Source organism: Rutidosis leptorrhynchoides, chromosome 6, assembly GCF_046630445.1.
Source record: "Rutidosis leptorrhynchoides isolate AG116_Rl617_1_P2 chromosome 6, CSIRO_AGI_Rlap_v1, whole genome shotgun sequence".
NCBI lineage: Eukaryota > Viridiplantae > Streptophyta > Magnoliopsida > Asterales > Asteraceae > Rutidosis > Rutidosis leptorrhynchoides.
Window position 1 is genome coordinate 96,205,700 of NC_092338.1, and position 72,089 is coordinate 96,277,788.

The following is a 72,089-nucleotide window of genomic DNA, read 5'->3' on the forward strand; positions in this document are numbered from 1 at the left end:
TAATTTAAAGCGTAAAGTAAATAACGATAATGAAATTGCGAATAATAAAAGTGCGATAAAATAAACTTGCGATAATTAAAAAGTACGATAATTAGAAGTGCAATTAAATACAATAACAATAAATAAAAATGTGATAATTAGAAGTGCAATTAAATATAAAATAAAGGAAATTAAATATGAAATAAAAGAATTATGCTTATTTAAACTTCCGTAATCATGATGTTTGACGTGTTGATTTTAGTTTTATGCCCATGGGTTAATTGTCCTTTGTCCTGGATTATTTAATATGTCCATACGGATTTGTCCATAATAGTCCATCAGTCATAAATATAAAGAGCGAAAGCCTTCGTCAAATTATTCTTATTCCCGAAGTCAAATATTCCAACTAATTGGGGATTCGAATTGTAACAAGGTTTTAATACTTTGTTTAATGAATACACCAGGTTATTGACTGCGTGTAAACCAAGGTTTTACTACTTTGTTAACAATTACACCAATTACCCTTGAATGTAATTCACCCCTGTTTCAACAAGTCTATTAACTATTAATCCAGTTCCGTGTTCGGTAAAATGAATAATTATTGGTATTTATAGATATCCCGCCCACCGTACCCAGTCAAGCGTATGTGGTTATATATAAATACGTCGAATTATAAGTTTGTATATTAAATTAACAAGGTATTGTTTAGTTAATATAAAACCCATTAATAGCCCATAGTCTAATTTCCACAAGTGTCGTTCTTTTATCCAAACCCCAATTATGGTACAAAGCCCAATTACCCAATTTTAGTAATTAGCCCAACATCATGATTACTTCATTTTAAATAAGCATAATAATAACTTAGCTACGAGACATTAATGTAAAAAGGTTGAACATAACTTACAATGATTAAAAATAGCGTAGCGTTACACGGACAGAATTTCGACTTACACCCTTACAACATTCGCTAACATACCCTTATTATTAGGATTTAAAATTAAAATTAAAATATAAATTATATATATATATTTACGTATATATTGAGAGAGAGATATATTGGATTTTAAAATGATCAGAATTCGTTTGCTTTTATAGGGAGTTTCAGTTTTTGGGGCTCCGCGACTTGCGGCCCTTTCCTTCTTCAAACTCCGCGACTCGCGGAGTTTGTTTTTACAGCTCACCCACCTTTGGCTCTTTGTTTGCCGACGATTTATTTTATAAATATAATATATATATAATTAATATAATTAATTATATATTATATTATATTTATATACATAGTTAACTTGTAATTTTTAGTCCATTGCGTCGAGCGTTGAGAGTTGACTCTGGTCCCGATTCCGGATTTTCGAACGTCCTTGCGTACTATTTTATATCTTGTACTTTGCGTTTTGAATCTTGTACTCTTGTAATTTCGAGACGTTTCTTATCAATAATTGGAACCTCTTTGATTGTATTTTATATTTTTGAGCTTTTTGGTCGTTTGCGTCTTCAATTCGTCGAATCTGTCTTTTGTCTTCACCTTTTAATATTTAAACGAATATCACTTGTAAATAGAACAATTGCAACTAAAAGCTTGTCTTTCTTGGGGAATAATGCTATGAAATATATGTTCGTTTTTAGCATTATCAATGAGTTATAAGTATATTTTGAAACTACTAACTTAAGTGTGACGATCGCTCCAAATCCATATGGACGAACACGTCATTCATCGATTTCATTGCGAGGTATTTGACCTCTATATGATACGTTTTGTAAACATTGCATTCTTTTGAAAAGGCACACCATAAATGAATATTTAAATCAAAGGTTTTCGACATCTGATGATTTCTACATATAGAAAATCACCGTAAATAATAGTTTACAATAGTAATTCCGTTGACAATACAGTCAAAATAAGATACATGGTGATGATTTGGTGAATGCAACGTTTCCTTGATAAATATGCCATGTAAGACTCCATGCACATAGCTTGTCTAACATATAAGCAAACAGCGGAAGACTTCTAGAGAACCTGAGAATAAACATGCTAACAAGTGTCAACACAAAGATTGGTGAGTTCATAGTTTTAATGTTTCGTATAATCTGTATATAAAGGTGGATCACAAGATTTCAGTTGTTTCATCCGAAACGTTTATCAAAATATTCTACGAAATTGAGCACCCTGGTAATTAAACTTAACGTATATATATTTTATACCCTTTGTATAATCATCTTAATAATACACGCAAACCAACGTGTACGCTTCTCAAATAGCATACGTCCGTTAAAAGGATAGCGCTCTAGCTCAGACGTGGATATCAAGCCCTATGGATCCATATACTACTACTCGCGCCCACCAGTTCTTATAACCGGTAGTTACTAGTTACCAAAGCTAAGGGATTTTCGGTTCAAACTCAGTGTAGAATTTAGTATGTACTTGTATCCATTGCGTTTAAAATAAAGTGCATGTATTCTCAGCCCAAAAATATATATTGCAAAAGCAATTAAAAAGGGAGCAATGAAACTCACCTTAGCAGCACATAAAGTTGTTCATCGTAATGTGACCGAAACTCGGAATATCAAATAATCCTAGATCTCAACCTAGAGAACATATGTTGGTCAATAAATGTCTATCAAGCTAGGTCAGGTCATAGTGTATCACAATCCTAATGCTCAAGATCGACATACAAAAGTTATCCAAAGTCGTTTCAAAAAGTCAATTTTGACAATAGTTCAACAAACGAGACGTACCTTATATAAGGATTCATTTACTCGGTTGGTAATAGTTAAAAGTTCACTTTATCAATCTCGTAAATAAGTTGTTTAAATCTTAATTGCAGATTCAAAAGCAATTCCAATTAACATCAATTATAATTCAGTTGACCATATCTTTTGATTCGTTCATCGAAATTACGCGATTTCTAAATGAAAAGTTATTGATTTTTTGCCAGCTTTCCAAAAACATGTATATCATATACCTTTTACCAGTAATATATGTATTTAATTCGTGATTCATTATAAACTGTTTAATGACGAAATTTAGCATACAAGCATGTATAAATATATACTCGAGCACTAGACATGTATACACTATTAATATATAAAAGATAAGATATGAATGCTCACCTATCAATATTGAGATTCAATATTGCAGGAAAATACGTAGACGCAACAGAGATGATAAATACTAGGTTTGACTTGCGAACAATACTCATGAACATTACCCATAACCTCCATAGCTATAACCCATAATTTCCTTAGTTCTATCCCGTTTGAAGCTTGTTTTAAAAGTGACACGCTCATGACCTCGTCGTAATATTTTATGTATAATATTACTAAAAATATTAAGATTAATAATAATAATAATCTTAATAATATAATAATAATAATAATAATAATAATAATAATAATAATAATAATAATAAATAAATACTTACATAGTAATAGGTGTAAAAAAACATGCGCAAGAAACCTGGTATTTATAGCCATAATTCCTGATTCTGATGCCCATGCGATCGCATGAGTTTTATGCCTATTTCTCATGCGATAGCATGGCCGTCAGATCCAGCTCACATATTTTTTGTTTTCTTGTTTGTCGACATAATTAAATATAATATATATAATATATATAATTTAAATAATTAATTATATATTATATTAAATTCATGTGCATAGTTGACTTGTAATTTTCGTTCCGATGACTCGTACGTTGTCACTCGACTTATGTCCCGGTTCCGGTTTCTCGAACGCACTTTCGTACGCTTAGAAAACTCGCAATTTACGTTTTGTGACTCGTACTTTTGTCAAAATATAGTCTTAAATTATCAATAAACTATATCATTCAAAGTGTATCTTAAACTTTCGAGTGTTTTGGTCATTTACTTCTATAAATTATTATCTCGCTATTTGTTAATATATATATAATAACAAATCGTTTTATGACCAAGTTAATATATATTTTCAACATTCATAAACACGTTTTAAATATACGTCGTAAGTTATTCATACAATTAATATTCCAACTTATCATATATATTCAAATAAATATTTAAACCAATAAGTTTAATGTACGGTATCAAAAAAATTAATACATTGTTACGTTTTCAAGTTATAGTATATATATATGTATCTATATACATATAATTGTTCGTGAATCGTCGAGAACAACCGAAAGATATTTGAATATATGAAAATAGTTCAAAAATTTTGAGATTCAGTTTTACAGACTTTGTTTATCGTGTCAAAAATATTACTCATATAAAGATTAAGTTTAAATTTGGTCAGAAATTTCCGGGTCATCACAGTACCTACCCGTTAAAGAAATTTCGTCCCGAAATTTGAGTGAGGTCGTCATGACTAAAAAATGTTTTCATGCCGTATATATGTTGATAAATAGAGTTTTATCACCGTTGAATAATATGGATAAAACAATCCGATTATTCGAAGCGTATGAGAGAAGTTATCGTAAAAGAGTGAAATGGAGAATAGAGATTCATCTTAACTCTTGACGTATTAACGATTGATTTCCGTAATTTAAGGAATAGAAAATCTTCATAATCTAAATAAGATTTGATTCTTCGGAATTTATGGAAATTAAGATTTCTTTTGATTAAATGCGTAATTTGCCTCGATTGCTATGTTTGATATTTCGTTATAAATTGACCTCTTCCGTTTCATTATTTTCATCACTCTTACATCTTCTTCCTCATTTTCTATTTTCAAAAGATTGTAAAAATGCTTCATCCAGTTCTGATTCTTGATATACTCCTAACTTTCATATCTGTCATTCTTCTTTTTCATCTACCACCGGAGGAAGTTATTTTCTTCTACCATTACCTTGGGGTTATAGTGTTTTTCATTCTCCCGTGTCTTTATATTGCTATACGCATTGATATACACGGTTTGTAATTTCTGGGTGGTTGTTGGGTTTTATATCTTCCCTTATATTTCGATGTCTCTGCTTCTGTCTTTCCATAATCATTGACATCCACAGTTAATACTCTCTCCAATTTACTGTGATTTATATATACTCCCATTGATATTTTGAAGCTTCATGCTTTTGTTTTATCTTTCCGACTTTAAATCAAGCGAATAATGGTCCAGAATTCGTAGGTATGAATTTCAGAATGAACATAATTAATGTTCTAAAAAAACGGTAATAGCACAATCTGACTTGTCGAATTACCAGAATACCTCGAAAAAAACCGAATCATTAAGAAAATATTTTCTTGATAGTTTAGAGGTTAAATAGAATGAAAGAGTTATGTAACATGGTTTATAATGAGGGTATGATCTGTGAAGCTTTATCACGTTCCATTAGAAACTCAGCATGACTTACTGTAATATAATCACGTTGATCAAGTGTCATTATATTATAATAACTCATGCTTCAGTTCCCAACACCACTTCAAAATATTCATATTTTAAACTCGAAGGTTTCAGAATTTAGAAACTAAAATAGTTTCTTTTATGATGTTACACAGATATCGCAAGGAGAAAATTGATTTCCGATGAGAATGATTATGGAATTATCTCCAGAAATATGGAGGATATTTATAATGAAAGATACGATGATATCTTAGAATTTCTAATATAAGAGGATGATGAAGAATATTATCCGCAAGTGTTTAGATTCGGAAGCAAGGTATTCGTTAATGGCTTCAGCAGATACTGAATAATTTAGATTCTTTGAAGGCAGGTTTAGTCTTTGTGATTTATCCACAGCCTCCTTCATACTTTGCTCAATCCGTTTTCCAGTACAAAACCTTCTCTTTTTCTGAGCTTTGCCAACACACTATTCTTTATCGTCAAACTTTTGGCTATTAAGGTCATTTACAATTTTTGCTGCTTCATCAGCATTCAAAGTTATCATAACCGAATCATTGGTTATCAATCCGAGGTGTTTTCAAAAGTTTGAAGGGTTTGCATGAAGATTGTAATTGTCAAGATACATATGATGTTCTAGAATTTTGAACGATACATTTTTTTTTTCTTTTTTTTTCTGGGTTTATGAATAGAAGTGATGTTCTAGCACAGTTTTGAAGTCAAAGTATAGCATTTGATAGATGTAAGAATCTAAGAGTGATGTTTTCTGTTACATCTTGGCTTGGATTCTGATTTTTCAAAATCAGAATATGTAATTGAATTTGTATGGAAACGATTGTATATCGCTGTGAGCATAGTTAATAATTTTTGAATCAAAGTTGAAGAATGTACAGTATAACATATTAATTGTGAACTTATATATTTCCCGAGTATTACCTACCCGTTAAAGATTTCACAATTAATACTTTGTACAAAAGAATTTTTTATTACCGTCTTTATGAAAATATATGTATGTATATTTTCTTCAGATGTAATACAGATTTGATGAGTTAATATCATATTAAGCTCATTTGATTTTTGAATTGAATGAATAATCTCTAAAACATTAAGGATTACATAATCTTCGCGGAGTATTTCACTAATGAAATCAATACTTCATTATTAATTGTTATTCCTCGGTGAAGGATGTTGATGCTCGAGGAATTCTTATGAACTTCATAAGATATAAATGATGTTTTCTAGAAAGTTTCGAGTACATCGAAGATAAAAGTGTAAAATCAAACATGTAATTGATTAATACACTAAGTTCATTATGAAATGGAATTCATTGAGTTGAAACAGATATTTGTAGTTAACGATGGTTAAGTTGTTAACGAAGGATGTACATCATAGAATATTAGTAATATGAATTAACCGAGTAGTATCTACCCCTTAAAATTCACACGTAATAGCTTAGTACGAAAAGATTCATGATGGTTTTAAAATTTATATATATAAGATATACATATAAATTCTTTAGATGAATTGAGTTATTACTTCATAACTCATTGATACAATATACTCATTGTTGACTCGTAATGATGTCCACGGTGCTTTCTTGAACTGACGGAGCTTGTGATGTTAGAGGTGCTGCTGATTCTGACGATGTTGACAGCACTGACTGTGCTGGTGAGGCTAAGGGTACTGTTGATGTTGTTGGTAAAACAAGTCTAGCTTGTATCTTACACCTTTCGGATAAGGGTTTCTACTCTATCTGATTTAGGGTTAAGGCTAGAATAGATAATCTCTAAACTTTAGAAATTACATAATCGCCATAGAATGTTTCTCCGATGAAGTTATGAATCCATACTTCATCGTTTGTCGTTGCTGGTACTTCTTGGTACCTATGGTGCGTATGATGTTGATATCCGAGGTACAAATCGTGATGTTGAGGCGTGTGATGCGGATGTGGTTGTTGGTGGTGGTAATGATCCTATTGGTGTGGATGATGGTGGTACCGGTTATGCTGCGGGTGCTGCAACTGGTGTTCATAACCCTTGCACCATATTCTCCAAAGCCACTACCCGAGCACGAAGCTCGTTGACTTCTTCTATTATACCGGGATGATCGGTGGTTCGGACGATCGGATAAATAAGATTTATAATATGGGATAGTATATAATCATGATGAGATACTCTGGAAATGAGAGAGAAAATAGTATTACGAATAGGTTCACCGGTAAGTGCTTCAGGTTCTTCACCAAGAGGTGAATGTGGTGGATGGAAGGGATCACCTTCTTCTTATCTCCAATGATTAAGTAGGCTACGAACCCATCCCCAATTCATCCAGAATAGGTGATGGCTGATTGGTTGATCCATTCCGGTTACACTTTCTTCAGAGTTCAGGTGAATATCCATATCGGAATAGCTATCAGAGTTTAAGGAATTTGAACTAGATACGGGATCCATCTTGTATAATTAGAGAGAAGATTTTTGATATGAAATAGATTATAGAATTTAGATTGGTACTCTTCAATACATAATTTACATATGTATGTATAATACCAAAATCCCGTAGATTACGGAGAAATTTTCGGAAGATGGCAGTCAAAGTTTACTGTAACAGATACGCTAAGATATGAATTTTGTCTATACACTATCTATGCAATCAATGCAATAAGACGCGTTTAGACTTAAGATGATAAACATGTAATTTCCGACAAGAAATGATAAGCAAAACTTTTAACATGCAGACACGGTCGAAGTCCAGACTTACTAATGCATCCTAACAACTATCAGTTAGATACACTCATGCAAGACCTGGTTCGCTAGGACCAACGCTCTGATACCAACTGTGACGATCGCTCCAAATCCATATGGACGAACACGTCATTCATCGATTTCATTGCGAGGTATTTGACCTCTATATGATACATTTTGTAAACATTGCATTCTTTTGAAAAGGCACACCATAAATGAATATTTAAATCAAAGGTTTTCGACATCTGATGATTTCTACATATAGACAATCACCGTAAATAATAGTTTACAATAGTAATTCCATTGACAATGCAGTCAAAATAAGATACATGGTGATAATTTGGTGAATGCAACGTTTCCTTGATAAATATGCCATGTAAGACTCCATGCACATAGCTTGTCTAACATATAAGCAAACAGCGGAAGACTTCTAGAGAACCTGAGAATAAACATGCTAACAAGTGTCAACATAAAGGTTGGTGAGTTCATAGTTTTAATGTTTCGTATAATCTGTATATAAAGGTGGATCACAAGATTTCAGTTGTTTCATCCGAAACGTTTATCAAAATATTCTACGAAATTGAGCACCCTGGTAACTAAACTTAACGTATATATATTTTATACCCTTTGTATAATCATCTTAATAATACACGCAAACCAACGTGTACGCTTCTCAAATAGCATACGTCCGTTAAAAGGCTAGCGCTCTAGCTCAGACGGGGATATCAAGCCCTATGGATCCATATACTACTACTCGCGCCCACCAGTTCTTATAACCGGTAGTTACTAGTTACCAAAGCTAAGGGATTTTCGGTTCAAACTCAGTGTAGAATTTAGTATGTACTTGTATCCATTGCGTTTAAAATAAATTGCATGTATTCTCAGCCCAAAAATATATATTGCAAAAGCAATTAAAAAGGGAGCAATGAAACTCACCTTAGCAGCACATAAAGTTGTTCATCGTAATGTGACCGAAACTCGGAATATCAAATAATCCTAGATCTCAACCTAGAGAACATATGTTGGTCAATAAATGTCTATCAAGCTAGGTCAGGTCATAGTGTATCACAATCCTAATGCTCGAGATCGACATACAAAAGTTATCCAAAGTCATTTCAAAAAGTCAATTTTGACAATAGTTCAACAAACGAGACGTACCTTATATAAGGATTCATTTACTCGGTTGGTAATAGTTAAAAGTTCACTTTATCAATCTCGTAAATAAGTTGTTTAAATCTTAATTGCAGATTCAAAAGCAATTCCAATTAACATCAATTATAATTCAGTTGACCATATCTTTTGATTCGTTCATCGAAATTACGCGATTTCTAAATGAAAAGTTATTGATTTTTTGCCAGCTTTCCAAAAACATGTATATCATATACCTTTTACCAGTAATATATGTATTTAATTCGTGATTCATTATAAACTGTTTAATGACGAAATTTAGCATACAAGCATGTATAAATATATACTCGAGCACTAGACATGTATACACTATTAATATATAAAAGATAAGATATGAATGCTCACCTATCAATATTGAGATTCAATATTGCAGGAAAGTACGTAGACGCAACAGAGATGATAAATACTAGGTTTGACTTGCGAACAATACTCATGAACATTACCCATAACCTCCATAGCTATAACCCATAATTTCCTTAGTTCTATCCCGTTTGAAGCTTGTTTTAAAAGTGACACGCTGATGACCTCGTCGTAATATTTTATGTATAATATTACTAAAAATATTATGATTAATAATAATAATAATCTTAATAATAATATAATAATAATAATAATAATAATAATAATAATAATAATAATAATAATAATAATAATAATAATAATAAATAAATACTTACATAGTAATAGGTGTAAAAAAACATGCGCAAGAAACCTGGTATTTATAGCCATAATTCCTGATTCTGATGCCCATGCGATCGCATGGGTTTTATGCCTATTTCTCATGCGATCGCATGGCCGTCAGATCCAGCTCACATATTTTTTGTTTTCTTGTTTGTCGACATAATTAAATATAATATATATAATATATATAATTTAAATAATTAATTATATATTATATTAAATTCATGTGCATAGTTGACTTGTAATTTTCGTTCCGATGACTCGTACGTTGTCACTCGACTTATGTCCCGGTTCCGGTTTCTCGAACGCACTTTCGTACGCTTAGAAAACTCGCAATTTACGTTTTGTGACTCGTACTTTTGTCAAAATATAGTCTTAAATTATCAATAAACTATATCATTCAAAGTGTATCTTAAACTTTCGAGTGTTTTGGTCATTTACTTCTATAAATCATTATCTCGCTATTTGTTAATATATATATAATAACAAATCGTTTTATGACCAAGTTAATATATATTTTCAACATTCATAAACACGTTTTAAATATACGTCGTAAGTTATTCATACAATTAATATTCCAACTTATCATATATATTCAAATAAATATTTAAACCAATAAGTTTATTGTACGGTATCAAAAAAATTAATACATTGTTACGTTTTCAAGTTATAGTATATATATATGTATCTATATACATATAATTGTTCGTGAATCGTCGAGAACAACCGAAAGGTATTTGAATATATGAAAATAGTTCAAAAAATTTGAGATTCAGTTTTACAGACTTTGTTTATCGTGTCAAAAATATTACTCATACAAAGATTAAGTTTAAATTTGGTCAGAAATTTCCGGGTCATCACATTAAGTTTTCAAAACGATAACTATACGTAACATTCTTTGATATATATATACTTATAATCTATAATGCTTATACATGTATCGTATATATAATGTATTTAATCACTTTTTAAGGACTTAAATACATAAAACAATATAAGTATATTCATAAAAGATAGCTATATTTGAATTCTCGTTCCGTTTCCTCAAGATTTCTATACGTATATCTAGGGTATATGTACCCGTATCATACCCAGCTTCTATACGTATTTACTATTGGTATATACACATCAAATCAACATCCTAATCAACATTATTACTGCCCTAGATATGAGGTAACTAGAATTTGTCAAGTAGTATGAATTATTAGTAAGAAAACAAAATTAGGAATCCTTTTCTTTCTTTATAAACTAAAAACGTTTTTATAAATGAACACCATTTCTTCACTCCATTTTCTCATACCTACACCCTCATTTCTCTCTCAAAATACTCCTAACTTCATACTTGATCATCTCCAAGCATTTTCTCCATCATTTAGCTTCAATTACAAGCCTTAAACACCATAAGAAAACTCTTTCAAGAACATATCAAAATAACCACCCATTTGAAGAAGTTTACTTCCATCCTTTTGATCTAACTCCACCACTCTTTGATTCCAAGATTATTTCTTATCTTTTGCAGTAACTTTGTCCAAGTAAATTGAGGTAGTAACCTTGTTCATAATCTTATTCAATTCATATTCATATAGCTATCTTATTTTGTGGTATAAAATTTTAACAACAAGAACATAGTTTGAATGATTTCAAACTTGTTCGCAAACTAAATAGATCCTTCTAACTTGACTTTTAAAATACTTCAAGACCTGTAATATATCATAATGATATGCTAACCTAACAAGATATAACTTGGTTTTACAAAGAACATCTTAAAAACTGAATCTACGTCGTCGGAGTGCAACCGGGGGCTGTTTTGGGTTGGATAATTAAAAACCATCTTGAACTTTGAATTGAAAGTTCATGTTCTGGAAAAATGATATTTCTTATGAATATGTTAACACATAAAAATTTCATGGTTTAACTCAAAGTGTAAGTATTTTTAGAAAAATGATCATTAAATGTTGTTTTTATGATGGAAAATGATCACTTTCATAAGTTTCACCAAAGTTTGACCTATAACCTATGATTTCGAATACAAACTAAGGTATTTTCAGTTCATATTCTTAAAATTTGACTCGATCCAAGGAAGTGGCCAGTTGAACCAACAAAAACGGAGTTGTAATGAAGAAACTACGACTAAAACAAGATTGGGTATCCGAAGCTAGTTTAGCTACGAAAATATTTGGAGAAAAAGTAAATTAATCATATCTTTTCTAATTAATATGATATTTTATATATAATTACTTATGATTTGATTTTATATATTTCAGGACCACCCGTAAATAACACGAGAAGATTAATCATAAGACCTCATGATTGTACGCAACACGTCATTTGACAACACGGTACTTTATTTACGCAGCACGTCATTTGACAACATGGTACCATGGGTCGAGATTAATTCTGATCAATACGAATACGATGGGGTCTTTATTTATTTTATTTAAGCAACTAATTGTGGACCACTAACATCGGACTGCTAACTACGGACTAAGAAAATATTAAAAGTATTAAAAGTATATATATATGTAACGATTACTTAAAAAGAAAATATGTTGATATATTATATATATGGTTAGGTTCGTGATATCTATCGGAGACCAAGTCGAATTAAATACCTTCAAGGTAAAAGTGAGTTTCATTTGCTCCCTTTTTAATTGCTTTTGCAATATATATTTTTGGGCTGAGAATACATGCGCTGTTTTTATAAATGTTTACAAAATAGACACAAGTACTTAAAAATATATTCTACGTTGAATTGTACCACTGGAATATTTTCCTGTAGCTTGGTAACTACTATTTACATGGGTATTGTAAATGCGAATCCCGTTGATAGATCTATCGGGCCTGACAACCCCAACCGGACTGGACGACCAGTATTCAACGGTTGCACAGTACTTCGTTTTAGTGACTACACTTGGTACGGTGTAGTGAGATTTTATAATAAAGGGAATATGCGACGTTGATTAAATGTTAAGTATGGTTACCAAGTGCTCAACCACTTAGAATGCTTTACATACACTTGCGAGTGTATTATGTTTATGATTATGAAATCTTGTGGTCTATTAACATATTGAAATGATTGTTAAGATAAACCTATGAACTCACCAACCTTTTGGTTGACAATTTAAAGCATGTTTATTCTCAGGTACGAATTAAGTCTTCCGCTGTGCATTTGCTCAATATAAGGACATTACTTGGAGTCGATCATCCCAATGGGACCAAATGTTGATGACTTCGTCCAGGTGGATTAGGACGGGTCCTTTTCATTTTAGGACATAGATTTTTTTTCTACTTCTTATCTAAATTTCTTAAAATTACGAAAATTTATTTTAAGTGGTTAAATTGATAGACATCAAAATTTTCTGGTTCGTAGTAATAGTTGGATTTGTACGTGGACCGGATTATTGGAGCCAAACAGTCCTCAATTATATTGAGACCAAACGAATCCTGCCCCTCTGCTGTATCTTTTGGCTATTCGAGACTTGGGCAAAATCAGAAAAGTCTATTAATTGGATAACTTATATAATTTTTTCTTTCCTTTTAAAAACTAATAGGATATTCAGTGAATGCACCTAGCAAGACGTTCACCACCTTTTATACGTTCACCACCTGTAACTCGATCAAGACATCTAGCTAATATTACCGCCGTTGATTTTTCTTTAGAATCATCATCCAGTCAACCAAGTACTCCAGTTCAAATTTCCGATAATCCATTTTTTGAACCCGACCTCACAATTGAGAATCCGGAGAATATTCAGGGACGATTCATAGATCCTGAACCATTAAATTTTCCTCCGGAACCACCAATCATTCAAACAGAGATTGTTGAGGAACGGACCATTAAATCAAAATCCTCTAGTGATTCCGATTCAACAAATTCAATTATGGAGAATCTGGAACCTTTAAGTATGGAAGACCGAATGAGAGCTAAACGCACTGGCCAAGGTCACGCAATTACTCATCCAGACATTAATGCGCCAGATTATGAAATCAAAGGACAAATTCTACACATGGTGACTAATCAATGCCAATTTAGTGGTGCGCCGAAGGAAGATCCAAATGAACATCTTCGTACCTTTAATAGGATCTGCACACTATTTAAAATAAGAGAAGTGAAAGATGAACAGATATATCTCATGTTATTTCCCTGGACTTTAAAGGGAGAAGCCAAAGATTGGTTGGAATTGTTACCTGAAGGGGCGATTGATACATGGGACGTTTTAGTTGAAAAATTTCTTAAACAATTCTTTCCGGCATCTAAAGCCGTAAGACTTCAAGGAGAAATTGTTACGTTCACACAGAAACCGAATGAAACTCTATATGAGGCGTGGACTAGATTTGGAAAGTTATTAAGAGGATGTCCGCAACATATTTTAGACACCTGTCAAATAGTACAAATATTCTACCAAGGATGCGACATCACTACAAGGAAACACATAGATATAGCAGCTGGTGGTTCTATTATGAAGAAAACCGAAACTGATGCTTACAAAATTATTGATAACACTGCTTCCCACTCACATGAGTGGCACCAAGAAAAAGATATCGTTAGATCATCTAAAGCAGCTAGAGCCGATTCTAGCCATGACTTAGATTCCATTTCTGCGAAGATAGATGCTGTCGAGAGACGAATGGAAAAGATGACTAAAGATATACACTCAATACGAATTAGTTGTGAGCAGTGTGAAGGACCACATTTGACAAAAGATTGTCTCAGTATTGAATTAACAATGGAACAAAGAGAGAATGTTTCATATCTAAACCAAAGGCCTGGAAATAATTATCAGAATAATTATCAACCGCCAAGACCGATCTACAATCAAAACCAGAATTATAATCGAAATATTCCATACAACAACCAACAAGGTCCTAACAATCAACAAGTATCCAATAATACTTACAATCAACAAAGACCTAATTTTCAAAACAAACCACCACAAACCGATGATAAAAAGCCGAATTTAGAAGATATGATGACGAAGCTAGTTGAAACTCAAACGCAGTTTTTCACATCTCAGAAACAAACTAATGAACAAAATGCTCAAGCATTTAGAAATCAACAAGCTTCTATTCAAAACTTAGAACAAGAAGTAAGTAACCTAGCAAGGTTAATAGGTGAAAGAAAACCGGGAAGTTTACCTAGTGATACAAATGCTAACCCCCGGAATGAAACAGCTAAAGCCATTACCACAAGAAGTGGTACAACACTTAAACCACCTGAAATACCTGTAACTTCTGATGAAGCTATTCCTACTCCACAAGAACCACAACCTGATCAAGATAAGGAAAAAGAACCGGTAGTTGAAAAGGTTAAAGAAGATAACACAGCTAAGGATAAACCTTATGTTAAACCATACCAACCACCACTTCCTTACCCGAGTAAAATGAAGAAAGAGAAACTTGAAGCCGAGCAATCCAAATTCTTGGATATGTTTAAACAGATAAATGTAAATCTTCCTTTCATTGATGTGATTTCAGGAATGCCTAGATATGCTAAATTCTTGAAAGATCTAATCTCAAATAGAAAGAAAATGGAAGAACTCTCGGCTGTTGCTATGAATGCTAATTGTTCAGCAGTGCTGTTGAATAAGATACCAGAAAAACTGTCTGATCCAGGAAGTTTCACAATTCCATGTTTTCTGGGTAGACTTAGTTCAATAGAAGCATTGGCAGACTTAGGTGCTAGTATAAATTTAATGCCGTATTCACTATACGCTAAACTAGACCTTGGAGAATTGAAACCAACAAGAATAAGCATACAACTAGCCGATCGATCAATAAAATATCCTAGAGGGATAATGGAGAATATGCTAGTTAAAGTTGGTACTTTAGTATTTCCAGTAGATTTTGTTGTTCTGGACATGGAAGAAGATTCTCAAGTTCCTCTCAAATTAGGAAGACCATTCTTAAACACGGCTAAAGCAATGATAGACGTGTTCGGTAAGAAATTGACCCTAAGTATAGAGGACGAGAGTGTTACCTTTTCAGTTGATAGAGCAATGCAACAACCGCAATCTGCAGATGATACATGTTATTATATTCAAACTATAGATTCACAAGCAGAATTGTTAGAAGAATTTCCAGAATTACAAGGAATAGGAGAATGTTCTTTAGGAGAAGGTAATGAACCAATTGATAAAGCTGAAATGTTAGCTACACTAATAGCTAATGGATATGAACCAACAACAGAAGAAATTCAAATGCTAAAAGAAGAAGACAGATATCGATATAAATCATCGATAGAAGAACCTCCGAAATTAGAGTTAAAGCCACTTCCAAACCATTTGAAATACGCTTATTTACATGGTGAATCTGAATTACCTGTAATAATATCGTCTTCTCTTACTGAAAATGAAAAATCACAACTCATTTCTGTGTTGAAAGCTCATAAACCAGCCATTGCATAGAAGATTCATGATATTAAAGGAATAAGTCCTTCGTATTGCACACATAAAATCCTTATGGAAGAAGGTCATAAAACGTATGTGCAACGCCAACAAAGACTAAATCCGAATATGCAAGATGTAGTTAAAAAAGAAATTATTAAACTGCTAGATGCAGGTTTAATTTATCCAATCTCTGATAGTCCATGGGTAAGCCCAGTTCAATGCGTGCCTAAGAAGGGTGGCATGATTGTCATTACAAATGAAAAAAATGAGCTTATTCCTACTAGGACTGTAACAGGATGGCGTGTAAGTATTGATTATAGAAAATTAAATGACGCTACCAGAAAAGATCACTTTCCCTTACCTTTTATTGATCAAATGTTGGAAAGATTAGCCGGAAACAGTTACTATTGTTTTCTTGATGGATTTTTCGGATATTTTCAAATTCCAATAGCACCCGAAGATCAAGAGAAAACCACATTTACGTGCCCTTATGGTACTTTTGCTTACAAACGCATGCCATTTGGACTTTGCAACGCCCCTGCAACCTTTCAAAGGTGCATGATGGCGATTTTTCACGACATGATAGAAGAATGCATGGAAGTTTTCATGGATGACTTTTCAGTCTTCGGTGATACATTTGAATCATGTCTAGTTAATCTTGAACGAATGCTTATTAGATGCGAACAATCAAATCTAGTACTTAATTGGGAGAAATGCCATTTCATGGTTAAAGAAGGCATCGTTCTTGGACATAAAATTTCAAAAGAAGGAATTGAAGTGGATAGAGCTAAAGTAGATGTAATTGCTAAACTTCCACATCCCACCAATGTTAGAGGAGTTAGGAGTTTTCTAGGGCATGCCGGTTTTTACCGACGTTTCATAAAAGATTTTTCTAAAATTGCCACTCCTATGAATAAACTCCTAGAAAAAGATGCTCCATTCATCTTTTCAGATGAATGCATCAAATCTTTTAATATTCTTAAAGAGAAACTCACTAATGCACCGATCATGATAACACCGAATTGGAATTTACCGTTTAAACTAATGTGCGATGCAAGTGATTTTGCAATGGGAGCCGTTTTAGGACAAAGGATTGAAAAATGATTTCAACCTATATATTATGCTAGTAAGACGTTACAAGGAGCACAAACGAACTATACAACTACTGAAAAAGAACTCCTTGCTATTGTCTTTGCTTTTGATAAATTTCGTTCATATCTCGTTCTAGCAAAAACGGTGGTCTATACCGACCATTCTGCTCTTAGATACCTATTTTCGAAATAAGATGCCAAACCAAGATTAATCCGTTGGATCTTACTCTTACAAGAGTTCGATATTGAAATCCGAGATAAAAGAGGAGCAGAAAATCTCGCCGCTGATCATCTTTCTCGTCTTGAAAATCCCGAATTAAAAGTTCTAAATGAATCGGCCATACAAGACAACTTTCCTGATGAATATCTATTGAAGATAGATTATAATGAAATACCATGGTTTGCAGACTATGCAAACTACTTAGTATGTGGATTCCTTGAAAAAGGATCATCGTACCAAAAACGAAAGAAATTCTTTAGTGATATAAAACACTATTTCTGGGAAGATCCACATCTGTTTAAAAGTTGTCCCGATGGAATAATACGACGATGTGTATTTGGAGATGAAGCTAGTAAAATTTTAAACCATTGTTACACAGGACCAACAGGAGGGCACTATGGGCCTCAACTAACAGCAAGAAATATTTATGATGCTGGATTCTATTGGCCTACAATTTACAAAGACGCACACCTTCTTTTCAAATCATGTGATGCTTGTCAAAGGGCCGAAAAAATAAGTCAACGTGATGAAATGCCACAAAATGTCATTCAAGTATGTGAAGTATTTGACATTTGGGGTATTGACTTTATGGGTCCATTTCCAAAATCTCATAATAATCTCTACATTCTCGTAGCCATTGATTATGTATCTAAATGGGCGGAAGCACAAGCTCTCCCAACTAACGATGCACGAGTTGTAGTCAACTTTTTAAAACGTCTTTTTGCAAGGTTTGGAACACCGAAAGCTTTAATAAGTGATCGGGGTACTCATTTCTGTAATAATCAACTTGAGAAAGTTCTTAAAAGATATGGAGTAACTCATAAAATCTCCACCGCATATCATCCACAAACAAGTGGACAAGTTGAAAATACCAACCGAGCTTTAAAACGTATTCTAGAAAAAACCATAGGATCAAATCCGAAGGAATGGTCCATTAAATTGGAGGATGCACTCTGGGCTTTTAGAACAGCCTACAAAACTCCAATTGGAACCATACCTTTTAGAATTGTTTATGGAAAAGCATGTCATCTTCCAGTAGAAATTGAACACAAAGCATTTTGGGTTTTGAAGACATGTAATCTTGATTTACATGAAGCCGGACGTCTACGATTAAGTCAACTAAACGAATTAGAAGAATTAAGACAAGAAGCATACGAAAATTCATTAATCTATAAGGAAAGAACGAAGAAATGGCATGATAAAAGAATCAGAAGTTCAAAAGAATTTAAAGAAGGAGACATAGTTCTTCTTTTCAATTCACGATTCAAGCTATTTCCTGGAAAATTGAAATCAAGATGGTCTGGACCATTCATAGTCAAAATAGTTTTCCCATATGGAACAATAGAATTAATAAATTCAAATGGAATTGAATTTAAAGTTAATGGTCACAGAGTTAAACACTACATAGATAGTCCGATGGAAGTCGACAATGAAGTTAATCACAATTTCGACACCACAGCTAACTAAGTGTGGGGAGAATCAAGTCTTTAAAGGATAATATGTATTTCTGTTAGAGTTAGATTGTCTGTTTTCGTGTAGTTCTTGAAAATGGAACCCGAATGGTCTTTCCCTAGCAGACCCTAAAGAACTAGTCTTCTCCCCCCATTCTGAATTTTTATTTTTTTTAGGAAATGAAGACTTCCTGTGAACTAAACCATGGTCTAATGCTATACGCTTTGATCACTAAACGTAATAATGACACACTTCCGAGTAAACTAGTATCAGTAATCAGAGAAAGATTGGACGGAGTAAGAAAAGAATCCAGATGCGAAGATAATAAGTTACAATTTGGTAAAGGAAAATCAAAATCCGCAGCGAAAAGAAGAGCACGACACCTTGAAAGATGTCACAAATGCGAAAAATGGTCACATGGAGGTAAATGTTCAAATAATCAAACCTATTCAAACACCGAATTTGTTACTTTATGCAGAGACGGACCGTTCATATGTTTAGAAGAAAAAACACTGAATGCTCGAGGTTACGCCTATGTAGCTATGAAAAACTAATTAAACCGACTATCTTATGAATGGGATATATCATATAACTAAGAATACTATCTCACAGGTAAGTCTGTACAGTTTTTATTTTTTATTTTTATTTTTAATCTTTTGATAATAAATGCTAATTTGTTCGCTATAAAGTATTAAATTGGTATTGAATAAAATTAGGTTTGGCGACCGAAATTATTGATATCATTCAAAAATTTATTACATCACTGCGAAATTTAACGTTTATTCTTAAGGTATAAATATCTTTAATCAATCAACCCAAAATATTTCAAAAATTCATCATGAGTTAAATTAGGTCATGGAACCGAAATTACTTTACCGAAAAGAGGGGCGCATATTTTTGATAATATTTGATTGATTAAAGTGGGATAAAAGACCAAAAAGATTTTTAATTTTATTTTTACCATGTTTTTAAAATTAATATATAAATCTTAAATTAATATTGTAAACTTTTTAAATTAATATATTTAAAATTGTAAATATTTGAACAGTTGATATTTTTAAGTTTGTATGTATAAAAACAAAAATATAATATAAGTTTGGTGTGAATTTTTAATTTTTAAAAAATGTGAATTTTTAATTTTATGCATATTTTAAATTTAAGTTGTGTGAATTTAAAAACAAAAATTTACTTTATTTCGCTAAGTTAAAAATGTGATTTTTAAAATTCGTCATGAGTTGAAGACTAGGTCATTGAACCAAAATTGCTTTACCCGAGGGAGGGACGAGAACTTTTATTATCATTATTTTTGATCTTATTGAATTAAAGTATGTCAAAAATATTAAAAAACCCAAAAATCTTTACTTTTAAAACCACGCTTTGATTTGACAAATTTTAAAATTTTGTCGAGGGACGGATTAGGACATCGATCCGAAACGCCCTCATCCTAAAAAGAAACAAAATTTTAATTTTTAAATTAATTTTATGTTTTATAAAGTATAAGGTTTTATTAAAAAAAAAAAAAAGGGTGAAAACACTGTACCCGGGACTCCATGCGATCGCATGGAGTTTGGCCTTTGGTGCCATGCTATCGCATGGGGAGAAAATCCAGGCCAGATACAAACGAGCCAGAGAGCTGTTCTTCACACAAAACACACACAAATACACGAAAATACCCCAAAATACTCTCTAAAATTCGCAATTTTCCACCGTAATTCGTCATTTTTCTTGCCCTAATCATGCCTAGATTCTCATTCTTCAGCAAAATGGTAAAAATTACACCCCTAAACTCTATAAATTCCTAGTTTTTGTGATAATTACCAATTTTTTACCTAATGCAATTTTGTTAATTTCTAGTATAATTAGTGTTAAATTGTTAGTATTTTATGCATGTATAACCTAGATTGATGCTATTTAACATGATTTAAAGCCAAAAACTTCAAAAATTTTAGAAATCTAGGGTTTGTGTTCTTGAGCAATTTGGGGCTTTTTGATATAAACAGGTTATGGCCGATTTTTGTCATGAATTATTGCTAAATTGAGTAGTGTAACATGTTTAGATAGTTAAATGATCCAAACATTGATCCTAAACATGATTTTTAGAGATTAAAGTGGACTTTTTAAGTCCAAAATTCATGAACTTGATTAATTTGATATATTTGCCATTTGAGACTTGTTTAATTATTAGTAATGACTATTTTGACATGTTATTTGAGTTAAATGCTTATGAATTTTGTATACATTTTCATATGTGCTTATTTGAAAAGTGTAGAATTGTGAAAAATTGTGAAAATGTGTATAAGTTTAATTTTGATTTAACATGTTATAGTGATTGTTTTAAGTTGTTATTTTGCTAACACTAATGCATATTTGGATGCACAAATTTTGTGTTTAATGTGTTTTGCAGAAAGCCGATACTGGAGGTTCAGGAGCATCATCATCTAGACGACCAGCACCAGAACCAGAACCAGAAATGTAACATGAACAACAACCACAACAGGAACAACAACAACAGCAGCCTGATCAGCACATACCTTATTATGATCCGGTACAGTTTGTTGATGAATTCATAGTATTCCCAATGAGGCCGCCAGTAGAATTCCCAACGATTCCTGAGCACACTCTGCATCCTAATCTAAGATTTGATAGGAGATGGAGAGATTATGAGACATATCAAAGGAACAAATTCAAATTGGTAACAAAAAATGTAGAGGTGCCAAGGGTAATCGATTGGGCCCCTTTGGAAACGGTCCATCTAGCTGACCGTGTTAGACAGCTTTTGGTACAAAGGTATGGCAGTTCTTCTTTTACAGATTGGGAACGTCTTTTCACCATTCGTAGACCTGTATATAAGGAATGGTGTGTTGAGTTGATGAGTACTGTATCACTTGATACAAATATAGTTAGAATAGATGATAGAAGATTTCTTAGGTTTATCCTTGGCGGTAGGAAGTACAGAATGTCCATGCTGGACATGGCCAGGGCCTTACAGATATATACTCCTGGTGAGTTGCTATTACCCGATTGTACAAATTTGATTCATTATGGTGAAAGGGCAGATAGTAACTTTGACGCTGACGCCATTTGGAGGCGTATGTCACATTTTGATGTTTTTACACGAGCAGGAGGACACTCCTATACACATATTGACAGAGCCGAGCTTCGTATTATTCATAGATTTTTGGCTAACTCAATTACACAGAGAGGTCACAATAAAGAAAAAATTACCTTACATGATTTATTCTACCTAAAGTGTATTCGGGATCCTAGAAGCTTTGTCAATATCCCTTACTGTGTTGCTTTTTATTTATCTAAAATGGTAGAGGGAATGCAGGACGGGAGTATAATAGGAGGAGGTATTTTTGTTACTCTCATTGGAGAGTATTTAGGTGTTGATAGGAACCAAGGGGGTCCATTACAGCTTTGTAGAGAACAGGTTGAGCCCTTAGGATTGAAAGTTTATGTGGGTGCTAAGGTATTGAAAAGTAGACGTAACCAGGCAGTACCCTATGAGGGATCTCATCCTCAGGTAGAGAGAGGCTCAGACGAGGAAATGGAGGAGGCGGAAGACATTAGGGATGTCTTTCGAGATGCTATTCTTGACGTCCACGTTCGTATAGATGAGGAAGCAATGACGAACGCGGCCAGACATAGTATGTATGAGCAGTGGAACTCCGAGCGAGTATACGAAGATTATAGGCGACGCCAACACGATAGCTGGGTAGTTCATCAGCACCAAATCATGAGCCAGCTATCATATCAGGTACCAAATAACTATGTACCTACTCGACCTGCTCATTTTCCGCCACACAGCCCCGATATCCGACCACCCTTTAACCGGTATGACTATAACCAAGCCTATCAGAACACCTATAACCAACAATAGAACCCACCTGATGAGATGAACTGGAACCCCTATCCAGACTGATTTGGTTCCATTTGGTTATTTATATGATTTTTATGTTTTTATCTTTTTACTTATTCATGTTTAAACTTATGTTATTGAATATACTTATGTAATTTTTATAATTTTTATTATTATTGTGTACTAATATTTCATATTTAGGATTTGAAAGTGGGATATTAAGTCCCATTTCAAATTGTCATGCATGTTTATATTTGTATGTATGTATATTGTAAATTGTACAAAACAGGGTAAAACAGCGCATTTTTAAAGACTGGCATTAAGTTCAGCAAAAGCTACTAATTTTGACGACAAGATGACAAATAAATGTGATGTAACAACAGATGAAATGAACAAATGATATGCACCATTTATCATTCAGCAACCAAACGCCAATATGTTTGGAAACTTTGGTAAAATTTAATCATTTTTACGCTAATCATCCTCAATAATTTAAATTGTTACTGATTTCTTGCAAATGAGGGCATTGCAAGATCTTAAGTGTGGGAAGGGGTTAAATTCTTTCGGATTTTAAAATTTTTACTTTATACACTTGGTTACCATTAGAAATACTAGTAAAGTAGTAGTTGAATTAGAATCTAGTACTCTCTGATAAAGAACAGCCCTAGTCTTATATATTGACTACCCAATTCTAGTAAAATTTTTTAAAATTTTCAATTAAATAAACTCAAAATCATTTTTATACATATTTATGAACGATAAAACTAGGTGTTAACACCGAAATTATTGTTACCTCAGAAAGGACATAAATTGAGAAACAAACCAAAATGTTAAAATTCATTTAAAATGGAATAGAGGACAATAAAAAGGAAAATAAAAGCCAAGTGTGGGAAAAATTACCAAGTTATCTTAAACATATATCACATATTTCTGTAACAAATAATTGAAGATACTTTTGCTTTGGACTAAACTAAACAGTTTTAACCGATTTACTGTAATATATTTGAAAGATAGATGGATCTACACGATGAATCAATTCCATCATTTAAAGGAAGTAAAGTCTTCCGAAAAAGACACGCGCTTCTTGATTTAGGTCATGAAGTTGTCGTCCAGACCAGCTGTAGGTTGACGAAAAACCTAGAAAAGTCATCACTAAAATCAGCAGAAAATCCACGGACCTCAGCATCAAACAGGGTCACCAAGTGGTCAGATTTATCCTAACCATGAGAAGGATTTATCTCGTACAATGGGGGGCACCGTGCAAATTAGCTTGATAAGACTAATAAATCATATCCCCAGAAAGGATAATCTCTTTTAAAGATCAAAAATCAGCGTTTAAGACTGATATTACTCAATCCTAGAGATTGACCTTAAAGATTGAGAATTACAAACTCATGGAATTCAATGATATCTAAACTCGAGCTTGAACGAGAAAATATTTTGATCAAAATTACAAACCGATTTGTTTTCTGAAAACCCATTTTCAATGCGTTCATTACCATTGAACGTAAAATCCTAGGAATTCACCTGGAATTCATTAGGTCACCTGAACCAAATCGGGTGTCAACCGTAAGAACGGTGGTTGCATAGCATGGTCAAAGACAGGACCTTGTGCCAGACCGGAAAATTATAAGGGTGAGTTTTACTATTGCTCCTACAAAGGATAGTAATTGCGTCCGACACGTTATAGACCATAATTAAAAGCATGTAAGGGGACATTGCCTTAACAGTTGCTTGTTCAACGCTTTCCTTTACAACCGGAGGGTAGTTTATCGAAAGGTAATATTCGGAGCAAGTATACTAGACGTGTTGGTTTCCTAATACAAGGTTAGCAAGTGGGTGACACAAAACCATAAGTTTTGAACTAAAATTTTCAAATCTAAAACCCACCAAACCCACAAAAAGAATTTGCAAACACCAGTGAAGGGTTATTCCGGAAAACTTATCTAGGGTAAAAGCTAGATTTAATTTTCAAAAAAAATCAAATGTTTTCATAAAGATCCAATTTCCTAAAGGATCTAAATTTTCATAAGTCGTGTGGGACTGTAAACCATATCGTTACTACCATTGTTTATACCGCCGTATTGAAATCACTGATGTTTATTAAATACATTGCCTTAACAGTTGCTTGTTCAACGCTTTCCTTTACAACCGGACGGTAGTTTACCGAAAGGTAATATACGGAGCAAGTATACTGGACGTGTTGCTTTCCCAATACAAGGTTAGCAAGTGGGTGATACAAAACCACAAGTTTTGAGCTAAAATTTTCAAATCTGAAACCCACCAAACCCACAAAAATATTTTGCAAACACCGGTGAAGGGTTATTCTGGAAAACTTATCTAGGGTAAAAGCTATATTGAATTTTCAAAAAGATCAAATGTTTTCATAAAGATCCTATTTCCTTAAAGGATCTAAATTTTATAGTCATGTGGGACTGTAAACCACATCGTTACTTATATTGTTTATACCGCCGTAAAGAAATCACTGATGTTTATTAAATACATTGGATCCATTGTTTATTAAATAATATAATATATAATTAATTCTTAAAATTAATATATATATATATTATATTATATTTAAATAAACATCGGCAGAAGAAAACAACCAAATTTGGCTCACCCTAGCTGGCCATGCGATCGCATGGCCTTGAAGGGTAAAGCTCATGCGATCGTATGAGCCACTTTTCCAGCCCACATGCTTATAAAATTCGCAGCTTGGTGAACATCAAAAAATCATCTTTTTCTTCTCCTCATTCATACGTAGTATATATTTATATTTATATTTTAATTTTAATTTTAATTTTAATTCTAATAATAAGGGTATGTTAGCGAATGTTGTAAGGGTGTAAGTCGAAATTCTGTCCGTGTAACGCTACGCTATTTTTAATTATTGTAAGTTATGTTCAACCTTTTTAATTTAATGTCTCGTAGCTAAGTTATTATTATGCTTATTTAATCCGAAGTAATCATGATGTTGGGCTAAAAATATTAAAATTGGGTAATTGGGCTTTGTACCATAATTGGGGTTTGGATAAAAGAACGACACTTGTGGAAATTAGACTATGGGCTATTAATGGGCTTTATATTTGTTTAACTAAATAATAGTTTGTTAATTTTAATATAAAGATTTACAATTGGACGTCCCTATAAATAATCATATACACTCAATCGGACACGATGGGCGGGATATTTATATGTACGAATAATCGTTCATTTAACCGGACACGGGAATGGATTAATAGCCACTAGAATTATTAAAACAGGGGTGAAATTATGTACAAGGACACTTGGCATAATTGTTAACAAAGTATTAAAACCTTGGGTTACACTCAGTCGATAACCTGGTGTAATTATTAAACAAAGTATTAAAATCTTGTTACAGTTTAAGTCCCCAATTAGTTGGAATATTTAACTTCGGGTATAAGGATAATTTGACGAGGACACTCGCACTTTATATTTATGACTGATGGACTGTTATGGACAAAAACCAGACGGACATATTAAATAATCCAGGACAAAGGACAATTAACCCATGGGCATAAAACTAAAATCAACACGTCAAACATCATGATTACGGAAGTTTAAATAAGCATAATTCTTTTATTTCATATTTAATTTCCTTTATTTATATTTAATTGCACTTCTAATTATCGCACTTTTATTTTTTGTTATTGTATTTAATTGCACTTTTAATTATCGTACTTTTTAATTATCGCAAGTTTATTTTATCGCAATTTCATTTATCGCAATTTCATTATCATTATTTACTTTACGCTTTAAATTAAGTCTTTTATTTATTCAATATTTTACATTTTGTTTTAACTGCGACTAAAGTTTTAAAATCGACAAACCGGTCATTAAACGGTAAAAACCCCCCTTTATAATAATAATATTACTTATATATATATTTGTATTTTTATAAAATAAAACTAATATAGCGTTAAGCTTTGATTAAAAGATTTTCCCTGTGGAACGAACCGGACTTACTAAAAACTACACTACTGTACGATTAGGTACACTGCCTATAAGTGTTGTAGCAAGGTTTAAGTATATCCATTCAATAAATAAATAAATATCTTGAGTAAAATTGTATCGTATTTAATAGTATTTCCTTGTAAAATATAAGCTATAAACAATGGATCCAATGTATTTAATAAACATCAGTGATTTCTTTACGGCGGTATAAACAATGGTAGTAACGATGTGGTTTACAGTCCCACATGACTACAAAATTTAGATCCTTTAAGGAAATTGGATCTTTATGAAAACATTTGATCTTTTTAAAAATTCAATCTAGCTTTTACCCTATATAAGTTTTCCAGAATAACCCTTCACCGGTGTTTACAAAATATTTTTGTGGGTTTGGTGGGTTTCAGATTTGAAAATTTTAGCTCAAAACTTGTGGTTTTGTGTCACCCACTTGCTAACCTTGTATTGGGAAAGCAACACGTCCAGTATACTTGCTCCGTATATTACCTTTCGGTAAACTACCGTCCGGTTGTAAAGGAAAGCGTTGAACAAGCAACTGTTAAGGCAATGTCCCCTGACATGCTTTTAATTATGGTATATAACGTGTCGGACGCAATTACTATCCTTGGTAGGAGCAATAGTAAAGCTCACCCTTATAATTTTTCGGTCTGGCACAAGGTCCTGTCTTCGACCATGCTATGCAACCACCGTTCTTACGGTTGACAAACCGATTTGTTTTTAGCATTATAAAATACTATTAAATTTTACAAGGAAATACTATTAAATACGATACAATTTTACTCAAGATATTTATTTATTTATTGAATGGATATACTTAAACCTTGCTACAACACTTATAGGTAGTGTACCTAATCGTACAGTAGTGTAGTTTTTAGTAAGTCCGGTTCGTTCCACAGGGAAAATCTTTTAATCAAAGCTTAACGCTATATTAGTTTTATTTTATAAAAATACAAATATATATATAAGTAATATTATTATTATAAAGGGGGGTTTTACCGTTTAATGACCGGTTTGTCGATTTTAAAACTTTAGTCGCAGTTAAAACAAAATGTAAAATATTGAATAAATAAAAGACTTAATTTAAAGCATAAAGTAAATAATGATAATGAAATTGCGATAAATGAAATTGCGATAAAATAAACTTGCGATAATTAAAAAGTACGATAATTAAAAGTGCAATTAAATACAATAACAAAAAATAAAAGTGCTATAATTAGAAGTGCAATTAAATATAAAATAAAGGAAATTAAATATGAAATAAAAGAATTATGCTTATTTAAACTTCCGTAATCATGATGTTTGACGTGTTGATTTTAGTTTTATGCCCATGGGTTAATTGTCCTTTGTCCTGGATTATTTAATATGTCCGTCTGGTTTTTATCCATAACAGTCCATCAGTCATAAATATAAAGTGCGAGTGTCCTCGTCAAATTATCCTTATACCCGAAGTTAAATATTCCAACTAATTGGGGACTTAAACTGTAACAAGATTTTAATACTTTGTTTAATAATTACACCAGGTTATCGACTGAGTGTAACCCAATGTTTTAATACTTTGTTAACAATTATGCCAAGTGTCCTTGTACATAATTTCACCCCTGTTTTAATAATTCTAGTGGCTATTAATCCATTCTCGTGTCCGGTTAAATGAACGATTATTCGTACATATAAATTTCCTCCCATCGTGTCCGATTGAGTGTATATGGTTATTTATAGGGACGTCCAATTGTAAATCTTTATATTAAAATTAACAAACTATCATTTAGTTAAACAAATATAAAGCCCATTAATAGCCCATAGTCTAATTTCCACAAGTGTCGTTCTTTTGTCCAAACCCCAATTATGGTACACAGCCCAATTATCCAATTTTAATATTTTTAGCCCAACATCATGATTATTTCGGATTAAATAAGCATAATAATAACTTAGCTACGAGACATTAAATTAAAAAGGTTGAACATAACTTACAATGATTAAAAATAGCGTAGCGTTACACGGACAGAATTTCGACTTACACCCTTACAACATTCGTTAACATACCCTTATTATTAGAATTAAAATTAAAATTAAAATTAAAATATAAATATAAATATATACTACGTATGAATGAGGAGAAGAAAAAGATGTGTTTTGTGTTACACCAAAGCTCGATTTTTATAGGCCTGTGATCTGGAAAAGATGCTCATGCGATCGCATGAGCTTTACCCTTCAAGGCCATGCGATCGCATGGCCAGCTGGGGAGAGCCAAATTTGGTTGTTTTCTTCTGCCGACATTTATTTAAATATAATATAATATATATATTAATTTTAAGAATTAATTATATATTATATTATATTCATATGCATAGTTGACTTGTAATTTTTAGTCCGTTGCGTCGAGCGTTGAGAGTTGACTCTGGTCCCGGTTCCGGATTTTCGAACGTCCTTGCGAATAATTTAATATCTTGTACTTTGCGTTTTGAATCTTGTACTCTTGTAATTTTGAGACGTTTCTTATCAATAATTGGAACCTCGTTGATTGTATTTTGTACTTTTGAGCTTTTTGGTCGTTTGCGTCTTCAATTCGTCGAATCTTCCTTTTGTCTTCACCTTTTATTATTTAAACGAATATCACTTGTAAATAGAACAATTGCAACTAAAAGCTTGTCTTTCTTGAGGGATAATGCTATGAAATATATGTTCGTTTTTAGCATTATCACTAGCTTATTTTGTTACGTACGGCAACTAATCCCACTTTTTTTCTAGCGTATGATTGCCTCAACTTCCATCATTGTAAAGGCATATCAAGGTGAGAATATGTATTCCATTTGTGACGAAACTCGTTAATTGATCTTTTATAGATGATAATGACTTATTAATATTTTGTAGATGATGATGACTTAATAATATTTTGTAGATGATAATGAATTTAAATAGGATCATGAAGTCATGAAGTCTGTTTATATTAACGCCTAGGGTACAAGGTCTGTTTATAATGAATTGATTGACTTTATCTGCATAACTAACGTCTTGTATTAATTCAACTTTATATTTGCTTTGTATATCAAGGCCTATGTACAAGTTGTTCATTTTGCAGTTACTTTGATGTAATTTAGTTAATATATTCTTCAACTTTATGAGTTGGTTTTGGTCTTGAAGGCAACTACTTCTTATTGTTCTTTATTTATTCTTTAGTTATCCCTTTGTTATTGTTAAATTAATTTTTATACGGTTATGTCTTTTTCCAATAGTCAATAGTATATTATGTGTATTTAACTGTGTGAATTAGAACAACTGAGATTTATGGTTGTTGTCCACCTAAAAAATACCACTGCAACTGTGATTTTTGTTTGTGTTGATGTTAGAACTATAACGTATTTTAGTTAAATGGGTATATATGTGAGTTTAAGTATTTAAATTGGGCATTTATGATATTATCTAGTTCAAGTGGATAAATATGTGAATTTTAAGTTTAACAAGGGGATATATGATAAAAACTTATATTATTATCATTCTTTTTTCATTTCATTCTTATTAATTAAAATAAACTAACAACATTAGTATCTTATAAAAATGATGAAGCTATATCCTATTAGTATATTAGATAATAATTCGTAATTACAATTACAATCATAATTATTATAATTATATTTAGAATAAGTATAATTATATTATAATAAAACTCAAATTTATACAAGTTATAAAATGTCGTATTTTATTAGATTTATATTTCAAAAGTTTTTATACTTTTCATATTGTTTTTATATAATTTATATCAAGTACTCTCTCCGTCCTAATTAAATAGTTCTGGTTTTCTTTTTTGTATGTTCTAATTTAATAATTCACTTCTATAAATAGATAAAAATAAATGGTTAAAATACTTTTATATCTTACTTCATTTAGGTAAGACAAAAATGTAGATAAAAAATAATGGGTAAAACTGAAAAGTAGACAAAAAAATACATGTATCTCAATTTTTCTTAAATCGTGTGTTTTCGGTTTAAGGGCGATTAAATTGGGAAGTAGAGAGTAAATAACAAGAAACATTATTTAGCACCACTTTATATAATAGTACAATTTAGTATTTAAAGTAACTAAAATAATTTTTAATTTGATTATATTTAGAATCATTTAATTTTTAAATATAAAAGAATTGTTTAATTGTAGTGTTTTTTTTTTTTTTTTAAAGGCAACAACTCTTATATAAACATAAAAGAAACACGAACATAAGCACGACTAAAAAAGCTACGGTCGACATAGAGACCGGGCAGAGCACGACAAAACCTATTAGCTAGCTATAATATTGGAACTACCTAAATTCAAAACATTACTATGAGATAGCACAAATAAAAAACTCGAGAAAAAAACGTAATTGTAGTCACGATATAGTCAAGTAGGATTGCGGATTCACAAGTCAAACATGCCAATCGAGCTGCTTCTCTTTTACTCGTCTAGATATCCAATCTTGAAAACCTTGTTTAATTGTAGTCTTAAGAATTAAGATTTGTACTTAAGATTAGTAAATGTATATTCTTTAAACATCAGATCAGTAAAAACTCTCTATAGATCAAGTCATCGTCATTATCGATCTGTACCAGAAACCCTAATTACAGCTCATATCAAAGATTCAACAACAATTCAACTACATGATCAGCTATGATCATATACTCGAGATCTGCTATTTTAGCAATTGAATCATGAATCTTTTGTTTTGTACGCGTGTTGATTATTTGTTTAAAGTTTTTGCCTTTACACATCGGTTAGTGATAAAAAAAAAAAAAAAAAATCACGAAGAACATTTAGGGAGGGCTTGAAGAACAGGAACGAACAGGAAGGAGTTACGGGCTTAGATTACGACTCCATTTCCAAGATCAGATCCACGAAAGCTACAATGAATTAAGGAATCTAATCAACAAAAAATCGATATGTGTTTTATTCAAATCAACAAAAAATAGCAAGTCATGGCCTCTCGGATGGCGTTTAATATTCCAACCTCGCCTTTTACTCCGGCCACTGTTGGCCGCCGTCGTCGTCTTCATCCACTACCTACGCAATCATCTCGTCAATATAACCATCAGAATAATCACAATCCCCCATCGACTTTTCCTAATCCCTCGGCTGATGAGGTGTGGGTGTTGGTTGAAAGAAGGCGAAAAGCCAACAAAAAACTCTCTACTAATCACTCGTTTGCAAGAAACCTGATCCACCGTTTTGGTAATCCAAACACACATCATCCGGTATACAAACAGAAATGGGTGCCATCTTCATCGGCTAACCCTAACCCTAACCATACAGAGAATACTACAAACCCCAATACCACAAACCCAAAACAAGCAACCAAACCTACAAACCCTAAAAGTGCAGCCACTTTTCCTAACAACATTGCACTGAACCAACAATCTAGCTCTCGTGTTCACGAACCTTTCTCCCCAAAACATGTCCCGGCATCAGCGCCTATCACATCGGTTATGGTTTTCGGATTCCCAGATTCATGGAGCAAGATTGATCTCCGTTGCTTCATTAGCAGGTATGGGAATGTACACGACATCTTCATACCCTTCACGAAAAGATTAAGAAACGGTAATAAATTCGCTTTTGTTAAATTCATTGACGTTACCGACCTTAACTTCTTGCTTAAACGACTAAACTCCATAAATCTTGGTAATGGGTGGCTAAAGGCTTATAAGGCCCTTGATCGAAAAGCTTCTGCCTCGAATGATAAACCTATACAACCCCCTTCTACAAAACCCGTTTCATCGTCTCTACCTAATCATCATACCATTCCGAATAAGGGGTTCACTGATGGGCGTCCGTTTAACAAGGTGGTTGGGAATATGGACGGATACACTAGTGATATCACGAAAGAACTAACTAGCGTCGGGTGGTTCAATCTTTGGGACTGCAATGGTAAATTTAGAGAAATCTCCGTTGTGGATAAACATAATGACACTGAAATCCTGAATAAAGCTATTATCGGTACCATCCTCAAACTTGAATATCTTGAACATATCTTATTTTTGTGCGAAATGGAGAATCTGAATAATGTTCAGGTAAAGTATCTTGGTGGGATGGAAGTTATGTTCATCTTTGAGTCCGAGGAGCAAGCTTCATCTATTCTTAATGCGAAACACCATTGTATCCACAAATGGATGACCAACATTCGTAAATGGGATGAAAACCACTCATACCAAGGTCGAATTACATGGTTAAAAATCACGGGTATTCCTGTCCAGTTTTGGAACGAAAAAACATTTACTGCCATCGCAAAATGGTGGGGCGAACCTATTGACTTCTCGAATTGTTCTTTAAAAGGTAACCAAAATCTCGTTGTAGCTAAAGTATTAGTTAAGTTACGAGATGCACACTTGGTACATGACATTATGCGTGTCACATCCGATAGTTCCATCTTTTTTGCTTATGTAATGGAAGAAACCAATGGGATTTTCGAAGTTAATGTTAACCCAGATCACGTGGAAAGTGATGGAAGTGATGGGATATCGGAGTCTGAGTTACCGGGTAATGTCGAATATGCAAATTTTGATGATGAATCAAAATCAGACTTCTCTGATGACTTCTTTAATCATAAACCGAATTTAAAGACTAATGAGGTTGAACCAGGTGACAATAATTCAAAATGTTGGGTGGCTGAAAGCTCATTTGTTGGTCCTATTAAAGAACATGTGAATGGTACATCCTCTGTTAACAATATCGATAATCATTCTGTTAATGAACATTCAAATGAGGTGGACCAAAAAATGAATGATATGGGATTAGCCCAAATGTCTGCTGAAGGGCTGGCCCAGAGGGCTTGCGGTGATATTACAGGTTCAGAAAATGTTACTGTCAAAGATAATTTTGTGTTGGAACAAATAATATTCGATAATGTTCCAAAAGGTGGCGAGAACATCGCAACTGTCCAGCCCAACAATTCTCACGGGCCTGGATTTCAAGACGGGCCTCCTCCCATTCCTAAGTTCACACCCGACTCACCATATGTGTCGAACGTTGAAAAAAAAGGACAATTCTATCCTTAATCCTACAGGTGATAACGATAACTTTCAAGGTAATGCTGTGGGACATGTGGATGTTGACTGCCCTCCAGGTTTTCAACCGACCCCACGATATACGCACGAGTTACATAAACGAGATAAATAAAGTGACAACGAGATCAATGACACCATGAATAATAAAGATGTCAACTCCAATACTCCAACTGATACTAATTGTGTTCCAGCCCAGGCTGAGCCGAATGTTTCTGTCATGGGTCCTGTTGATCAAAATCTAGCAAACGACTGTAATGGGGGTTCCAATAAGACCGGTTCAATTAATTCTGAGAAGGAATGTAAGGTTTCAAGGATCAGAGCTCCAAACAATCATGCTTCTAGTAACGAACAATCGCTATCGAATTGTAGCTTGGGCTTAAAAGATTTCGGACACGACATTGGGCTTGAGTGGATCGGGGCTCCGTCAGGGAAGTAACTTTACCCTTCTTTCGTTTTCTCTTTATTTATGTGTTTAAAATGAAGATAATATCGTTAAACGTACGTGGGCTCGGGAAACTTGAAAAAGAAAAAATTAATTGGATTAAAAAATTAATTCGTTTTCATAATCCGGACATTTTTGCAATTCAAGAATCCAAAAGAAAAAGTGTTACTGATTTTATGATTGAGTTGTTATGGGGTAACAAAAATTTTGAATATATCTTTAAACCATCGGTGGGGTTATCGGGCGGGTCAATTTTAATTTGGAACCCTACTAGATTTTGTGTGACCGGGGCGGTTGAAAGAGAATTTTTCTTGGGTATACGAGGTCGATGGGTGGGCAAAATGGCGGACTCCATTATATTAAACGTTTATGGGCCACATAATGATCAATTGAAACAAAAATTTTGGGATAGTCTTGACACTATTATGCAGGTGGATATTGATGATTGGGTTTTCTGTGGCGATTTTAATGAAGTAAGGCGCAGAGCGGAAAGGAAAAATTGCGAATTTATCGAAAGTAGAGCAAAGATGTTCAACGATTTCATTGACAAAGCTAATCTCATTGAAATTCCATTGGGGGGAATGAAGTTTACTAGGATTAGTGACGACGGTTTGAAATATAGTAAACTTGACAGGTTCTTAGTCTCGGAAGCGTGTTACGCATCATGGGATGGAATTTCTGCATGTACTCTCGATAGGGATTACTCCGACCATTGCCCAATCGTTTTGAAGGATATGAACAATGACTTCGGGCCGAAACCTATTAGGATTTTCAACAACTGGTTCGAAGATGATAAATGTGATGATTTGATAAAAGATGCATGGAAAGTTACCATTTGTAATCCAAGGGCTGATTGTGTATTTCGTGATAAACTTAAGAACGTAAAAGGGGTGTTGAAGGAAAAATGTAATCCTAAATATAATAGTCTAAATGCCGAAATTGACTCACTTCATAAAGAAATCTCTGAGTGGGAAAACATCATCGGTACTCGTGACCTTTCGGAAGTTGAAATTGCATCTTGGTTAGATTCGAAAAAAAGTGGCTTAAAAAGGATAAGGAGAATGTCGATATATTGAAACAAAAGGAAAGGATTAAATGGGTTACGGAAGGGGATGAAAATAGCAAATTTTTTCATTCGTGTATTAAAAGGAGGCAAAACAAAAACAACATAAGGGGTATAAATTCAAATGGCTTATGGATCGAGAACCCAGAGGACATCAAAATGGCGGCATTCACATACTTCAAAAATCGTTTTAGTGAACATAATTCTCGTACCTTCAAAATTCGTGGCCCCCTGAGCAAACGACTTAATGATGAGGAGGCGTCGAACCTTGAATCTCCTTTTACACTCTCTGAAATCCATGTTGCTATATTAGAATGTGGGGGTGAAAAGGCCCCCGGACCCGATGGTTTTAACATGAAATTTTTCTCAAAATATTGGGACGTTGTCAAAGAAGACCTTCTCGCGGTATTCACTCGTTTTTGGGAGGTTGGTGAGATCTCTAAAGGTTGTAATTCCTCTTTTGTTGCATTACTCCCGAAAAAAAATGACCCACAGGGATTTGGTGATTATCGTCGTATCAGTTTAATCGGGAGCCTTTATAAAGTTCTATCTAAGGTTTTGACCAAAAGGCTACAAAGGGTTATTTCTTCGGTTATCGGTTTCGAACAAAGTGCTTATATTAAAAATCGTTACATTCTTGATGGCGTGTTAATTGCGAATGAAGTCCTTCATGATATCAAAGTAACCAAAAGAAAAGGCTTCTTTTTTAAAGTTGACTTTGAGAAGGCTTTTGATAGCATTAGTTGGGACTTTCTAATGGAAATCATGGAGTTAATGGGATTCGGTCTTCGATGGAGACAATGGATCTTCGCAAGTCTTTCTTCCGCTTCCATTTCGATTTTGGTCAACGGTTCCCCAACTAAAGAATTTTCTCTTCAGAAAGGCGTGAGGCAAGGGGATCCCCTCTCCCCTTATCTTTTTATCATGGTAGCCGAAGGTTTGAACCATCTAATTAAATCTGCTGCACTTCATAGCCGATTTTCTGGGATCCCAATTGGGCGGAGGGAATTACAGGTCACGCATTTGCAATACGCGGACGACACTATATTTTTTGGTGAATGGGATAGGCGTAATGTGCAAAATCTTACTAAAATTCTTAAGTGCTTTGAATTGACATCTGGACTAAAAATCAATTTTCATAAGAGCTGTGTTTATGGACTCGGGGTCTCAAAAGTTGAAACGGAAAATATGGCGGCCTGGCTTGGGTGCGCAGCAGGTACACTCCCTATTACCTACCTTGGGCTTCCACTTGGATCGTCGATGAAACTCTCGAAGTCATGGGATCCGGTATTTGACAAGTTTGGTAAGAGGCTGGCGGATTGGAAAGCTAGATCCCTCTCGTATGGTGGTAGACTTACATTAATTAAATCGGTATTATCTAGTCTACCTCTTTATTTCTTTTCGCTTTACATATCCCCGTCTTGTGTTATTGATAAACTTGAGGGGTTGAGACGTCGGTTTTTTTGGGGCGGATCTTCCGAGGTCTCAAAAATGGCATGGGTTAAATGGGATACTTGTCTTAAGCCTCGTGAATTTGGTGGGTTAGATATTGCCCCTCTTGCGTTTAAAAATCGTGCCTTACTTGCAAAATGGTGGTGGTGGTTTAAACATGAGAATGACTCACTTTGGGTGTCTATTATTAAAAATATTTACGGGGAGGACGGGGGCCTTAACACTTCTTTTTCTCCCCCTTCCTCACGAGCTTCTTCTACTTGGGCGGGTATCCTTAAGGTGGGTAAAAATATCTTTAATGCAAACTCCGCTTTCGCTAATTCTTTCAAAAAAAGAGTCGTAGATGGGTCTAGTACATGTTTTTGGGATGAATTATGGCTTGGGGAAATGGTTCTTAAAGACAAATTTAATAGGCTTTATAGACTAGACACAAATAAATTTGCCACAATTCTTGACCGGGCGAGATGGAAGGGCGGGAACTTTCATGCCACGTGGTGTTGGTCCCGCGATATCTCGGGGAGATTGGCTGGGGACCTCACCACTCTTACTAATCTTTTATCTAGTTTTGTCCCGTGTAGCTCAGGTAAAGAAGAATGGTCATGGTCTTGGAGTAAGGATGGCTCGTTTTCGGTTCACAAGCTTACGGATATTCTGGTCCGGAGCAGCCCTGACATCGCAACCGTGAGCATAAAGTCGCTCCGCAACAAACTGGTTCCCCTCAAAGTTGAGTTGTTTATTTGGCGTACTCGACACAAAAGGTTACCTACAAGAGTTGAACTTGACAAGAGAGGTATGAACTTGGGTACGGTACGTTGTCCGGTTTGTGACAATGGTTTGGAATCAGTAGAGCACTCCATCATCTTATGCACTTTCGCTTTTGACATTTGGAATCGTGTCTATGATTGGTGGAAGCTCGGCCCTTTTACAAACTTGGGTATAAATGAATCTTTTCTTGGAAATGGATATAACTTCACCTCCGACTTGGGAAAACTGTTGTGGCAAGCTACGGAATGGGTTATGGGATACATGATTTGGAAAAGTAGAAACACTTTCACTTTCACTAAGATAAAACCGACATGCGCAATGGTATTCAAAGACATCCAACTTAAATGCTTCGAATGGATCTCTAATAGGATCAAAGGCACCAATATTGAATGGGATGTCTGGCTTGCAAATCCACGAGGTTATGATTCGCTAGCTTTATCGTCTAGGAGATCCGGGATAGGTTAATTAATTGTTCTCCACGCAGGTTTTTTGCCCCACTCCTGGAGTAGTCGTTTTGGTCGAGAGAATTTGAGGTGGATCAGGGGGCTTTGTCGTTGAATTGCCAACACTGTGCTCTGTCCCCACTCCAGCTTGTTTAGTTAATTCTTCTCAAGTCCAATCTCGACCTTAATGATAATGAACGGACTACGGCGTTTGCCTGCACACTTGTGGAGTCTTACTATCTCGGTTATATATTTGTCGTTTTGTTTTCCTAGATGTAGTTCCGTTTTTGTAAGCGTGACATTATTGTAATTATTTCGTGTTGATATATATAATACATACTTCCTTTGCCGTTAAAAAAAAAAATATTCTTTACCAATAAATAAATTATTAATAAATGTATATAAAAGAATAACATAACAGTAACAATAAAATAAAAAATATAAAGAAGAATAAAGATGGATGAAAATGTTAATCAAAGAATCTTTGGTGAGTCCATAAATTATATCGTCGGTGAGATGCAAACAACATGATCTGGATTATGTGCTTTGCTTTAATCATCTTGTTTGCTGAGATCAAACGAAAAGGGAAAAAGATGTTAGGAGGAGGGGGATCATATTCATGCGGATGCTTGAATTGGAACAGAGTTTCAACAACCACCGATTCCATTCCTCCTCCTCTTCATTATTTCTCTCTTCCTTCCCCAATTCCTCACTGGCCTCCAGGTTTCTTTCTTTCTTCATCTCCTTTTATATATCAACTGTAATTAATAATTAATTATTTTTGTCGGTGCTTCCAATTTTTTTGAACGGCGAATTTGCGTCAGCGCATCAGCGGATCATTTATTTCAACTATTTATATTTTGTTACTCTATGATGCTTTGTGACATGATCAAAGCACACACACATGTGTGTTATTAGTAAAGAATTTTTCCTGTATAATATTTCTAAGTGAGTGTAATCATCATTGAACAACATATGATATAATTTTATTACTATATTATGCAGTTTTGTTACATCTCTTTTGACTAGGGGGATGTGTGCTTAATGTTATTAATATGATACTTTTTTCTAACTCTTTTAGAACAATCAAAATCAAAATACCATGTTAATGATAATGCATTAATTTGATAATTTAATTCATAAAAGGAAAAAGAATGGTAATTAATATGGATTGGTTAGTGAGGTTGGAGAAACTTATTACAAGGTAAACCGAATGTTGTTTTTCATCAAATATCTCAATTTGCCTTATGGCATTTCATCTTGTGGATAATTTACATTAATAGATTCTGATTATCTACCATTTAGGGTGCGTTTGTTTACGTCTTAACTGAATGGTTCAACGCTAAATGCTAACTGAATGGTTCAGCGTTGAATGCTGATACCAGCATGCAACGCGTTTGTTTCCGACATCTGAATGACATATGATGCTGAACGGCTTAGTGATGAACCATTCAGAGGCGAAACACTCTCTTAACCATGAACACTTAACAAATAAGTACATTGAATTTTTTATTTGTTTAACACGTTACTACGGTAATTTTACCCATTTTATATCGTTCATTCAAAATGATTATCAAACACCTTATTTTCATTCAAAAACCAAGTTTATTCAGGAATCATTCTAAATCATTCAGTTTTATCAAACGCAGCCTTAGTTGTTAATTTTTTTTATTTTTTATTTATTTTTTTATTAATTTTTTTTTGAATGGCAAACAAAATCCGTGTAATTTAATAGCTATCAACAAATAGATTTTGTTAAATCCGTGTAACTTTGTACATCCATTGACCTATGGTATGTTGTAAGATTTTCAGGTCATGTTTTCGCTACCGGAACGATCAATTTAGGCGAACTAGAAGTTCGTGAAATCACAAAATTCGAGTTCATTTGGGGAACCGACATTAAGTACAAAAGAAAAGGTGTCAGTTTCTTCAAACCAATCGATATACCAAATGATTACTTCTGCCTCGGCCACTACTGTCAACCCGACAATTCCCCGTTACGAGGATTCGTGCTCGTGGCTCGCGAAGTTACTAAATCCCAGTTACCAGCTCTTATCGAGCCTACAGATTACTCTTTAGTTTGGTGCCCAGATGACTGGACCGAAGAAAATGGTCTTGGCCATGGCTACTTTTGGTTACCTATGGCTCGTGAGGGTTATAAAGCTTTGGGCTTTATCGTTACAAATAAGCCCGCAAAGCCCGAGTTGAGTGAAGTTAGATGTGTTCGTGATGATCTTATCGAACCAATTGAACCGCACCGTATTTTGCTGACGTCACCTTCTAAAGTAGCTGAATTTAGCGTATGGAAAACAAGACCGTTTCAAAGAGGTATGTACGAGAAAGGTGTTTCTGTAGGTACTTTTTTCTGCAGTTGTGTTTGGAGTCAAGGGGAAGAGTTGACCATTTCGTGTTTAAAGAATTTAAATTTAAATTTACACGCGATGCCGAATCTTGATCAGGTTCATGCATTAATCAAGCATTACGGGCCGACAATTTATTTTCATCCCGATGAGATATATTTACCGTCTTCTGTATCTTGGTTCTTTGAAAATGGAGCGTTGTTGTACAAAAAAGGGGAGTCGAAAGGTGAACGGGTCGACCCGTCTGGGTCAAACTTGCCTAAAGGTGGGAGCAACGATGGTGAATATTGGATAGATTTGCCTAAAGATGAAACCGAGAAGAAACTTAAAAAAGGAGATTTAGAAAGTGCGAAAGTTTACGTTCATGTAAAGCCTGCCTTAGGTGGGACGTTTACCGATATTGTGATGTGGATTTTCTATCCTTTTAACGGGCCGGGCTGTTTAAAGATCGGGCTCATGAATTACCAACTTAATAGAGTCGGGCAACACGTAGGCGATTGGGAACATGTTACTCTTCGAATTAGCAACTTTAGTGGTGAGCTATGGAGTGTGTACTTTTCGCAACATAGTAGTGGCGTATGGGTGGACCCCACCAATCTCGAGTTCATCGAAGGTAATAAAACGATCGTTTACGCGTCAAGAAACGGGCATGCGAATTATCCACGTCATGGTGATTTTCTTCAAGGTTCGAGTAATTTAAGAATTGGAATAAGGAATACGGCTGCACCTAGTAAATATTTGTTAGATTCGAGTGAAAATTATGAAATTATAGCGGCGGAGTATATTGGAGAAGTTGTTGTTAAGGAACCGTGTTGGTTACAGTACATGAGAAAGTGGGGCCCGACGACTGTACATGAATCTAGGGCTGAGGTTAATAGAATCTTGAACCAGCGTTTGCCTGTAACTCTGCGGTGTACTGCACGTAATATATTTGATAAATTACCGAATGAACTCTATGGTGAGGACGGGCCCACTGGGCCCAAGGAGAAAAGCAGCTGGTTTGGTGATGAGAAATGTTAGGTTTGTTTTTGGGTTATTTTATTCACGAAATTATTCCTTAATGTGATGCGTTAGAGTACAGAAATGGATTTGTGTTATAGATAGGTATATAGTTGAGATTTTCAATAGGCTGTGTGCATAGTTTTTTTTTTTTTGCTCATATTTGTAAATGATGTGTGTGCAGTGTGCATTTTGGTTCCATCTTATTTGAGTAAAGTTTGTTGCTATTAAGTTGTAAAATTCTAGGAACCTGCTTAATTTGACCCGTTTACCAACCTACCCATTTTGCCACCTATAACTTTAGTTTTAGTAACAAAAGTACTGTCATGGCCATCCAAAATGTTGACACCACAACTTTCATTGACCTCACCAGACGAGAACCCCTAGTCACGATGAACAATCATTGCGGCACCCACATTTGTACTTTCAAGATTCCGGGTTCCAATATTGGGTGGTTGAGTGGCAGCCCCACCAATGTCTCAGAGGCTGCTTTCTGATGACATGATGTGTGCTATGAGAGCAGATAGGTTGATGGTTGTTGTGGTTTGGTCTTTGTGGTGGTTCATGGTGGCTTTAGTATACAAACCAAAAAAGAACCATGCTTTACTTATACAATTGGTATTGGTATAGTACTAGTATAGTTTATGCCTTTCTTTAGCCGCGAGGCAAAATCACGTGTTTCAATGATAACTTCATAAGCATCGAAAAGCACACACTTAGTAAAAATATTTCTCCGACTGTACATTAGAAATGGTCATGACAGTTACGGGATAATCTGGCTAAACGTACATCTGAGTAAATATATTTCCCCTACTGTAGCTTTAATAGGAATAGGTTATCTGTTTAGTCGTTTGTATACGTGAATAAAGTAATTGTATTGTATACAAATTTTTCTACTTATTCGTTGTACATGTGTTGAAACGGTGAGAGTAAAAAAGGTGTTCTAAGTGTTTGATGTAAGCGCTTACAAAAGGGATTTGATAAGTACTCAAAATACAAAGCCATTTTCATCTAATCTAACTTAACATTATTCATTTGACTTTATGTCAATATTTTTTCTAATCTTAATTTGACAACAAAATTATGACAATTAGTAAAAGCTGATGATGTTATCAGTTATCACTATTTGGTCCGTCTCAACGTCCATTATAAAGTCTATGAACCCATCTTTATTGATGAATTTGATGATGTCATCGTGCATTATTCAAACCTTATAACTTCAAAAGTGTGACCACGAATCAACCAAATACACTTTTATTAACCACAGAAGTTTGGCTTAAGTGGTATGGGGTGAGATTAAACTTGAGTTACTGCCAATCCGGGTTCGATTCACTCCAAGTAAGGAGTTTCCAACATTTGATGGTACTGTCAACATTAATGCGATTTGAGAATGTTTATGGGATTTTCCTACACTTCGATGATACTGCTAACATCGTTGCAAATTATGATTCTTCCTAATGTGTGTGAGAGTGACAAATGAGAACATTCAATTACAAATGAGAATTATGCTTGAAACATGAGGGTCTTTATGTTCATTGCATAAAAAATAGTCGTGAATTACCTCTTTATTTATTTTTTGATTACGTATTAATTATGGAGATGTAAATATTTAACAAATACATTTTCTTTCTATAACATAAAATATGAAATATGCATTACAATAATTTCTTAATTTAGTACGGAGTAATAATACGTAATCAAAAAGGGTATAAATGTTCAATGGGATTACATTGTCAGTTACAAATCTTTAATAAAAAACATTTAGAAAAGTTAAAACAAAAGCAATTTCCACTACAATTTCACTTTTCACATCTTACTAATACATCAAACACTGGAGTTTTACATCATTCCATATGATACCCGTCGCCTATTTTTTGCATATGAATCAACCCTTTTCATCTCATCGACCATAACCCGCCAAAACCCAAATAAAAATCGTTCCTTTTTCGTTACCCTAATCTTGAAATAATTTATTTACCCCAAAATTATGATGGATCCAGGCACTGTGGTACTGGAAATCAGTTCAGATGAAGATTGTGGTTGGGAAAGCAATATCAACAAGGGAATTAATGAGGACTGTTTTGATGATCATAATTGGATAGCAGACCTTCTTGATGAGGTTAATCGAGATGATTGTGGTTACAATTATGATGATGCTGATGATGATTCTGATGAAGTGGTGGTTGTTAGTGAGGTTTTGCCAAAACCCAAGAAGAAAGTGGTGGCAAAGTGTCCATCTTTAGTTGAATTTGATGATGATTGTATGATTCTTGATCATGACCCGAATAAGCCTTTGGATACCCAAAACGATGATCCGGTTAATCGTGATCAGGATGATGCCAATGATGATGATGATGATGTGCTTGTTGTTAGTGAAAAAGGGCAGGTTTGTATTTTATTGTTTCATTTTTACTCGTATTTGTTATTGTTATTTGTTATTTATTTTTTTATTTATTGCTATGACTTGTGAATTGTGATTGTAGGACTAGTTAATAGTCTTAAGTTAGGGGTTTTTTGTGACTTCTATGAGCTATTGGATTATTGTTAGCATATGTTATTGTTTGGAGAATCAGATACATGGCATGATTATATGTTAGAATATGCACACTAAAATATTTGCACATTTATCATTTTTAGACACATGTAAATGTAAATTTACCTAATCATATATATTCTAGATATAAGCACATTATTATCTTGTTCTGATTACTTGAGTCAAAATAATCACCTTCAAAATATAAAACTTTTAGCGAAGTATAGAAATGAATATGTGATTATTGGATCTCAAATACTCGTTTGAAGAGATGAAAAGATGAATCACAGAACCTATATATATGTTGAAATGTTGCTAAATCATTTTAAAAAATGTACTGCAAAAGTAGGCATTAAATTTTGCAACTTATTTCTTGTTTCAGGTTGCGTGTCGTGATTATCCCCATTCAAGACACTTTTGTATCAAATTCCCATTTTCGTCTACTCCCAAACAAACCCATTGTGATCAGGTACTTTCATCACCATTTATTTGTAATATATAATTTATTATAATTTTCTTTACAATTTATTAATTAATATATTATTCTTGAATTACAGTGTTACTGCTATGTTTGTGACTCACTTGCTCCGTGCGTCTATTGGGGCAACGGAAGTAACAGTCTTGATCATTGTCAAGCTACCGATAAACACAATTTCTGGAAAATCGAGAGACAAAATTCAAAAAACGCGAGTAAAGTTTCTGATACATCTCAGTCAAATCAGCTCCACCCTATGAACCTGGTCGCACCGTTAGTCCAAAACCAAGTCACGAGACCAAATCCCTTTCCTACTTGCCCCATATCATCTAATTTTGGACCCGCAAACATCATTAATCAAAACCAAACTCCCTTTATAGCATCCAGTAACAAGTTTGAACCCAGTTTAGTCTCGCAACAGTTGATCAGAACAAATAGTTGCACCATAGATAGGGCCCACCGTAGTTATGACCTAGGCACTACTTTACACAAACCCGTATTTAAAAGAACGGTTTCGGCTGGATTTATTCCAACAACAAACCAATATTCTTTTAGCTCGAATAGAGACAGTTACATAAACCTCTTTTCGCAGCCAAACGATCCTTTTTCTCTACCAAATCTTGCGTTTGAGGAGCCGTTGCGAAGGTCAAACACCACGTTTGATTTCCCGCCAAATTTCAATCCGTCAGTGAATCAAGACTCATTTCTCTTTCAACCCCCTACAGTTTCATTATCTTCTCAAGCTCAAGCACATTCATCATTACCAAATAATTCACTTCCGACCCCGCAAGAATTTCAGAGTCAAAAGTCAACAGTTGACCCAGTGTTCTTTAATGACATCATGTGGCAGGAAAGTCAAACAAACCAACAACCAGTGGCCCAAAGCTCACTGTTTGAAGGTGCGGATCTGGCAAACGAACCCTCGGCTGCAACTGGTTCTGGGGGGTTAGTTGATTATGGTTTTGATTATTGGATGTTTAACACAACCTTGTGAAACGGATCTTTCTGGATCGTATGGGTTGAACGAGTTCTCTCAGGACCCTGCTTTTATTGATACAGGTATGATGTTTGACTATTAAGCCTTACGGTTAAGTCTGTATAGACATATATATCCAGCAACGTGCTTATGGCTAGACATTAACGTTAAAAATCCAATAAAGGAGCATCTTAGCTAAGGTTTATTTCATTATTTGAATCCGGTTTGGTACGCTTGCATAAAACATCATAGTGAGAAAAATGTGTATAAGCTTCTAGAGTTGTAGACCTTAGTGATATGGTATGTATTTTTAAGTAAAATTCTGGATGGATCTTTTTATACCAGCATATAAATATGAATTTCTGAAAATTTTAAGACCTCTTGAACATGTTACATTCTTAGATGTATGGATGTTGTTTTGAGGTCAATGTATTGTTTCTTTACTTGCTCGAAATAAATTTCTAGCGCTTGAAACGATTAGACTTGATCACCTGCCTATAATGGTGAAACCACATATGAACAACTTGAAGAAAACTATGTTACCGTGTGTTTTTGTAAATATGCTTGTTTGGATTTAAGTTTTTTTTTATACACTTCTTTTAGCTCAACCGGTCCATGAAGTTTCAGTTTTCATATTTTTGATATTTCATTCCGTCAAGAAAAGCACTTGATGTTTGCTTTAACTTCCAGCCCTTCCACGACGTCTTACTTTTCCATGCAACTCTTTTTTAATTTATTTTCGATCTTTCTGCTCGCTTCACATAGACTACGCAACCGGTACACTGAACACCAACCCAAATCCAATCTGGATGATTTCATTTGGACTTGATAAGATATATCTATCAATGAATTAAGAAAATATCTGACTAGAATGGTATACTATACCTACTTTGATCGAAACTGGGTATAAACAATAATCTGTTGTATTGGTCTGTGAACTCTTACTCGATCCAATTGATGCCAAGGTTCACGAATCTTTACAAGATAAGACAAGTTAAAATTTGTGTTTGACAAATGAAATCACTAATCAAAGAGTGTTCGTGTTTTCTGGAAAGAAAACAAATCTACCAAATAAAGAATTCGAAATATAGTTAATCATCGGCGGCGGTTGAAAATGAAAGGGTACAACCTTTTGTTTTGATCGGAAAAATTGTTACAAGAAAAGGTATAACTTTTGACGGGAAGAGTGGTGTAATAACCCGTACCACATCGGACGTAATTTGTAAGTTTGAGTCTCTTATAAGGTAACTTCCATCATTACCAGACACAACGCGTTACCCTCACTAGAGTTACAGGCAAGCGCTACCAAGCTCGGTAAATAATTGTTAAATGACATTAAAATCACTAATACATGACGATATTAGTAGTAGGTATAGGGGTTGGGTTGGGTCAAAACATGTAATCTTGGTCCAAGACATCAACACACATTGCGTTTCATTTTAATGATTAGTAAGTCTGATTTAAGATGTTGAATGCTTTAACCACCATTTTTGACATTTTGCTATAACTAGTGGAGTGGGTGGACGGCGGATCGGGTCATCCGCGAAATAAATCTGCGTGATTCGGGTTCTGATCAACCCTTAAAGCTTCGTCGTCTCGCAAAGTGATCGGGGTTCCGGTTGTACACATCCTAGATTGCTCATTACGCCTTCCCGACAACAAAATTTTGGACAGTCGACAGGTACTTTCCATGTTTCTTCATGCGTAAAAGCGACACCTTGACATTCTCGATATTGTTGACGCTTTGCTTTCAAGATATTCAAGTCATTAGCTCCACTACGCCAATTTTTTTCGTTTTGATTGTAAACAGATATGAAGAGTTTGATATCGCGTAACATTTTCCCCATTTTCTAGATATTTGATTATTGTTCCTTTTGTGATCAGTCTCATGATTATAGTTTGTTACAATCGTATTCCAAAACGAATCGTACGCATTCCGATTTGCGGATTTTCCGTAGCATCGAGCTAACGTTCCGCCAATATTTTTTCTACTTCTCGAGTCAAAATCATAATTTGACGTTTCGGGCGTTCACTTGTTTCGCCTACTTTTTTCTTTTCCTTTTATTTTAGTTTATTGTTGTTCAGTTTCAGAATGTGTTGTGGGTACGCTTTCAAGAGTCGGTTGTGTTAAAGGTTGTGATATGGATGGAAGTTGTTGCGAAAAGAACTGTTGTTGTTGGTTAAAAGGGAATTGTTGTTGTTGTTGTGAATAGTATGGGTTGGTGTGAAATTGTATTTTGTGTGATTATGGTAGTTGTTGTTGTGGTGGTTGAACAAATTGTTGTTGTTGGTAGAATGCGTATTGATTTGATGCGAACTGTGAAAAACTAGTTTGACTTGGAGAAGAATTTATAGCTTGATTTGATGACGACTTATTTGGTGACGGGATTGAATTGTTGATCATATGGTTGAAAAAACCATTGTTGTTTGGTTGAGAACTATTTTTTGAATGAAATGGTAGTGAGATTGTATGATGTAATTGTTGTGAGATTGTATGAAATGGTTGAGTAAAAATGATTGTGTAAAATGGTTATGTAATGAGTTGTATTTATAATTGGTTTTAAAAAAATTAAAATTTAAAATCAATATTTGAAATCAGGTAAACGTTTTAAATTCAAAAACAAAAAACATTTAGACGTAGGACGAACTTTTGGTCCGTTGAGGTTCTATAGGCACCACTGGGAACAAGCTGGCGACCTGCTGCCTATCTTGGTTTCTAGTTAACAAGCCCGGCAACCCTCAGATGTGGCCTAATACCAAAAGTTTGGATGAAACAAAAGACACCTTTAATCACAAGTTCAGGTTATTAAACTAAATATTATGATTAGATCCTACACAAAAACAAAAGGCATATTTAGTAACATTGAGGCACCAACCTCTTAGAAGAGGATCAACTGGAGGCAAAGGTAAATCATATATGCAAGATGATTAACAAACATGAAATCTTAGTGTAGTGAAGTCAGCTGAAAAGTCAATGCTCCATGTAATCCTGCACCTGCAAATCTAAATATATTTTCTTATACAAATACACCCAACATATGCAACAAACACATTGCTCACTAAGCAATAGCTAACAAACAGCCTGACCAGTTAAACAGAGTACACATACATCGACAATACAATTCAACAACACAACCAAAAGAAAATGTTTCAGGTTGAAGAAAAACCTGGAACGGACCCACCAAATTGGAACAATCAAAAAGTGGACAAGTTAACAGAGTGATAATGTTGCAAATGTGTTCTGAAGTTCCAGGTGGTTATGTGCAGCAGCAGCAGCAGCAGCAGCAGCACGTTGATTCTTCCCCTTTTCATTATCTTTGGCTTTTTTATTCCTTGATTCATGTTTACCATGTTCCATTCCCCGTGCTTTAACACGTACATCATCATGTGCACCACCACCTTGATTCTTCCTCTTTTCATTATATTTGGCTTTTTTATTCCTTGATTCACGTTTACCACATTCCATTCCCCGTGCATTAACGGGTACATCATGCGTAGCACCACCTTGAATCTCCCCCTTTTCACTATCTCTGGCTTTTTCATTAGTTGGTATCGTATTCATAATATCCCAAACCCAACTACTACCCATTCCATTTTCATTTTCATAGACATCATAATGCACAGGAGCACCTTGATTCTTCCCCTTTTCATTATCTATGGCTTCTTTATACCTTGCTAACACCCCTTCTTCAAGTGAGAAGGTTTTTGGATACCTGACAGTATATGTTCATAAAAACTAGTAATCAAAACACACTACTTTTTTATACATACATACATACATTACATATGCATATACATAAATATATAAACAAGCAAAACATATATCTGATTAAGACCTGGATATGATATCAAAAGCAGTATCGGTCTCTTTAGCTTTAAAGTTTATAAAGTGGCTGTTTTCATTAACTTTAACAGCTTCAACAAATTCTTTACGCGCCATATTCGAATCTTTGTACGGTCCCTCTATCCAGAAGTTGATAACATCAACAGCTACACTGCTTTCTTTTACTGACTTTCCAAGATCCTTCATTTTTTCAATATCAACATCCAAATCTACATGACTGGCATCCAAGAGCAAACATATAACATACTCCGTATATATTAGTGTAGTAGATATAAGTAATATGGTGAAACATTAAACCATAATCAAAAAATATATACATACCCGCCTCCAGTAAACAAAAGTATCCTTTTCCGCCTACTTGGGTCACGCCACGGAAAATAAACCATGGAAGAAGAGACCCCTCCACAAAAGTTCAAGGCACCGCCTAACCCAAAGTTAACTGAGAAACAAGGTCAAATTGATTAATAAAGTTATTCCACCCTGCAAAGATATAATATAGAAACAGGAGTAGGAAGCTAACACGAAAGGTGGTACAGGAGTGTATCAATATCACTAGTAGGACAAACAAGATTATCGTCATCAAAAGTACCCATCGTCAGTATGCCTATAGTATTCTTCGGATTAGACTGTAAGAAAGAAAACAATCGCAGCAATTGGTGAAAAAAGAATAAATAAATACTAATAAAGTAAGATACTCCGTATTAAATAGCGAAAACATACAAAGATACGTAGGAGGAGGAGTATTATGTACGAAAAAATATATATGATGTATTTATATTTATTAGCAACTTATATACAGTAATAAAATAATAATGGCTAGCTTGATAGAAGTCAGATACCATTGAAAATTAATTGGCGATCTCTTTTATTTGTTACTATTTAAAACAAAACAAATACCAATACGAATATATATGATCCAGATTGAATAATTCCGTGTAGATTATTTAAATGTAAATCAAATATATTATAAGGTCATTCTTTCTTTTGAAGGATTATCATCGTCGACTGCGCTACGCACGTCCTTCAATTTTTTAAAGTAACTTCTTAGCCTAAAATAAATAAATAAATAAATAAATAACCTCAAGTTTAAGGCGGCAATACAATCGAATACAATCAAGCTGAAGCCCATATCTATAAGGATCGTAAACACGCATATACATAGAATTGTCGATGCAAATCATCAAAGTCTCCTTGAATAGCAACCAACCAAACCATGTTTGATTAGATAATTTTATAAATAGATAGCATAAAACGAAAGAACGATAGGAGAAAACGATACCTCAGCCACCATCGTTTTGAATTTTGGGTATATAATGAACGAACGTTCTAGATGAACAAACCCTAGACGACGAGTAATTGAGAATAACGACGACCATAACAGAAGCAGCGGTAATAGAGGTGACGGTTTGAGGTCACTCGCCTGAAAAACCCTATATACACAATCGAATGAAACAAAGGGGAAGAAACCAATCTTTCTTAACGACAATAACCGGCTGAGAATGGTGAAACATATTGAACCCAATCGATTACAACCATGAGTATATAGATTGAAACCCTAATATTTGTGAGTCGCAGGAGACGAAGATACTGTATGAGAAGCCGCTGGAAGGAATACGTATGTTTTATTAATTAAAGAAAATAACCCCCATTTGGGCCTATCATCGTGCACCGACCATTACGGTAATTTGACCACTTGTTATGATGTAGCAAAAACAAACGCCTGATTTTATCTGTAGTGAGCCTTTTTTTAGGCGTCGGTTGGAAAGTAACATGAAAAGTAAGGTGTGTTTACTTTTATTAATTATTAATCTATCTATCTATATCTATACTTTCTATATCTATACTATATATAATAACAAAACTGAAAATAAGTCATTTTAAGTCACTTTAACTAATCCTAGTCATTCATTAATTAATGATCACTAATCTAGATCATCCATTTTTCACAAATATTTATTATGACCTCATAATCAAGTACCTGATTTGTTTAATTATCAAATTACCCTTTTGTCAAAAAAAATTGGGCAGCCTCTCATTCTAATTTTAGGGTCTCAATAATTGGTTCACATTCAACATTTTACCAACAAAAAAAAAAAAAAAAAAAAAAAACTCTACAATCCTCTCAACCCATCACACAACTTTGATCAAATCGCTGATGAACAAATCTGATTCCTTTGTTTCAAAAACGAAAATTGACGCCGATCAAGTTGAGAAATTTAGGAAGAAGTTGGGAGGAATTGGGGGTTTGGATCAATTAATGCAGATTCCGACGCATAAACGTGAAATTGTTTTTCCGCCTAAACGGAAGCCTGCTGGTAAAGGTGGAAAGTGTGACAACCCGAAAATTTCCAACCAAATTTAAACTTTAATTTTTATATGTTTCCGACACCGGAAATTTCCAACCAAATTTAAACTTTAATCTTTATATGTTTCCGACACGATAAGCAATATTTGTTAAGTTAAATTTCAAGAATTTTAAACTATGTTCATAAATTCATTCAACCTCGACCAAGTTCCAACGATTCACGAACCATTAAACGAATATGATTATATATGTATATGTGTATATATATTATAACTTGAAACGTAAACAAAATATTAGATTAAATACTTTATATGATTGTATCTGTTTCATTAGAAGATAAGATCAAATGATTGAATTATCAGATATATTGAATTATGATTACAAGTCTCTGTTGAAAGGCCCACGTTGATTTGAGAAATCTTTCCATTTTAACAATATTCGGAAAATGGTAAAGTGATTTATAAATAAGAACAAATTGTCAATCATTGAGAACTAGACAAAGGATAGTGGAAGATTGAATCTCATAAAGACTCGATTGATCTATTTAGTTTCAAACGTACAAAAACTTTTTCAGTTTAAAAAGAACTTTATTATTAAAACGTATATAACTTTTATAAATATCTAGAACCACTTTTGACAACTCATTACTTAACTAGTATGATAAAGATAACGATATTTATATTTTATTTTATTAAATATATATAACGATTTAAATTAATATTATATATATTTATACGCGTATTATACGTACATAGTTTTATACTTTTACTATAATTAAACTTTACGTTTACTTTATTTTTACTTTACTTTAACTTTAATAATTCACTTTAATAATTCATACTTTAATAATTCACTTTAATAATTCATACTTTAATAATTCACTTTAATAATTCATACTTTAATAATTCATACTTTAATAATTCACTTTAATAATTCATACTTTAATAATTCACTTTAATAATTCAAAAATCTATTATAAATAGAATTCAATAGGTTTCATTATTTCATAGAAACTTGAAAATATTTTTCTCTAAACTCTCTCAATCGATTTACATATATATATGTACTCCGTATTATTTCAAGATATTATTAGTATACATAAAATATTACGACGGAGTGCTGTCCGAGTGATTTCGAAATTGTTTTTCGAGTAGGATAGGATTAAGGAAATTATGGGTTATAGCTATGGAGGTGATTGAGTATGGTTCATGGGTATGCTCGTGAGGTCAATATAGTGTTTATCATTTCCGTTGCGTCTACGTACCTTTCCTGCAATATTGAATCTCAATATTGATACGTGAGTACTCATAATTTAACTTTTACATACTAATAGTGTATCCCTGACTAGTGCTCGAGTATTTAGGATTATGCATGCTTGTACTTTTGATATTGCCCTTAGACAAGTTAGGTTGAATCTTGAATTAGTTACACTTGCGGTTGAGATAAGGTATAAGATATGCATGTCCTTGGAAAGCTAGCGAAAAATTAAGAACTTTTCCTTTAGATATCGAATGGTTTCGATGAACGGATTAGAAGTTATAATCAATTGAATTTTCGATATTTTTATTAAAAATGATTATTATTATCGTCGTTTTTATCGTCGTTCTATTTTTGTCTTATTATTATCATTATTATTATCTTTATCAATAAAAGGGATTTATCATTAAAAATTGTTATTTTTTTATTATTACTATCGTTATTATCGTTAAAGTTATAATTAGTATTATTATTATTATTATCCAATTATTATTATTATTATTATTATTATTATTATTATTATTATTATTATTATTATCATTATTAATATATATATCATTATTTAAAAATGGTTATTGTTATTGTTATTATTATTATTACTATATTATCATTAAGATAATTATTAGTATTATCGTTAATATTGTTATAGTAACTATCATTATTAATATTAGTGTAATTAAAACAAATATTTGTAACACCTAATTATTTTGATTACTATTATTATCATTATTATGAACACGATATAAAAGACGATTAAAAGCTATGAAACGAAACGATTAGGAAATAATGAGTAAGAGTATCATGATGAAATTAAAATATTATAAGATATTGATTTAGATAAAATTATCGTTCTTATTATTTTTATCATTACTATTATTATTAAAAGTATCGTTAGTATTAAAACTATCATTTTAACAAAAATTATCATTTTAATAGAAATGTCATTGTTACTATAAAATATCATTATTATTATTATTTTAAATAGAATTATTATTTTAAAGATAATATTAAAAATTATCGTAAATATTAAAGTTATCATAATTAGAATTATCGTTTTATCATAATGTCATCTTAGTAATTATAAATATAGATATTTTTATAATAATAATTATTATTACAAAATAATACAACTTTTACTTACTATCATTATAGATATTATTTTATCAAATAAATATGTGATACAAACATATTTTACTACGTGTAATAACTTACTTTAATAATACCTATCATATTATCTTTATGATATTAAATGAACCCTATAAATTTTATTACTTAATATATATAAAAGTATATTTTATTATATAAATTTAATATAAAATTTTATTTATTAATAAATAAATTATATTATTTACTCTAATAAATCTTTTAAAAATATTTAAAAATATAAAACGGCGATATTTAAACTATATATTAATCATGTATAGATTTTTGGAAATTATTTTGAGTCAAATTTACTTTTGTTGACTTTTGCATATTAGTCTCGAGCATTAAGATTGTGGTACACTATGACTTGACCTAATTTGTTAGACAAATATTGACCAACACATAAATATATATAATTAATTTAGGTTCGTGAATCCGAGGCCAACCTTGCACTTGTTCAATGACGTTATATGTATTTTTACTACGAAATACAGTATGGTGAGTTTCATTTACCTTTTTACCCTTTATATTTTTGGGCTGAGAATACATGCGCAATTTTTATAAATGTTTTTACGAAATAGACACAAGTAATCAAAACTACATTATATGGTTGAATTATCGAAATCGAATATGCCCCTTTTTTATTAAAGTCTGGTAATCTAAGAATTAGGGAACAGACACCCTAATTGACGCGAATCCTAAAGATAGATCTATTGGGCCTAACAAACCCCATCCAAAGTACCGGATGCTTTAGTACTTCGAAATTTATATCATGTCCGAAGGAGGATCCCGGAATGATAGGGGATATTCTTATATGTATCTAGTTAATGTCGGTTACCAGGTGTTCACCATATGAATGATTATTTTTGTCTCTATGCATGGGACGTATATTTATGAGAACTGGAAATGAAATTCTTGTGGTCTATTAAAATGATGGAAATAAATGATTATGATAAACTAATGAACTCACCAACCTTTTGGTTGACACTTTAAAACATGTTTATTCTCAGGTGTTAAAGAAATCTTCCGCTGTGCATTTGCTCATTTTAAAGATATTACTTGGAGTCTTTCATAGCATATTTCGAAGAACGTTGCATTCGAGTCATTGAGTTCATCAAAGATTATTATTAAATCAATTTATAGTTGGATAGTGGATATTATGAAATGGTATGCATGCCTGTCAATTTTCGATGCAAAGAAAGTTTGTCTTTTAAAAACGAATGCAATGTTTGTAAAATGTATCATATAGAGGTCAAATACCTCGCAATGTAATCAACTATTGTGAATCGTTTATAATGTATATGAACGGTGAAATGTCCCGTTCTTATTGATTAAAAACGTTCCATATTAATTGATTTCGTTGCGAGGTTTTGACCTCTATATGAGACGTTTTTCAAAGACTGCATTCATTTTAAAACAAACCATAACCTTTATTTCATCAATAAAGGTTTAAAAAGCTTTACGTAGATTATCAAATAATGATAATCTAAAATATCCTGTTTACACACGACCATTACATAATGGTTTACAATACAAATATGTTACAACAAAATAAGTTTCTTGAATGCAGTTTTTACACAATATCATACAAGCATGGACTCCAAATCTCGTCCTTATTTAAATATGCGACAGCGGAAGCTCTTAATAATCACCTGAGAATAAACATGCTTAAAACGTCAACAAAAATGTTGGTGAGTTATAGGTTTAACCTATATATATCAAATCATAATAATAGACCACAAGATTTCATATTTCAATACACATCCCATACATAGAGATAAAAATCATTCATATGGTGAACACCTGGTAACCGACATTAACAAGATGCATATATAAGAATATCCCCATCATTCCGGGACACCCTTCGGATATGATATAAATTTCGAAGTACTAAAGCATCCGGTATTTTGCATGGGGTTTGTTAGGCCCAATAGATCTATCTTTAGGATTCGCGTCAATTAGGGTGTCTGTTCCCTAATTCTTAGATTACCAGACTTAATAAAAAGGGGCATATTCGATTTCGATAATTCAACCATAGAATGTAGTTTCACGTACTTGTGTCTATTTTGTAAATCATTTATAAAACCTGCATGTATTCTCATCCCAAAAATATTAGATTTTAAAAGTGGGACTATAACTCACTTTCACAGATTTTTACTTTGTCGGGAAGTAAGACTTGGCCACTGGTTGATTCACGAACCTATAACAATATATACATATATATCAAAGTATGTTCAAAATATATTTACAACACTTTTAATATATTTTGATGTTTTAAGTTTATTAAGTCAGCTGTCCTCGTTAGTAACCTACAACTAGTTGTCCACAGTTAGATGTACAGAAATAAATCGATAAATATTATCTTGAATCAATCCACGACCCAGTGTATACGTATCTCAGTATTGATCACAACTCAAACTATATATATTTTGGAATCAACCTCAACCCTGTATAGCTAACTCCAACATTCACATATAGAGTGTCTATGGTTGTTCCGAAATATATATAGATGTGTCGACATGATAGGTCGAAACATTGTATACGTGTCTATGGTATCTCAAGATTACATAATATACAATACAAGTTGATTAAGTTATGGTTGGAATAGATTTGTTACCAATTTTCACGTAGCTAAAATGAGAAAAATTATCCAATCTTGTTTTACCCATAACTTCTTCATTTTAAATCCGTTTTGAGTGAACCAAATTGCTATGGTTTCATATTGAACTCTATTTTATGAATCTAAACAGAAAAAGTATAGGTTTATAGTCTGAAAAATAAGTTACAAGTCGTTTTTGTAAAGGTAGTCATTTCAGTCGAAAGAACGACGTCTAGATGACCATTTTAGAAAACATACTTCCACTTTGAGTTTAACCATAATTTTTGGATATAGTTTCATGTTCATAATAAAAATCATTTTCTCAGAATAACAACTTTTAAATCAAAATTTATCATAGTTTTTAATTAACTAACCCAAAACAGCCCGCGGTGTTACTACGACGGCGTAAATCCGGTTTTACGGTGTTTTTCGTGTTTCCAGGTTTTAAATCATTAAGTTAGCATATCATATAGATATAGAACATGTGTTTAGTTGATTTTAAAAGTCAAGTTAGAAGGATTAACTTTTGTTTGCGAACAAGTTTAGAATTAACTAAACTTTGTTCTAGTGATTACAAGTTTAAAGCTTTGAATAAGATAGCTTTATATGTATGAATCGAATGATGTTATGAACATCATTACTACCTTAAGTTCCTTGGATAAACCTACTGGAAAAGATAAAAATGGATCTAGCTTCAACGGATCCTTGGATGGCTCGAAGTTCTTGAAGCAGAATCATGACACGAAAACAAGTTCAAGTAAGATCATCACTTGAAATAAGATTGTTATAGTTATAGAAATTGAACCAAAGTTTGAATATGATTATTACCTTGTATTAGAATGATAACCTACTGTAAGAAACAAAGATTTCTTGAGGTTGGATGATCACCTTACAAGATTGGAAGTGAGCTAGCAAACTTGAAAGTATTCTTGATTTTATGTAACTAGAACTTGTAGAATATATGAAGAACACTTAGAACTTGAAGATAGAACTTGAGAGAGATTAATTAGATGAAGAAAATTGAAGAATGAAAGTGTTTGTAGGTGTTTTTGGTCGTTGGTGTATGGATTAGATATAAAGGATATGTAATTTTGTTTTCATGTAAATAAGTCATGAATGATTACTCATATTTTTGTAATTTTATGAGATATTTCATGCTAGTTGCCAAATGATGGTTCCCACATGTGTTAGGTGACTCACATGGGCTGCTAAGAGCTGATCATTGGAGTGTATATACCAATAGTACATACATCTAAAAGCTGTGTATTGTACGAGTACGAATACGGGTGCATACGAGTAGAATTGTTGATGAAACTGAACGAGGATGTAATTGTAAGCATTTTTGTTAAGTAGAAGTATTTTGATAAGTGTATTGAAGTCTTTCAAAAGTGTATAAATACATATTAAAACACTACATGTATATACATTTTAACTGAGTCGTTAAGTCATCGTTAGTCGTTACATGTAAGTGTTGTTTTGAAACCTTTAAGTTAACGATCTCAATTAATGTTGTTAACCCATTGTTTATTATATCTAATGAGATATTAAATTATTATATTATCATGATATTATGATATATTAATATATCTTAATATGATATATATACATTTAAATATCGTTACAATGATAATCGTTACATATATGTCTCGTTTCGAAATCCTTAAGTTAGTAGTCTTGTTTATATGTATATAACTCATTGTTAATATACTTATGGAGATACTTACTTATCATAATCTCATGTTAACCTTATGTATATCTATATATATATCGTCATGTCGTTTTTACAAGTTTTAACGTTCGTGAATCGCCGGTCAACTTGGGTGGTCAATTGTCTATATGAAACATATTTCAATTAATCAAGTCTTAACAAGTTTGATTGCTTAACATGTTGGAAGCATTTAATCATGTAAATATCAATCTCAATTAATATATATAAACATGGAAAAGTTCGGGTCACTACAGTACCTACCCGTTAAATAAATTTCGTCCCGAAATTTTAAGCTGTTGAAGGTGTTGACAAATCTTCTGGAAATAGATGCGGGTATTTCTTCTTCATCTGATCTTCACGCTCCCAGGTGAACTCGGGTCCTCTACGAGCATTCCATCGAACCTTAACAATTGGTATCTTGTTTTGCTTAAGTCTTTTAACCTCACGATCCATTATTTCGACGGGTTCTTCGATGAATTGAAGTTTTTCGTTGATTTGGATTTCATCTAACGGAATAGTGAGATCTTCTTTAGCAAAACATTTCTTCAAATTCGAGACGTGGAAAGTGTTATGTACAGCCGCGAGTTGTTGAGGTAACTCAAGTCGGTAAGCTACTGGTCCGACACGATCAATAATCTTGAATGGTCCAATATACCTTGGATTTAATTTCCCTCGTTTACCAAATCGAACAACGTGTAATGACCCGTCCTAATCCACCTGGACGAAATCATCAACATTTGGTCCCATTGCGATGATCGGCTCCAAGTAATGTCCTTATATTGAGCAAATGCACAGCGGAAGACTTAATTCGTACCTGAGAATAAACATGCTTTAAAGTGTCAACCAAAAGGTTGGTGAGTTCATAGGTTTATCATAACAATCATTTCAATATGTTAATAGACCACAAGATTTCATGATCATAAACATAATACACTCGCAAGTGTATGTAAAGCATTCTAAGTGGTTGAGCACTTGGTAACCATACTTAACATTTAATCAACGTCGCATATTCCCTTTATTATGAAATCTCACTACACCGTACCAAGTGTAGTCACCAAAACGAAGTGCTGTGCAACCGTTGAATACTGGTCGTCCAGTCCGGTTGGGGTTGTCAGGCCCGATAGATCTATCAACAGGATTCGCGTTTACAATACCGCATGTAAATAGTAGTTACCAAGCTACAGGGAAGTATGCCAGTGGTACAACTCAACGTAGAATATATTTTAAGTACTTGTGTCTATCTCGTAAACATTTATAAAAGCAGCGCATGTATTCTCAGCCCAAAAATATATATTGCAAAAGCAATTAAAAAGGGAGCAAATGAAACTCACCATCGAATATTTTGTAGTAAAAATATTCATACTACGAAACTGAACAATGCAGGGTTGGCCTCGGATTCACGAACCTTAAGAGGCTTAAAAAGATAAAGTGCCCGAGCCGGGAGTCGAACCCGAGACCTCTTGGTTAAACCAAAACACGTCCGACCATCCTTCTAATCTACCATTTCTGTTTTAATTTCAATACCGATTCTATATAACTCGTTTCCCTTTTTTTTTATATATATATTCTTCACAGTTAATGTTATCATCATCATTCCCAACAGCAGGTTAATGAGCCCATTAAAGAACTCTGTCCATAAGCCCATTTGAAGCCTAAGTAGTAACATTTAAATGGGAAAATAACAGCCCAATATAAATCACTAAGGGATTACGGCCCAAGTTAGTAAATGTTTATGTTTTTCGTTTATTAATCGTCACAGAAAAATATTCATCGTTATCATCCACACCTTCATTAATATCATGAATGAATCACCCACATAGTTATTAAGATCTAATAGCAGCATTGTTAAACTAGAAAGAAATGGTAGTGCCGCAGGTTATCTCGATCACAAAGGGGAAAGAAAAAAAATGCGTATGTTCTCAAAGGGGCCGACCACTTTACTTTAGTTAAATACACCTTTCATGTACTTAATGATCCCACCTACTATCCACTATCGAATTATTGGCATGTGGTGTATTGTCTGATTAGAAAATGTCGGTCAATAAATGAAAAAGAAGCACACATCCATAATATATTGTTTGTTTACTCACAAGTGGGTTTTGGCAAGAAAATATCAAAAATGATGGTTTTTGATTGAACAAAAAATGCTGTTACAGCTGCACTCTTGGCATTTAAATACCATCATTATCATAACTACGTATCCATTATCATCATCATAGTCATGGCGGTTAGATGGTGATTCGATCAGAAATATAAAACGTGTATAAGAAGATGGTGGTTTTAGAGGGTTTATGGTGGTGGTTAAATAGTAAAACAGGAGACAGAATAACGATTGCAGTAGCAGTAATCAAAGTCATTCGGTTTGGGTTTATATCGATGCTTTTTGGGTGTATGGTTCACGACAGGAATAAAAGTAACAAGGGAGTGTCTGCATGGTGGTTTGTGGTGGGATGGTGGTTCGATGGTGATTGAGTGATGGTTGGTTTTCGGATTCAAACAGAACCGAACTGCAGCAGTTAATCAACATCATCTTTCGGTTGTAGGAGGTGGCATTTTTTTGAACCTAAACAGAAAAACAGATAGAAACAGAATAAAAGTATGGTGGTAGTGATCGTACGATTGTTTAGGGTGATGAAAGTGAAGATGGTGTATTCATGCTCGATGGTGTGGCGTGTGTGATCAAAGTAGGTTTGGGGTGATTGTATGGTTTACGGTTAGAAGATGGTTGTGGTTTTGTGATTGAACCGAACCGAAGTAAAATATAATAGAAGTAGCATAACAAGTAATGATTATTTGATGATGATGTATGAAGATGATTTACTAACCATTTGATGAGAATAGTTATGGATACATACACATGTGTGTGTTTCGTTTTCTTGAACGTAATTAGAAACAAAAGGAAGTGGAAATGGGTTTAGATAGTTGAGGTGATGATGACTCCTCTAACTTGCCTGTGTATATGTATATGTATATGTATATATATATATATATATATATATATATATATATATATATATATATATATATATATATATATATAAACTAAATACTACATAGAATATAAAGAAGTGGGTAGATAGAATGGATACAGGTGGCCAGACAAGAACAGTTAGAATAATTGTAATCATAAGGAAATTTTAAAAAGGAAACAGTAAATCAGCCTTTTAAATGTCATTTAGCTACCGACACTTTGCACAGTGCTATATCGTGGTCCGTTGCTAAACAGTTAACGTATAAAAATGCTCCTAAAAATCCCGAATTTTTAGTTTAATTATATTTTATTATTTCACCCATTAATTGTTTAAAACCTGTTCAAAAAGGTTCACTAATTATTTATTTTCTGTTTCAATTAACGTGTACGGAGTACTAAAACTTAAACTAAAAGGGGCAAAAATATTTTTCATTACAACTTATTTTATTTTAATTATTTAGTTATAATAATAATTCGTATAATAGTTATTATTGTTTTAAGTTATATATACGTATATACATACATTTATATATTCACACATTTAAAAAAAAATGGTTCGTAAATCATCAGGCATGGTCAAAGGGTAACTGATTTCCTGAATATAGATTTCAAACTTTCTAGACTCAACATTACAGATTTTGCTTATCGGGTCGGAAACATATAAAGATTAAGGTTTAAATTTGGTCGGAAATTTTCGGGTCATTACAGTACCTACCCGTTAAAAAAATTTCGTCCCCGAAATTTGATTGGGATGGTCATGGCTAACTATGAAAATGTTTTTCTGACGAATAAGCGCTGACAAATAGAGTTTTATCATCATTGAGTAATATGGATAAAACAATTCGATTATTCGAAGAGTATGAATGAAGCTATCATAAAAGATTGAGGTAAAGATTTAACTTTTGACGTCGATAGGATTGATTTCCGGATTTTAAGGTATTTAGAGAAAATCGTCGAGATCTGAAAGATTTGATTCTTTGGTGAATAAAATCTCTTTAATTAAATGCGGTAATCTGTCTCGGTTTCTATGCCTGGTAATCCCATTATAAATGAACCTATTTTGTTCCATTATTTCCGCAACTCTCAACTTTTATACTTCAATTCATATTTCCCAAACATTTTCCAAATTATCAGGAGTCACTGGAAAGATAGAATTATCAAGAAAATATGTTTCTTGATTTTGTTTAGAGATATAGTCGAATATAAGAGTCGTGTAATATGGCACATGATGACGTTATAGGATGTGAATCATCATGTTTCATTAGAAACTCAGCATAACTTACTGTAATATAATCACGTTGGCCAAGTGTCATTATATTATACTAACTCATGCTTCAATTCCCTACACTTCTCCAAAAATCATCCATAATTTAAACTCAAATTTCATAGAAGGATAGAAACTGAAACAGTTATTTTTATGAGATAACATAGATAGCACGAGAAGATAGATAATTTCGGACAGGAATATTTATGAAAATATCCTCAAAAATATCGAAGATATTTTATGATGATATTTTAGAATTTCTAAGTTCGAAGATTGATGGAAAAGATTTTTCGCAAGATTTTAACATGACTTCGTAACAAGATATTCTCTAAAGATTCCATCGGGTCCAAAATTACCTGGATTCTTTGAATATAGGGTTTAGTACTTGTATTTATCCTTGGTCTCCTTCATGGTGTGCTCAATCCGATTTCCAGTACCAGTTTTCTATTGAGTGTTCCAAACACTTCCTTCTTTATCATCAACTTTTGGCCATTAAGGCCATCTACAACATGCTGCTTCGTCAACATTTTCAAAGTTAACGGATCTGGGTCATTGGTTATTAAACCGAGGGGTTTTCAGGAGAATTACGTTTTGAGATGATTAAATGCTGATGGTAGTATGGTGGAATATGAAAGGTTCTCCGGTAATAATAAAAGGGTACGCATATATATATATATATATATATATATATATATATATATATATATATATATATATATATATATATATATATATATATAAAGGTTTTAATAAGGTTGTTTTGAGTGAAAAGTCGAAGCTGTCTTGCTGGAGCTGTGACAAAATTTGGCTATTTTGAAAAGGGATTGCAAAGTGATTTTCGGTAGTAACATCGCCAAAGGAGCTAACGCATATACATGTTAAACCTTTACTCAAGTTCCAAGAGTTTTTCAGGTGCATAACTATATGCATAAATCTTTTCTTCCGTAGATGAAGTGTGGTTGGTTCATCTTCTCGATTGAGGTGTTTTCAAGAATCATGGAAGGTTCGAACGCAGATTGTAATCGTCAAGATACAAATGAGGTTTAAAATGAAATCAAGTGACAAACTTGAAGAAATGTTTAGTTTCATATGTTATAATCAATATTTTAATTCATTTTAATTGTCCAATATTATTAGTCCACAGTCTATAGTCCACATTTAACAGTCCAATAGTTCATATATAGTTTAATATATAACATTCGAATTAATTAATACGTATCGTGACCCGTGTACCGGTCTCAGTATTGATCACAACTCAAACTATATATATATTTTGGAATCAACCTCAACCCTGTATAGCTAACTCCGTCATTTGCATATAGAGTGTCTATGGTTGTTCCAAGATAAATATCTAGATGGGTCAATATGATATGTCGAAACCTTGTATACGTGTCCCGTTATTTAAAGTGCGTAAAATAAATACAGAAATTAAATGACGATAAATAAAATTGCGAGAATGTAAATTGCGATAATTAAATTGCGATAAATAAAATGTAACCAGTTAGCTAGGAATAGTTAGCGTGGATTCTTAACAATATTTCAATTAGTTAGTTCGTTTGTTTCTAACAAATTTTACTTTGTCCGATGTTTTCTTCATTATGCCACTTGTTGGATTTTGATAGATCAGAATCCAAATATGAAATTGAACGAAAATGGATTCTGTGGTGAACGGATACGTATATCTATGGATACAAGTAGGATAGTGACTGACTGTTGAATCAGAGTCGAAGAATGTACCGTGTAACTGATTAATGTGAAATCTAAATATTCCTCGGGTATTACCTACCCGTTAAAATATTTTCACCATTAACAGTTTGTACAAAAGAATTTTAATTACAATCTTTATGAAAATATACTTGCATATATATTTTCTTCAGATGTAATCATGGATTTAATGAGTTAATATGATATTAAACTCATATGATTTATCGTTAGTACTAGATTACATAATCTATAAAACTTTAGATATTACATAATCGCCATGTCGAGCGAAGATAATCGATGTAGAACGATATGTAGAACGATGATTATGCTCGAGGTACAGAATGAGATGTCGAAGCTGGTGACGCGGATGTTGTTGTTGGTGGTACTAGTGCTGTTGGTACTGAGGCTGGTGATGTTACTGGTGTTGGTGATACTGATGTTGGTGGTACTGTTAGTGCCGGTGATGCTGCTGGTGCTTGTAAGTTTTGAACCACATTCTCCAAGGTTAGCACTCGAGCTCGAAGTTCTTTAACTTCTTCTACTAACCCTGGTTGGTTATCAGTGTGAGGTAGAGATCGGATATCTTCTCTAGTTCCGTTAATGGTAGTCTCAAGACGAAAAATTTCTCGCAAAAAGGGTATAAACGGTGTTGCGAACATGTTCGCCGGTGAGCGGGTCGAGTACTCCAAGGTTAGGTGGTAGATTCGGTTCATGATATGGAGTACCTTCTTCCTTTTTCCATAGGGTGAGTATGTCACGAACCCACCCCCATCTTCTCCAGTAATCACGGTAGTTGATTGGTTGGTGTGCTCCCGTCACACTGTCTTCGGAGTCAGAGGAACTTGGACGATTCGTAGAGGCCATCTTTCGCGATCAAAGAAAAATATTTTTGGTATGAAACGTTTAGTGACAGCAACTGATAGTTGGATGGTATTCTCAATGCATAATATGCATAGATATATATAGCACCAGGATTCTTTAAATTACGGAGAAATTTACGGGGCAAAGTTTATCGTAATAGATACGCTAAGATATAAATTAGCAGATACGCTAAGATATGGATTTGTCGGTACACTATCTATGCAATAAAGGCAGTAGGACATGTCTAGACTTAAAATGATAAGCAGGTAATTTTCGACACGAAATGATAAGCAAAACTTTTAACATGCAGACACGGTCGAAGTCCAGACCCGCTAATGCATCTAAACAACTATCAGCTAGACACATTAATGCAAGACCTGGTTCGCTAAGACCAACGCTCTGATACCACATGTAACGACCCGTCCTAATCCACCTGGACGAAATCATCAACATTTGGTCCCATTGCGATGATCGGCTCCAAGTAATGTCCTTATATTGAGCAAATGCACAGCGGAAGACTTAATTCGTACCTGAGAATAAACATGCTTTAAAGTGTCAACCAAAAGGTTGGTGAGTTCATAGGTTTATCATAACAATCATTTCAATATGTTAATAGACCACAAGATTTCATGATCATAAACATAATACACTCGCAAGTGTATGTAAAGCATTCTAAGTGGTTGAGCACTTGGTAACCATACTTAACATTTAATCAACGTCGCATATTCCCTTTATTATGAAATCTCACTACACCGTACCAAGTGTAGTCACCAAAACGAAGTGCTGTGCAACCGTTGAATAATGGTCGTCCAGTCCGGTTGGGGTTGTCAGGCCCGATAGATCTATCAACAGGATTCGCGTTTACAATACCGCATGTAAATAGTAGTTACCAAGCTACAGGGAAGTATGCCAGTGGTACAACTCAACGTAGAATATATTTTAAGTACTTGTGTCTATCTCGTAAACATTTATAAAAGCAGCGCATGTATTCTCAGCCCAAAAATATATATTGCAAAAACAATTAAAAAGGGAGCAAATGAAACTCACCATCGAATATTTTGTAGTAAAAATATTCATACTACGAAACTGAACAATGCAGGGTTGGCCTCGGATTCACGAACCTTAAGAGGCTTAAAAAGATAAAGTGCCCGAGCCGGGAGTCGAACCCGAGACCTCTTGGTTAAACCAAAACACGTCCGACCATCCTTCTAATCTACCATTTCTGTTTTAATTTCAATACCGATTCTATATAACTCGTTTCCTTTTTTTATATATATATTCTTCACAGTTAATGTTATCATCATCATTCCCAACAGCAGGTTAATGAGCCCATTAAAGAACTCTGTCCATAAGCCCATTTGACGCCTAAGTAGTAACATTTAAATGGGAAAATAACAGCCCAATATAAATCACTAAGGGATTACGGCCCAAGTTAGTAAATGTTTATGTTTTTCGTTTATTAATCGTCACAGAAAAATATTCATCGTTATCATCCACACCTTCGTTAATACCATGAATGAATCACCCACATAGTTATTAAGATCTAATAGCAGCATTGTTAAACTAGAAAGAAATGGTAGTGCCGCAGGTTATCTCGATCACAAAGGGGAAAGAAAAAAAATGCGTATGTTCTCAAAGGGGCCGACCACTTTACTTTAGTTAAATACACCTTTCATGTACTTAATGATCCCACCTACTATCCACTATCGAATTATTGGCATGTGGTGTATTGTCTGATTAGAAAATGTCGGTCAATAAATGAAAAAGAAGCACACATCCATAATATATTGTTTGTTTACTCACAAGTGGGTTTTGGCAAGGAAATATCAAAAATGATGGTTTTTGATTGAACAAAAAATGCTGTTACAGCTGCACTCTTGGCATTTAAATACCATCATTATCATAACTACGTATCCATTATCATCATCATAGTCATGGCGGTTAGATGGTGATTCGATCAGAAATATAAAACGTGTATAAGAAGATGGTGGTTTTAGAGGGTTTATGGTGGTGGTTAAATAGTAAAACAGGAGACAGAATAACGATTGCAGTAGCAGTAATCAAAGTCATTCGGTTTGGGTTTATATCGATGCTTTTTGGGTGTATGGTTCACGACAGGAATAAAAGTAACAAGGGAGTGTCTGCATGGTGGTTTGTGGTGGGATGGTGGTTCGATGGTGATTGAGTGATGGTTGGTTTTCGGATTCAAACAGAACCGAACTGCAGCAGTTAATCAACATCATCTTTCGGTTGTAGGAGGTGGCATTTTTTTGAACCTAAACAGAAAAACAGATAGAAACAGAATAAAAGTATGGTGGTAGTGATCGTACGATTGTTTAGGGTGATGAAAGTGAAGATGGTGTATTCATGCTCGATGGTGTGGCGTGTGTGATCAAAGTGGGTTTGGGGTGATTGTATGGTTTACGGTTAGAAGATGGTTGTGGTTTTGTGATTGAACCGAACCGAAGTAAAATATAATAGAAGTAGCATAACAAGTAATGATTATTTGATGATGATGTATGAAGATGATTTACTAACCATTTGATGAGAATAGTTATGGATACATACACATGTGTGTGTTTCGTTTTCTTGAACGTAATTAGAAACAAAAGGAAGTGGAAATGGGTTTAGATAGTTGAGGTGATGATGACTCCTCTAACTTGCCTGTATATATATATATATATATATATATATATATATATATATATATATATATATATATATATATATATATATATATAAACTAAATACTACATAGAATATAAAGAAGTGGGTAGATAGAATGGATACAGGTGGCCAGACAAGAACAGTTAGAATAATTGTAATCATAAGGAAATTTTAAAAAGGAAACAGTAAATCAGCCTTTTAAATGTCATTTAGCTACCGACACTTTGCACAGTGCTATATCGTGGTCCGTTGCTAAACAGTTAACGTATAAAAATGCTCCTAAAAATCCCGAATTTTTAGTTTAATTATATTTTATTATTTCACCCATTAATTGTTTAAAACCTGTTCAAAAAGGTTCACTAATTATTTATTTTCTGTTTCAATTAACGTGTACGGAGTACTAAAACTTAAACTAAAAGGGGTAAAAATATTTTTCATTACAACTTATTTTATTTTAATTATTTAATTATAATAATAATTCGTATAATAGTTATTATTGTTTTAAGTTATATATACGTATATACATACATTTATATATTCACACATTTCAAAAAAAAAATGGTTCGTAAATCATCAGGCATGGTCAAAGGGTAACTGATTTCCTGAATATAGATTTCAAACTTTCTAGACTCAACATTACAGATTTTGCTTATCGGGTCGGAAACATATAAAGATTAAGGTTTAAATTTGGTCGGAAATTTTCGGGTCATTACACAACGCCTTTCCAAGGTGCAACTTTAAGCATGACCATCTCTCCAATTTCAAATTCTATATCTTTTCTTTTAATGTCAGCGTAGCTCTTTTGTCGACTTTGGGCGGTTTTCAACCGTTGTTGAATTTGGATGATCTTCTCGGTAGTTTCTTGTATAATCTCCGGACCCGTAATCTGTCTATCCCCCACTTCACTCCAACAAATCGGAGACCTGCACTTTCTACCATAAAGTGCTTCAAACGGCGCCATCTCAATGCTTGAATGGTAGCTGTTATTGTAGGAAAATTCTGCTAACGGTAGATGTCGATCCCAACTGTTTCCGAAATCAATAACACATGCTCGTAGCATGTCTTCAAGCGTTTGTATCGTCCTTTCACTCTGCCCATCAGTTTGTGGATGATAGGCAGTACTCATGTCTAGACGAGTTCCTAATGCTTGCTGTAATGTCTGCCAGAATCTTGAAATAAATCTGCCATCCCTATCAGAGATAATAGAGATTGGTATTCCATGTCTGGAGACGACTTCCTTCAAATACAGTCGTGCTAACTTCTCCATCTTGTCATCTTCTCTTATTGGCAGGAAGTGTGCTGATTTGGTGAGACGATCAACTATTACCCAAATAGTATCAAAACCACTTGCAGTCCTTGGCAATTTAGTGATGAAATCCATGGTAATGTTTTCCCATTTCTATTCCGGGATTTCGGGTTGTTGAAGTAGACCTGATGGTTTCTGATGCTCAGCTTTAACCTTAGAACACGTCAAACATTCTCCTACGTATTTAGCAACATCGGCTTTCATACCCGGCCACCAAAAATGTTTCTTGAGATCCTTGTACATCTTCCCCGTTCCAGGATGTATTGAGTATCTGGTTTTATGAGCTTCTCTAAGTACCATTTCTATCATATCTCCAAATTTTGGTACCCAAATCCTTTCAGCCCTATACCGGATTCCGTCTTCCCGAATATTAAGATGCTGCTCCGATCCTTTGGGTATTTCATCCTTTAAATTTCCCTCTTTTAAAACTTCTTGTTGCGCCTCCTTTATTTGAGTAGTAAGGTTATTATGAATCATTATATTCATAGATTTTACTCGAATGGGTTCTCTGTCCTTCCTGCTCAAGGCATCGTCTACCACATTTGCCTTCCCCGGGTGGTAACGAATCTCAAAGTCGTAATCATTCAACAATTCAATCCACCTACGCTGCCTCATATTCAGTTGTTTCTGATTAAATATGTGTTGAAGACTTTTGTGGTCGATATATATAATACTTTTGACCCCATATAAGTAGTGCCTCCAAGTCTTTAATGCAAAAACAACCGCGCCTAATTCCAAATCATGCGTCATATAATTTTGTTCGTGAATCTTCAATTGTCTAGACGCATAAGCAATCACCTTCGTTCGTTGCATTAATACACAACCGAGACCTTGCTTTGATGCGTCACAATAAATCACAAAATCATCATTCCCTTCAGGCAATGACAATATAGGTGCCGTAGTTAGCTTTTTCTTCAATAACTGAAACGCTTTCTCTTGTTCATCATTCCATTCAAATTTCTTCCCTTTATGCGTTAATGCAGTCAAGGGTTTTGCTATTCTGGAAAAGTCTTGGATGAACCTTCTGTAGTAACCAGCTAGTCCTAAAAACTGGCGTATGTGTTTCGGAGTTTTCGGGGTTTCCCACTTTTCAACCGTTTCTATCTTTGCCGGATCCACCTTAATACCTTCTTTGTTCACTATGTGACCGAGGAATTGAACTTCTTCCAACCAAAATGCACACTTTGAAAACTTAGCGTACAATTCTTCCTTCCTAAATACTTCTAACACCTTTCTTAAATGTTCACCGTGTTCTTGGTCATTCTTTGAGTAAATAAGTATGTCATCAATGAAAACAATGACAAACTTGTCAAGGTATGGTCCACACACTCGGTTCATAAGGTCCATGAACACAGCTGGTGCATTAGTTAAACCAAATGGCATGACCATAAACTCGTAATGACCGTAACATGTTCTGAAAGCAGTCTTTGGAATATCATCTTCTTTCACCCGCATTTGATGATACCCGGAACGTAAGTCAATCTTTGAATAAACAGACGAGCCTTGTAGTTGATCAAATAAGTCATCGATTCTCGGTAGTGGGTAGCGGTTCTTGATGGTAAGTTTGTTCAACTCTCGGTAGTCGATACACAACCTGAATGTACCATCTTTCTTCTTGACAAACAAAACAGGAGCTCCCCACGGTGATGTGCTTGGTCGAATGAAACCACGCTCTAAAAGTTCTTGTAATTGGCTTTGCAGTTCTTTCATCTCGCTGGGTACGAGTCTGTAAGGAGCACGAGCTATTGGTGCAGCTCCTGGTACAAGATCTATTTGAAATTCAACGGATCGATGTGGGGGTAATCCCGGTAATTCTTTCGGAAATACATCGGGAAATTCTTTTGCAATGGGAACATCATTGATGCTCTTTTCTTCAGTTTGTACTTTCTCGACGTGTGCTAGAATAGCATAGCAACCTTTTCTTATTAGTTTTTGTGCCTTCAAATTACTAATAAGATGTAGCTTCGTGTTGCCCTTTTCTCCGTACACCATTAAGGGTTTTCCTTTTTCTCGTATAATGCGAATTGCATTTTTGTAACAAACGATCTCTGCTTTCACTTCTTTCAACCAGTCCATACCGATTATCACATCAAAACTCCCTAACTCTACTGGTATCAAATCAATCTTAAATGTTTCACTAACCAGTTTAATTTCTCGATTCCGACATATATTATCTGCTGAAATTAATTTACCATTTGCTAATTCGAGTAAAAATTTACTATCCAAAGGCGTCAATGGACAACTTAATTTAGCACAAAAATCTCTACTCATATAGCTTCTATCCGCACCCGAATCAAATAAAACGTAAGCAGATTTATTGTCAATAAGAAACGTACCCGTAACAAGCTCCGGGTCTTCCTGTGCCTCTGTCGCATTAATATTGAAAACTCTTCCGCGGCCTTGTCCATTCGTGTTCTCCTGGTTCGGGCAATTTCTAATAATGTGGCCCGGTTTTCCACATTTATAACAAACTACATTGGCATAACTTGATCCGACACTACTTGCTCCGCCATTACTCGTTCCGACACCATTTGTTCCTTTCGTTCTATTAACCCCTGGTCCGTAGACCTCACACTTCGCCGCGCTATGACCATTTCTTTTACACTTGTTGCAAAATTTGGTGCAGAACCCCGAGTGATACTTTTCACACCTTTGGCATAGCTGCTTCTGATTGTTGTTGTTGTTGCTGTTGCGGTTATTATTGTTGTTGGGATGATTGTTGTAGTTGCTGTTGTTGTTGTTGTTGTTGTTGTTGGGCCGTTTGTTGTAGTTGCGATTGATGTTGCGATTGTTGGGATAATTGTTGCGATTATTGTTGTAATTGCTGTTGTTGTTGTATTGGTGATTCTTATCACCGTTTTCCTCCCACTTTCTTTTGACTTGCTTCACATTGGCCTCTTCAGCAGTCTGTTCTTTAATTCTTTCTTCAATATGGTTCACTAGTTTGTGAACCATTCTACTTGCCTGTTGTATAGAGGCGGGCTCGTGTGAACTTATATCTTCTTGGATTCTTTCCGGTAATCCTTTCACAAA

At 33.7% G+C, this 72,089-nt stretch overlaps 4 protein-coding genes across 5 annotated transcripts; 3 read left to right on the plus strand and 1 right to left on the minus strand.

Moving 5' to 3' along the window:
• The first annotated feature begins 34,396 nt into the window (after nt 1-34,396).
• LOC139853894 (uncharacterized) lies at nt 34,397-35,437 on the plus strand. The gene has a single exon (XM_071843235.1). The coding sequence runs from the start codon at nt 34,397-34,399 to the stop codon at nt 35,435-35,437; it is 1,041 nt and encodes a 346-aa protein (XP_071699336.1).
• Nucleotides 35,438-38,614: 3,177 nt separating this feature from the next.
• On the plus strand, nt 38,615-41,670 carry LOC139853275 (hypothetical protein At1g04090-like). 2 transcript variants are annotated; one of them, XM_071842647.1, is made up of 2 exons: nt 38,615-38,807; nt 39,889-41,670. In XM_071842647.1, the coding sequence occupies exons 1-2, from the start codon at nt 38,704-38,706 to the stop codon at nt 41,462-41,464; spliced, it is 1,680 nt and encodes a 559-aa protein (XP_071698748.1). In that variant the 5' UTR covers nt 38,615-38,703; the 3' UTR covers nt 41,465-41,670. The 2 variants fall into 2 exon arrangements, with proteins under 2 accessions (XP_071698748.1, XP_071698747.1); XM_071842646.1 differs by having other exon boundaries at nt 39,897-41,670.
• Nucleotides 41,671-43,309: 1,639 nt separating this feature from the next.
• On the plus strand, nt 43,310-45,749 carry LOC139853222 (uncharacterized). Its single transcript, XM_071842598.1, has 3 exons — nt 43,310-43,829; nt 44,359-44,445; nt 44,534-45,749. Exons 1-3 carry the CDS (start codon nt 43,431-43,433, stop codon nt 45,443-45,445), a joined length of 1,398 nt encoding a protein of 465 aa, XP_071698699.1. The 5' UTR covers nt 43,310-43,430; the 3' UTR covers nt 45,446-45,749.
• A 2,889-nt stretch (nt 45,750-48,638) lies between these two features.
• Nucleotides 48,639-50,908, minus strand: LOC139853895 (26S proteasome non-ATPase regulatory subunit 4 homolog). The gene is made up of 6 exons (XM_071843236.1): nt 50,551-50,908; nt 50,351-50,461; nt 49,792-49,897; nt 49,593-49,710; nt 49,264-49,488; nt 48,639-49,140 (listed from the first exon to the last, which is right to left on the minus strand). Exons 1-6 carry the CDS (start codon nt 50,560-50,562, stop codon nt 48,639-48,641), a joined length of 1,074 nt encoding a protein of 357 aa, XP_071699337.1. The 5' UTR covers nt 50,563-50,908.
• Between the last annotated feature and the right edge of the window lie 21,181 nt (nt 50,909-72,089).

Coding starts and splice junctions, on each gene's coding strand:
- LOC139853894 (XM_071843235.1), top strand. CDS start 34,397: ATGAAGATAATATCGTTAAACGTACGTGGGCTCGGGAAACTTGAAAAA.
- LOC139853895 (XM_071843236.1), bottom strand. Junction 49,898..50,350: donor ATTGCCGCCTTAAACTTGAG/GTTATTTATTTA, acceptor TCTTTCTTACAG/TCTAATCCGAAGAATACTAT. Junction 49,711..49,791: donor ACTCCTGTACCACCTTTCGT/GTTAGCTTCCTA, acceptor CTTGTTTCTCAG/TTAACTTTGGGTTAGGCGGT.
- LOC139853275 (XM_071842646.1), top strand. CDS start 38,624: ATGTGCTTTGCTTTAATCATCTTGTTTGCTGAGATCAAACGAAAAGGG. Junction 38,808..39,896: donor AATTCCTCACTGGCCTCCAG/GTTTCTTTCTTT, acceptor TAAGATTTTCAG/GTCATGTTTTCGCTACCGGA.
- LOC139853222 (XM_071842598.1), top strand. CDS start 43,431: ATGATGGATCCAGGCACTGTGGTACTGGAAATCAGTTCAGATGAAGAT. Junction 43,830..44,358: donor TTGTTAGTGAAAAAGGGCAG/GTTTGTATTTTA, acceptor TTCTTGTTTCAG/GTTGCGTGTCGTGATTATCC. Junction 44,446..44,533: donor AACAAACCCATTGTGATCAG/GTACTTTCATCA, acceptor CTTGAATTACAG/TGTTACTGCTATGTTTGTGA.